The sequence below is a fragment of the Carassius carassius genome, chromosome 6 (assembly GCF_963082965.1).
Source record: "Carassius carassius chromosome 6, fCarCar2.1, whole genome shotgun sequence".
NCBI lineage: Eukaryota > Metazoa > Chordata > Actinopteri > Cypriniformes > Cyprinidae > Carassius > Carassius carassius.
The window spans coordinates 39194251-39255198 of NC_081760.1; the positions used below are offsets into that span (position 1 = coordinate 39194251).

At 37.8% G+C, this 60948-nt stretch overlaps 1 protein-coding gene across 1 annotated transcript; it reads left to right on the plus strand.

Moving 5' to 3' along the window:
* The first annotated feature begins 7867 nt into the window (after positions 1-7867).
* On the plus strand, positions 7868-54679 carry LOC132141755 (polymeric immunoglobulin receptor-like). The gene is made up of 9 exons (XM_059551417.1): positions 7868-7910; positions 7998-8297; positions 8399-8716; positions 8800-9114; positions 9195-9506; positions 50110-50424; positions 50683-50778; positions 50957-51121; positions 54516-54679. The coding sequence occupies exons 1-9, from the start codon at positions 7868-7870 to the stop codon at positions 54677-54679; spliced, it is 2028 nt and encodes a 675-aa protein (XP_059407400.1).
* The last annotated feature ends 6269 nt before the right edge of the window (positions 54680-60948 follow it).

Below are 60948 nucleotides of genomic sequence, written 5' to 3' on the forward strand. Positions count from 1 at the left end.
GAAAGAACGGCTCCCCTCCAGCCGCGACTCGGCTCCCATCGTTCATGTTTATGAGCCGTTCAAAAGAATCGGTTCGTTCGCGAACGTCACAACTCTAGTCCAGTTATGCATCATGTTTTGGAATAAATCATCAGACTTTTTGCCGAGATCTCACAAGAGGGCACGTAAAGCTGTCCAATGTGCAGTATGTGAAACATTGATAATTAGATTAAAAATCTCTGTAAACACATAAGTGTCCCATAAGGCAGTGTCTCCCAATCCTGGTCCTGGAGAACCCCAACACTGCACATTTGAGATGTCTCCCTGATCAAACACACCTGATTCAACTCATCAGGTCATCAGTGAAGACTCCAAGACCTCAAAAGTGTGTTTGTCAGATAAGAGAGACACCAAAACCGTGCAGTGCTGGGGTTCTCCAGGACCAGGATTGGGAAACACAGTCATCAGGTCATGAAAAGTTCGACACACACTTGTGGTCATCATGCTCACTCGAACACTAGGCCAAATACAGGAAAGACGTCAAATAAGTAATCAAGTGGTCAAGTGCAAAGATGGCAAGTGTGGGTATAGGCCTTTTTCACGGAAGTTAGAACGCACATCCGGTTCAGCGTTTGTTGTGTTAAGTGACTTCCGGTCGAAATGGAGACAGGCGCGCTCTTCACAACTTCCCTGAAGAATATTCCGTCAATGACATCCGCGGATGTTTTTCGGCTAGTCGAACTTAATTCAATCGTTCCGCACTCAAAACTCAACTAAGGGTACAAGTTCTTCCACGAAAACTACATCTTCAATTACGAAGGTAAGGAACGAAACATACATTAGCATGCTTTTGCTAACGTGATATTTCTACACATAACTTACCTTTATACCATTGTCAGGTCATCTATATTTATATAACGTTAGCGCTTTTAACAATGCAGATTGTTTCAAAGCGGCTTTACAGAGATACAAGGATAGTTTAAAATAACAGATTGTTTTGGCTTTATAGCAGTTCTTGAATAAAGTTATTTTCCAGCTTAATTTGTAGTAGCCTACTTTAGGCTACTACAAATTAAGCTGGAAAATAACTTTATTCAAGAACTGATATAAAGCCAATTTTTAAACAGATAAAAAATAGTCAGAAAATGTGTCTTAATAACATTTAATGTGATTGTTCATTTTTTGTCATGCAATATTCAGTGTCGAGTGTGAGAAACAGGGAGATTATCGTGAGGTGTAGGTGTTATAGGTCGATGAGGAAGCGTGAGGAGCCACATTCTCTGCAGGTTTGATAAGAAATGAAGGCTTGGTTTCACAGACAGTGTTTAGCCAGGATTAGGCTTTAGTTCAATTAGAACGTTTAAGTAGCTTTTCTTCTTTAATAAATATGCCTTAGAAAGAAAAACTGGTGCGCATGTTGAGACAAAACAATGATACTGGCCTATTTTAAGATATGCTTTCAGTTAAAACAGCTCAAACATGCATTTTAGTCTGAGGCTGTGCATTTTATAATGTCTTGTCTGTGAAACCTGTTATGATAAAAACTAAACCCTTACACTAGAAGTTCAGAATTTCTACACCTTACATGACATCACCCGTACTTGCACTTTTCAAAAGTGATGCAGTACTGTATTGAAGCTATAAAGCTTACAGTGAAAGGGGAAGTTTTTATGTTCTTACTGCGGTTGCAGTTTTCTATTTTGAGGGGGTTTCTCCTCAAATAATTTTTTCATTATGTTTTCATGAATGTTCTATAGTCTAGTATTAAACTTGCTATATTAAAATATACTGATATTGGATTTTGTCTTTTACTTTAGAGCACATTGAATGTTGACACAGTGCCTGTTGAGTTCACTAGCTTGTCATGCACATGTACTGCAGGCAAAGCTTTATGCAATCATCAGGTTGCTATGCTTTTTCAAACTGCGCACTTCAGCATGATGCAGATGCAGACAGTACCACCAACTACGGCATGCACAGATACTCTGCAAACATGGCATAGACCAAGAACACAGGTAACAATACAACTAGCTATACATTAGTTTAGCAAATTACTGACAGTTAATTAAAAATATACTTATAAATGTTTCAGGGGGTTTCTGCAGAGACTACAGCTCAGTTGGTGGTTAGAAAGCCAAGGACGTCTTCCAGAAGTGTATGCAAATCTACACTCTACAGAGCATACACAGGTAACAAAGAAACTTTTCATTCAATAAATATGCATGTTACATTACATAATAAATAATCAAGCTTTGCATAAAACTATTTTAATGTACAACATGGAGGTTTACACTTTTTTACATTAATTATAGCATTTATTTTAATTATTGAAATAGACTTTTAGTAATTAAATTTGATGTGATAGAGATAAAATCTATCTCTGTTTTAATGAAAGTAGCACATTAATATAGAACGATGATTAAACTGGCTGGAACTATCTGTGGATTAAACTGTTTTACTGCACACTTCCAGCCAATAAGAATCGAGTATTCAGACAGATCATCATGGTATAACAGCACATAACAAATTTAATACCCATGTGATGAAGTTTCCTAAACGTATAATTTGTTTTAGGTCACTTCCCTGACCCAGCAGTACTGGCTATTGGAGAAGCTGTCAAAGGACTCACTCCCCAACCTCTGATTTCCTGCGTCCTTACTGATTTATCAGAACTGGTTTTGGTGGACTCCAGATTTGGTCCTGTGCCTCGAGGTTCAGTGCTCTCCTACCAGTGCCCACCTGTTGTGACCAAAAACCACATTAAACATCCAGATGCTCCTGTGTACCCTAAACTCCCTATTAACGGTTCTAAATTTCCGAGGAGCTTGCACTTCGTGGCAAACTGCCACCAGTTCTTCCATTTGGAGAGCCTAAGTGTCACACAAGAGTTGGCAGTTATAATCGAGGAGCGGACTCAGGAGCAATCTGAGTGTCCACAGTGGAAAAATATGCGCAAACCTAGAGTGACTGCGAGCAGATTTTATGAGGTTTCTCATGTGCGAGGGGAGACATCTGCCCAGGCACTAGCAAGGCGAATACTCAAGGGTGTAAAGCAAACGAAGGCAATGAAGAGAGGCCTGGACAGGGAACCTGAGGTGCTGGAATATTACTCTGAACTGTTCAATGTAAATGTCTCACCTTGTGGTTTCGTGGTGCACCCAGACGCGTCCTACCTTGGTGCCAGTCCTGATGCCAAAGTTTTTGACCCTAATGCAGATCCCTGTTTCGGGCTTGCTGAAGTGAAGTGCCCAGATGTCACTACAGTTTCTGAGGTTGGGCATATTAAAATTGAGAATGGACAGGCAACCCTGAAAAAATCTCATAAATATTACTGGCAGGTTCAAGGTCAGTTGGCTGTAACTGGACTCAGTTGGTGTGACTTCATCACTGACACTGAAGAGGACATGACAGTTCAAAGAGTGTGGAGGGATAATGTCATGATAGCTCAGATGAGAGAAAATCTGGATCTCTACTACTTTGGTGCTTACATAGATGAATATCTTAAGGGGGGTATCTGATATGCCTATTTGCACTGTATACTACTAATCCTGTAAAAAAGAAAAGTGGATTTTTTTGTAAATCATTTTTATTTATGATGTAATTGTTCTGATGATTTCAAGATTTTATATTTGTATAAATGTATGTTTTAACACTGAGATATGATTGTCAATAAATGTTTTATGAAACTACAATTGTTACCTTTTCAACAATGCACAGCTGATACTAATCATCTATTAAACTATACAATGTGAAAAATATAATACAAGAGGTGTAACATTAAGATATAATACAAGAGGTGTAACATTAAGATATAATACATATTACATAAGTCACTCTTTATGGGATAGTTCACTTTAAAATGCAAATTTCTTTCATACTCACCCTCAAGTTGTTTAAACCTGTATGAATTTCTTTCTTCTGCTGAACACAAGGGGAGATATTTTTGAAGAATGTCAGTAACCAAACAGTTAACTGTAACTGTTTGGTTACTGACATTCTTCAAAAATATCTCCCCTTGTGTTCAGCAGAAGAAAGAAATTCATACAGGTTTAAACAACTTGAGGGTGAGTATACAGTATGATGAAAGAATTTGCATTTTAAAGTGAACTATCCCTTTAAAATAAAAAAGGCTATGATGGACATACCCCTTTGTGACCTTTGACATCAAGCGGCCACTGAAAATTGCTCATTAAGCAGCAGTTAGTCCACAGCTGGTTAACTGTTCCAGATAAGGTTAAAGGTACAGTGGTGTCCCAGATGTGAAACTCCTTCACTTTTCTGATGGCTCTCTCAACAAGAATTCGAAGACGAGCTATGGCTTGTGTTCTCTCTGCATTTTCTTTGCTGAACTGAGCTGCTGTTTTAAAAGGTGGTATGATGAGTTTGCCCCCCGTTCTGCCAGCATCTTTTCAATGGTGAATCCTTTGTCAGCCATACAAGCATCACCAGGCTCCAGCAAGTCAAGAATCCCTGACTGTTTTGTCAACTCTTGATCAGAGATGGAACCTGTGTACAGGCTGGAAACAAATGTAACTGCTCCGCAAGGAGCAATACCGATCAACCCCTTGAAGGTAGTGGTGTTTTTATACGAGGAGAACACCTCAGACTGGAGCGTGAGTGAAGATGGATTCTGGCATCTTATCTCTGTGCAGTCAATGATGACCCTCACCTCTGGACAAAACTGCCTAAATTTGTCTGGCAATGTGGCATTCACTTGCTCCCTGCTCATCCATATGGGCAGTGATCCCAGGACAAGATAAAGATAATTGGCCCAAGTTATGATGATGCGGCTAACAGTGGAGACACTTACTTTGAAAATGTCAGCCAACACTTTCTCCTTCAGTCCTGCAGCAACACGACATGAGTACAAAAAAAACTCATCAATCAGTGGCAAGCTGCGGTGATGACTGTGAGAAGCTTCCACAGCAGTTGCCTGTCCTTTCTTCTGGGCCCTAGACCAGTAGACCAGCATGGATGCTGAGGGCTCAATAGACTTCCAGAATGCTTGGAAGACCTCTTCAGATGGAAACCTGGTGTAAAAACGTATGTCTTCATCTGAAGCACAGAATCTCTGAAACTGGGACAGAGAGTGGCCTATTCTCAGCTGCATGACCTCACTTTCCAGTTTTCTGACTTCAGCTTCCAAATCCTGTATTCGTGCAGCTGCTCCATCCTGTGCACCTAGATTCACACACACAAAAAAAGTTTATTACAGTGGCAAACCATTATTAATTACTTATGTTAACAAAAATTATTATAGCTACATATTATACCTAAAATTAGATATTTGCCCACTCTGACCCTGTGTCCATATCTCAAAGTTGTTGTTCAGTAATACAACCTGCCTGATTTACAAATTCATATATATATAATTATCTGGCTATTTATTATGATTCAAAACAAATGTTTATTATAATGGTAATTTTAGATCATTTTAAGACTTTGTTTATCTTAATTTTATTACTGCTCAGTTGTGGCAGCATTAATTTGAGAAATAAAGTATGCTGATATCTTCCTGGAACAGTAATTTGTGTCAAAATGTATTAAAATGATAATATGACTTGAAAGTGAAAGGACATAAATGTAATAAAGGCTTTAATAATATATTTAATATAATATAACATAACGGGAAAGTTGCATAATAATTTGTTTTTAGAAATGCATAAACATAACGTTAACTTTACCTGGAAGAGGAGTGACTGCATAGTCATGATCTGCTTCAGCGGTCACCTCAGAAACCACTTCATCGTCTTGGGTGTCGTCAGATGGTATGGTTTGAACTCTAACTCGTTTGTAAACAGACTCACGTGAAGTTTCTCCCCAGTTGTTCCAAATAAAGCAGGACGGGACAACCCCTTTTCTGAGGCGCTTACGGCCAGTAGCGGCAGTGTAATCATCACTGATAAAGTGCCGGCTACACACAAATGTGCTGCCTCTAAGGATCGTAAACTTCGGTCCTTCTACTCGTCTAATAGCATGTATCCACTTCTTTCTCAGACATTTATCGCTAGGAAAACCATGAAAACTTAAATATGGTTGCCGCTGCTTATTATTTTTACAATAAGGGACACTACAGTAACACGTCGATGTAGCTTCAGCCATTGTTATTTTGACCGGAAGTCACTTTACACAACAAACGCTGAACCGGATGTGCGTTCTAACTTCCGTGAAAAAGGCCTATTTGGACAGTGCAACAGTTTAAGAAACAACAAATGCTGTACAAATGATAACAGCAGGAATGTTTGATAAAAGAGACAAACTATCACAGACTTACTGCTGCAAATGTCTGCCTCCGCAGCTTTCTGTCTTCTCCATTTCTGAAGGAATACCTCTCCAGAAACACCACTGGGCTGACTGCTTCCTTTACGTCTTTTCAGCTAAAAATAAAAATAATAAGAAAGGGGAGAGAAAATAAAATTGAATTATATACAGAATGTTAATAATGATTTGTGAGCAAAATATTTAGATATAAACTGATATGAATGAACTGCAAGATGAAAAAATACATTTTTTATTATTTATTTATTTTTAATTTGTTTTATTTTTTTTGGATTTACCATAACAGGTATTAAAAGCATGGTACAGAACATATGATTACTGTGATATCTGTCATATAAAAGCACATAAAAACACTAACATTACAGTGATACAAACATAGATGGTTTGGTGATTATTGTATTGTTGTATTGATTACTAATATACCATAGTAAAACTACAGGTACTGTGGTAAAAACATGGTAAATGTCCCGTTTACTGTGTTTTAACTTCACATTTCATTTATTACTATTGTAAGTGTCGTGATTACCATGATTTTACTACAAATACAACTTACATCATTGAACCTGAAATTAATATAAAACGGATCAAAGATATATGGCACGTCACGTGACAGAGTTTAATCACACTAATTAGCAGCTGTGTTGATTTATTTAAACACAATGAAACTCAAAGACAGCCGCGAATGACCGATATAATAAAGCGATTAAACATATGGCGCTAATCTGATTATTAAAGAAGCAGAATACATTTTTATAAAAGGCATTGAAAGAGCGTATTTACGATTACTCACCCAAACTCACCCAAACTCACCCAAAGTCGTGGCCTAATGGTTAGAGAGTCGGACTCCCAATCGAAAGGTTGTGAGTTCGAGTCCCGGGCCGGCAGGAATTGTGGGTGGGGGGAGTGCATGTACAGTTCTCTCTACACCTTCAATACCACGACTTAGGTGCCCTTGAGCAAGGCATCGAACCCCCAACTGCTCCCCGGGCGCCACAGCATAAATGGCTGCCCACTGCTCCGGGTGTGTGTTCACAGTGTGTGTGTGTGTGTGTTCACTGCTCTGTGTGTGTGCATTTCGGATGGGTTAAATGCAGAGCACAAATTCTGAGTATGGGTCACCATACTTGGCTGAATGTCACTTCACTGTGGAACTGATAGCAAGTATCGCGATGTGTGCTGAATGAGACTTCTTGAACGTGATTTCATAGCGATAAACATCTCATGTCCTAGCGTCGAAATTCTGACGCCAAAAGTTTCCCACTGAAAGCAATGAAGCAAGTAGTGCGTCGATATTCGACACCGAGAGGCACATTCTTCCATATAAAAGTGACGCTAGGGGCGCTTGATCATGCTTTGGTATTTGACTCCTTTGGAGTGAGAATGGGTTGTGAATGATCTCAGTATCAGACAGTGTATCTCCACTAGGTGGCGCTCTTTCAGTGTGATTAATGTGATATTCAGTCAGTGCTGATGGTGGGAGGAGCCAGTAAAGCTGCTCATTACTGATAAAGAGCTGAATAAAGAGGAAGTAACTAAAGCAGACAGATGTAGAGACAGAGAGATTCACACAGAGATCATTCAGCAGAAAGAAGACTGAACTCAACTCACAATGAAGATCCTCCTCATCTTCCTCACTTTCTACCTGATCTCAGGTCAGAGCTTTTCTCTTTCATCACTGCAGTAATGATGCTGTTTTCTGTTCATCATCTTTCTGATCACAGTATCAATCTGATTGACAGCTGCAGAAAAAGACATCGATGTAACTGGATATTCTGGAGGAAGTGTTCTGGTGGATTCTGGGAAACTTTGGTTCAGTGACTCTGATAAATATATGGCCAAATTACCTGAGTGGAGTGTAATAATAAATGATAAGAAACACGATAAATGGATTAATGAAGGAAGATTCACACTTTATCGAAACAGTGATGGAAACCTCATGATCTACATCAGAGAAATAAAGACACAAGACGCTGGACGATACGCAATTGATGTTCTTCAGAACCAGCGCATATATGTGACTGTGAATGTGAAAGAAGAAGGTCAGTCATTTTTTTGATCAAAGTCTTTGTTTAATAAATATAGTAATATCATGTATTTTTAATCATTTTATTTATTTTTTTATCTTTGAAAAATATCACAGATTCATGTTGTAAAGTGTCAAGGAGAGTGATGGTGAATGTTGGAGAAACTGCCAATTTCAGCTGTGAATATTCACAGAATCATATTAATGATCCTAAGATCATATTCAAAGAAGAAAAAGACTCCATTGAGATGATTTACAGCAGATGGAAGAAGAAAGAAAGATTGAGTATTTCTGATGACAAACATAAAAACATCTTCAGTGTGAGAATGACTGCTGTGACACCAGATGATGGAGGAGTTTATTTATGTGGAGTTTGGATCGACAAACAATCATACACTTACTCCATTATTAATACTGTTCATCTTCATGTTATGAGTGAGCAGAGAAAGCATTCAAAATTTGCAAACAATAATAAAAAAAATGTTTAACCCAGATTTAGTGATAATTGTGATTGACAGCTAAAGTGGGCGTGTCTAGAGTGAGCAGCTCCTCAGGAGGTCGTTTGATGATCAAGTGTGAACATCCTCAATACAAAACCAACCCAAAATACATCTGTAAAGAATCAGACGGATGTTCAGAGAGGAAGAATCCAGGAGTTCAGGGTGAATGGATGGAGAATGGAGATGTTTCTTTATATGACGACACCAGAGCAGGAGTCTTGATGGTGTTTTTTAGAGAGCTGAAAGCTGCAGATGAAGGAACATACAGGTGTGGAGTGAAAGTATCTGACTATACTGAGAGCTTCACTGAGATACAGCTGAGCGTCAGACATGGTGAGGAACTTCAGATACTTTTGCTTTTGTATATTTGGAGAATCTGTTCTGATTTGTATGCAATTTCTCTTGGTTAACAGATGTAAACTATCCAAAGCGTGTGACTGAATCTGTGTCTCTTGGTGGAGAAGTCAACATCATCTGTCTGATCCCAAAGGAGCATAAAGTTCATTTCTGCAAAGAGGATGATAATCACATCTGCCAAAGCATCAGCTCATCTAAAGTGACAGAAATGAGTGGTTCATCAGAGAGAAATGAAGAGAGAGTTGTTACAGTGAGCATCAGTAATGTGAGTGTGAGAGATGCTGGAGTTTACTGGTGTGGAGCAGAAACCAGAGACACACATCTGACTTTCATCTCCCTGAACACTCAAATTCAGCTCAACCTCATCAGTGAGTCCATTCACATGATCTTATTTGAATAGATATAGATTCAATAACAAAAGTTGTTCTTGTTAAATGTTCATGTTTGTTTGTTCAAAGTAACTCCAGAAGTGAGAAATGGAAGCTAATCCAATACTAGTCACTTAATGACAGAGATCACAGGTCATCAGACATTACAAACTGAGTCCTATACATATTTATTGAATAGAAAATGTTAAAACAGACAATTATGTTGGAATAGGAAAGAGTATGAACATCATACATTTTAATAATTGTGTAGCTATATTGTGAAGTATATAATTTATCTCTGGACTGTGTTTGTGTGTTTTATTCTCAGATTACCCCATGATCATCATTATTAGTGTGTGTGTGATTCTGCTGCTGATCGCTGGATTCACTCTGACTTTGTGCAAATTAAGACACAAGAGACGAGGTGACACTTGGTTTCAATATTTATCTCTTGAATCGTTTAACTGAATAGTTTGAGTGTCTCTGAGCTGATTCAGATAATCTCAATCACTCAATGAGTTTCTGTCTCAGATGCTGCTGACATTTAATGTTGATCGAGTTTGTCTTTCACTTTCTGATTGATTTTTTGGGGTTAATCAGGAAGAACCTCGACATCAGACAAGAGAAAAAGAGAGAAAGATACAATGGTGAGTCACAGTGTAATTAACACATTACTCCAATTGTAAAGTCCTTGCTCTGACCTCTTGTCACTTCTATACTTACACTCCTCACAAGCTTCTCTTGCCTTCAGAAGCTGCTTTACAGGCGCTATAAAAACAAGTTATAATCTTTTATAAAGTATTGTCAGTTATTATGTCTTTATCCATGTTTAGTAGTGCATTATACAGTTTTGCGATAATCACAAGTGTGATATTGTGGTGTCACAGCTAATTATCAATTTTAATTTACACCTCAGCCTCCTCAAAAACTTCCCCACCACTGAAAACCCTAATAAGTTGACTGAACTAAATTGATTGAGTAAACTTGTTGCCTCAATTTAATTGAGTAATGGAGTCTCCCAAAATGTACATATTTAAGTTTATTTAACTTGATGCTTTTGTAGACTCTACCTAAATCACTCAGAGGTTTAAATGTTGATACTTGATTCATTTGAAGTCACCATTGTGGTGGAAAGTGTTTGGTTTATTTGGGATCTTGGTCCAGTTGCTGCTGAGTTGGTGTATTTTAAAACGCTGTTTTTGTGGTGAAAAAAGACAAAATTAAATGAGCTCAGGTGTAATCAGATGTTTTTTGTTGATGAGAAAGTCATCACATAATACGTATTTGAGATCATAAAATAAGTTTTGTTTGATATTTATAACAGGCACCAAGAGCAAAATACTTATCTTGAAGATGGACAGAATGAATGCATTTGAAATATTTTGAGTAAAAGAATCAAGTACTCACACACACAGACTTCTAGATTTAGCATATGCATCACAACAACGGTGACAAACAAAAGAGCTCCATAGCACAAACTCATCCTTATTTTACAGCCTTTTTTGTTCTGATTGTCACCATTGATGTGATGCATATCCAAAATCTTGATGTCTGTTTGTGACGATGTGATCTGTTTTCAAAAAGTAAGTACATTATTTTATGTACTAGGTTTCTATCCATAAAAGTGAATCCACAGTTGCAGCAATACATTTTATTTTAACTTATTACCATTACAAGCAAGATGTGCATGTTTGATCTCAACTGTAATTGCCACAATAGCAGTGTTTTACAACACACAAGTTACAGCAGCAAGAGACAAGCCAACATCGGCAAGAGCTGATAACACCTGAGCTCTTTTAAATTTGTCTTTCTTCACAACAAAAACAGTGTTTTAAAATACACTGTTACAGCAGCAAAAGACAAGCTTACACAAGAAGTAACTGGACCAAGATCCCAACTAAACCAAACACTTTCCACCACAATGGTGACTTCAAATGTATAAAGAATCAACATTTAAACCTCTGTTAATTCTCAATAAGAGCTTCTCTAGATGTCTGACAGAAATAAAGTCACAGAACCTTGTAAGGAGGATCTGTGAACGTCTATATCGGACGTACAGAAGACATTTAAAAAACATTTAAAAAAAGACATCATAAAAATATTCTGGCTCCTCAGTGGACATCTTTTCAAGGTCTGCAAAGACATAAAAAGATGTCCACTGGACGTAACTTTGCCCAATGGATTAGGTTGATGTTAAAATACGCAAACATAGTAATTTTTTGTTAAGTTTACTCAAAAAAGCGCTAGCGATAAGTTGCCTTATTTTTATTTTAAGTTGACACAACTGTTTTTTTTTTACAGTGCAGTATAGGGTTTACTGTATTTTCATAAATATTGTGACATTTTGTCAAAAGGTCAAAGTTTAAATATGCTGTTATTTGTTTTACTTCAGTGTGCAAAAAGTGTGCGATCAAAAATAAGAACATAATTTTTAGTTAAATTTACATGTTGAGTTAACTTAAATATATAAGTACACTTGAAATTAATACCAAGTTAAGTGAACATAATCGTTTAAGTACATTAAATAAGCACCAAGTTTGGTGAACTGAGTGATTTAAGTACAATCTACAAAACCGTCAAGTTAAATAAACTTAAATATGTAAGTTTTGGGAAACTCCATTACTCAATTAAATTGAGGCAACGAGTTTACTCAATCAATTTAGTTCAGTCAACTTATTAGGGTTTTCTACAAAAGTGTCAAGTTAAATAAACTTAAATATGTAAGTTTTGGGAAACTCCATTACTCAATTAAATTGAGGCAACGAGTTTACTCAATCAATTTAGTTCAGTCAACTTATTAGGGTTTCCAGTGTATTGGTCTAACGAGTTAAGCAGTAACATTAGCTGCCATGTTCTTTCTCTCAAAGGAAAACGATTGGGCCACTTCATCAAATACTATAAGTTGTCGTTTCAATAATCATACCATATCAAAATCACGTACCACAAGGATAACATATTTCACTAGTAGAAATCATGCAAGACAACTTTATATCTACAGAACTTTACTCACCTAACATAATACACTAAAAAAAAACGTCCTCTTGAAATGTAGTTCAGCAAACCAAACAGACCAAAAGGACGAATTTTGTAATCCACCAATCAGTGCTTTTGTTCTCTTGTTGCTAGGCAGAATTCCTTCCATGGCCAATCACATTAAAGGAAGAACAGAGTGACGTTGAGTTTTTCCAAAGGATTACTCATGATTTTGAGCTCACAACACTTGAAATCTTAAGTTTATGCATTTTGAAGGTAAATTAGTTAAATTAACTCATATTTTTAAATGACAGGGCCAAAACGCAAAATTTTAAGTAATGTTTAGTCAACATTACTTGATTTTTTAAGTCAAGACAACATTAGGGTTTACAGTGCAGCTGCCATTCTTTTAATGTACTTTCTCTCTAGTTTATCGGCATTCAGTCATCATGTGCAGACAGCAGACGTGATTCTCTCTCAGATCCTGGATCAGCTAAAATAAACAGTCATGATGAATTACCCACAATCCCCTCTGATGAGCTCCTGTACACTGCTGTCAGTTTCCAGAAGCATGAGGAGTCTCTCAGTGAAGCTACAGTCAGATTCAGTGAAGAGGAGTATTACACCACAATCATTTACCACAAAAGATTCAACTAACTCAGTTTACACCAGTATTTTACAAAACAGAAAATGTTTTTCTTTATTTCCTTTTTTTTTTTTTTTTTTTTACATTTGTTTAAATTCAAAGTTCATTGATAAAATCTGCTTTTAATCCATAATTTAGTAATGAGCAGTTGTTGGGTTTGATGAGGGTCGTTCAGTTGAGACACTTTATCATGAGACATTTCAAAGTTTCCGCTGCTGCTCATGTTGCTTCTTTCACATGTTTAAAATAGTTTGTCATATCAGTTTATGTGACGGTGTGGTGAAAACAGGAAATAAACCCTTGACTGACACTTCTAGAAGATACTGTAGAGTTTCCACATACAGCAGCTTTTAACAGTTAATAAAGACTCTTTAATAGCAGCTCTTAAACAGACCTTTATGATGAAACACATGAAGTTTGAGAATCATCATTCGCACTCTGGTCAGTACTGTTAAAATGGCTTGTTTTAATTTCTTTAAATATGCTATATGCTATGCTATTTGTCCTGCTTTAGATTTGTACATACAGAATAGTTACACAGAGAGAATAAAGGAAGACATTAATAGTATTAACAGCAGTGTGAGTGAATCTAGTTTAAAATACCAGATCCCAGAAATACATCCAGAAATACAGTATAATAACATAATTAACTGATTGCTATCATGAAAGTTTGTGAGAAAGTGTGTGTGTGCGTGATGGACAGGCAGTTTTTCTGTCCATCTCAAAGCCACAGAACACTGGTGAAGGTTCAGGGTCTAAGTTTAGTTTGATTGTGAAGATTAAACAGCTTTATTCAGGAAACCCACAGCGAGACACATGAGACTGAACTCAGACAGAAGATTGACATTTATTGTGAGCAGAAGACAATAAAGAGCTTTAACAAAAGCCTGAAAAACATTTTATGATTAACAAAGTATCCATGTGTGATTTGAAAGTTTTACTTATAAATAATAATAAAAAATGCATGTCCACAAATCACAGAATGTCTGTAAAATGGTTTACATGTTATATATTTGTATTGTTAAAGGGGTTATATGATGTTATTTTAAAGATAAATATTTTGTGTATTTTGTATAACAGAATATGTTGACATGCTTTAATGTTCAAAAAACACATTATTTTTCAAATACTGTACAATATTGTAGGTCATCTAACCCTGCCTCTCAAACAAGTCATTTACATCAAAGTCCCTCCTTCTGACAAGCATACCCACTGAGAAAAGACGTCCACTGAGGAGCCAGAAGGTGCCATGAGGTCTTTTTTTGACGTCTTCTGCACGTCCGATTTAGACGTTCACAAAACCTCCTTTCAAGGTTAAAAACTAGTTCAAGAGTTGTCAGTAGAAATTTTTTCAACATCATTTAAGGTTCATTTAGGCATAACTTTTACTGTTTCTGGACCAAATCAACACTCTCAGGATGCATTAGATTTAGTCATGTTATTTCAATGTAATTTCCAGACACTGTGTTTGTCCTAAAATCAAGAAAATAAAATAATATTTATGAAATAATGCAATAACTGACAATTGAGCATGTGGTAAAATCAACTGCAAATCAAAGACATTAAATCTCTGAAGATCTCAGCAGAGTAGGATCAAGCATCTCCACAAACATGGAATCATTAGATTGATTTATTTCTGTCAGACATCTAGAGAAGCTCTTATTGAGAATTAAGAGGTTCAAATGTTGATATTTGATTCATTTGAAGTCACCATTGTGGTGGACAGTGTTTGGTTTAGTTGGGATCTTGGTCCAGCTACTTCTTCGATTAGCCTGTCTCTGACTACTGTAACTGTGTTTTTGTGAAACACTGCAATAAAGAGAAACAAAAGAGAGAGAGCTCAGGTGGTAAGAGTTTTTTGTTGATGATGAAAAAGTCATCATATATTAAGTATCTGAGGTTATGAAGTTAGCTTTATTTTTTTCATTTATAACCCCCAAGCCTTTTAAATCTACAGTACAGAAACAGTGAGTCAGTTCACTGTTAAACTATTATTTTGTGAAATTGTGTCTGGAATACTATAATAAAGCACAGACAGTAGAGATATTGAACGTTTCTATGAAAATATTCAGTGAGAACAACTTGATCTAGAATATAAAAACTAAGTTTTATATTTTCATGATTTTAAGTTTATTCTTAAACCGTGGTCAGTGATTATATTTTAGTTATAACCGCTACCCTTTTTTGAGTTTATGGCTATATATCAGAGTAAAGATGGAAAGCTTAAATCTTGGTATTATTAAATGAATGTCGATCTCCTTTGGATTTACCCAACAAAGTACATGAAGCAACACAACCAAAACTTGTGTGAATTACACAAATATTATATTCAGCAACCCCACATAGCAAAATCCCCAGTTTTAATTTAACACTCCGAGTGTGGACTCATATAAACACTGAAGCAGTGTTAAAAGTAACACTGAAGCAGAGTTGAAGTTAATGAGATAATTAAGAAGTTAATTGAGTTATGATTGACCATTATTGAAGACACCTGATGTTAACAAGCAGACTCACCAAACAAGAAAATCACAATTTGTGTGTCACCATTATAGTGGTCAGTGTTTGCTTTAGTTGGCATCTTGAACCTTCAGTTATTAACTTTAGACTTTGTGTTGCTGTGGTAACTGAGTTATAACATACAAACCAGAGCAAAGGCAATCATGTGTGCTATTGATTGTGAGTTGAGCTAATTGTCATGGAGCGACCTGAATGCGTAAGTTCAGGTTTCTTTAACGTATACATAAATTAAGTGAAAAAAGGGAGCAATCCAGCATAATATGGAATGTTTTTAAAAGTTAGTTCTAGTTAAAAAAAAAATAAAAAATCATTGGTTTAGACACACAGACATCAAGAATCAGCGTGAGCATCACAACAACGGTGACCATCAAAAAAGCATGTTGTAGCCAATAAAAACTCATCCATGGCTCCCATCATGCATTGCGGCATGAAAAAATTATGATCTGAACTGTCTTTTTAACTTTTTTTTCTAACTATATTTTATTTTTGCTGTTTTTATGTGAATTTTTAGCATCTAGTTTTGTGATTTTCAGAGTAGATCGGTTTATCTGAAAATGCTGTTTGTCACCGTTGTTGAGATTCATACGCTGATTCTTCTTATCATTGAGTGCCTAAAATCAAAAATTTTAATAAAAAAAAAGATCAGAATCACTCGCAAAAGATGCCTACAAAACAGCCAGTATAGAGAATGCAGACTCTTTCATTGTGGAATCAAAGCTCTTATAATCAATAATGGAAGTTTTATTTAGAGAAAACACTGTAAATTAGTTCAGTAATTCAGGTCAAACAACGATTACATTAAAACATAATCATCACCACCTGATGACTTTTGCTCTTGGCTTGCCAAAAACATTTTAAAAGTAAAAAGTCACAAGCCAAGATCACAACTAAAGCAAACACTGACCACTATAATGGTGACGCACAAATTGTGATTTTCTCGTTTGGTGATTCTGCTTGTTAACATCAGGTGTCTTCAATAATGGTCAATCATAACTCAATTAACTTCTTAATTATCTCATTAACTTCAACTCTGCTTCAGTGTAACTTTTAACACTGCTTCAGTGTTTATATGTGTCCACACTCAGAGTGTGAAATTAACACTGGGGATTTTGCTGTGCATCAATCATCACAAACATTTACATTGCACAGAAAACACCAAAAAGAAAATATCAAATGAAGTGATCACAAATAAAATATCCAAGAAATGTTCAATATTGGGCTGATATGAACCAGAAATAAGAATGGTAAAACTTAGCTGATGATGATGAAGCCTATTTGGTAAAGGTTGATGATCTTATGATGTCCATGCCAAAATACCCACTCCAGGAAAGCAATGTTAGTGTTAATCCAATGTTGACATAAGCAAGTCAAACTTAATACAACAAAGAGTCCTCCTGTCCTACACATGTAGAGTCCACCTGCTCTTTGTGTTTGTGTATAACATCCCAAGTGTTCATGAGTTCAGCAACAAACAAATAAAAGTAGGCAGTTTGTGGAAGCAAACCTTTTGAACTCTTTCCTCAAAGAAAACAAGGAATAAAAGTACATCTAAATAAAGACACATTCACAATTAGCATGCATGTTTGTCTCAATGATAAATACATATGCAATATAAGAATTACACATTAAGTAAACACCAAAACATACAATGAATGAAAACACAACAACACTACTTACTGACTTGACCAAAAGGAAACAAATTCCTCAATCACCTCAGAAAGAAGGCTGGAATAGCACAAGAAAGTCATCACCTCCTCTATCCAAATGCTTATATTCCACAGACAGTAAAAGTAGTGATGTGTCATTCTGAACGAATCTTTAATGTGACTCTGGAAGAACGAGTCGTCTCGGGGGATGATTCGTTCAGTCGCGCATGTGCAGTATTCTGTAGGTTCTGTTCTGCTAGTAGTAATTCACCTGTGTCAGTCAATGCAGTCTGAGCCGGAAAGAGAATTGATTAGTTCATAGTTCGGGTCTATCGGGTTTTTGACTCGTTCCTTAATCATGTGACAGCCCAATACGCTAACCCAATGCAATCTGAGCCGGAAAGAGAATTGATTAGTTCATCTCATGAGTCTTCGGGTCGAGTCATTCCTTAATCACGTGACAGACCCATACGCTAAAACCAGAGCTGTTGAAAAACAGAGTTGCGACACTCCCATAGACTGCCAAAGGAACTTTGGAATGCGGAAGTAGCGCGTGTCATGGAGCAGCCAATAGTTCCAAACACTGATAGTTCCAGCACTGAACTCCACACATTGTCAATGTTTTCTGAAGTACGCTCGTTGGTAAATTGATGAAATTACTGTATTTTCGACATTTGAACGCATTAGCCGACCTCTCATGAATCTATATAATAGTTGTATTTTATGTAGCCAGCTTTATTAATGTTTATTGGAGCCTGAGGTAGGTAGATTCTTAATCGCTGCTTAAGTAACAAACACTTAACTAATATTAGCTACCATAATCTGATGATGGGCTACATTCAATACCACGACTTAGGTGCTCTTGAGCAAGGCATCGAACCCCCAACTGCTCCCCGGGCGCCGCAGCATAAATGGCTGCCCACTGCTCCGGGTGTGTGCTCACAGTGTGTGTGTGTGTGTTCACTGCTCTGTGTGTGTGCATTTCGGATGGGTTAAATGCAGAGCACAAATTCTGAGTATGGGTCACCATACTTGGCTGAATGTCAATTCACTTTCACTCTCACTTTCACTTTCATTTACCTCAAATTTTCTTCAATTTCGTTGGCATACAACGTTTATCGTTGGTTATTAGACTTGTTGTTAAAGTGATTAACACTTGTTTGCGACCGTATTAGTACACCTGATTACAATTAACTTTAGCTAGTTTAACTAGAATTTTTGTTTTTTATTTATTTTTTCTAGCTCAACTAGATTACATAGCTAACTTGTATCTTGCAAGGTTGTTCTTTGGTTAATTTAGTCATTAAAGTTACACAGACCCTTTGTTAGACAGTGCATTGTGATGATAGGATATGTAGCATAAATGTGGATGATCCCAGCAAATAAAAAGTGTAATTGCAAAAAGAAAGATTATTCATCTATTTTTAAATTGAAGAGGCTGACATGTGAAACCATTTGAGACTGAATTTTGACCAAAACACTGAAGTCATGATTTTAATAGTTGTTATTTAGAATACAGTGAAGAATTTCAGCTGCATAACTCATGTTCATGGCTCTTAAAATTTTTGATGAAAGAAGCACATGTACACTACTGCTCTGGTAACACATTGAACTTTAATCTAACAGTCCCGTTTGTGTAATGGAATGTATACACATGAAAGCAGAATACATCTTTGTAAATATTAAGTATTTTTTGATGACATTTAATTTGACAATATTTCACTTTTTTCTCTCTTTTAGGAGGTGAAAACAAGTCTAAACCAAGACTTATACCTAGATAAAGTGACTCACAGTAATTTAAGTTCCAGCTGTCGAACAAATGGGATTTAATTTTTACAAAGCCATAAACTGTAAGCCGTCACTGTATGTGTGTGTTGTTTTGTTTTTCAACAGGATGGATTATCGGTGGGGAGTGGGGCAGTGGCCAGGCTGGGGAGCTTGTGGTTCCTGTAAGCAATGGAGTGATGATGAAGCTGGTTTGAATTTGAACAGTGGAGTGCTGAAGCTGGTGGGGTGATGGTGAGGCTGTAAGTGTAAGATAGAAGATAATATTGTCCATAATTAGTCAAAATTATTGTCAAGTGCCAGAGTTACAACAAACAAGTCACATCTTTCTCAAGATTTCCTTAAGCAGATAGGTTGGACTAATATATGAATAACACATATACAATCAATGAAACTTGTATAGACATAAGAGAAGATACCAGAAAACAGGCAAAACAGACCCTCCATACCCATAAATTCAAGTAACTATTGCATTACTAACAGCTTCCTTGTTGGATGTCAAGCGAGTCTCTTTGAAGACCGAACATTCAAGGAAAATGTATCTACCCTCTCACAGGATGTAATGTTTAATTAAATGTTTTGTTGAATGCAATTGGTTGCCTTGTATATTTTTCACTGTTGACATTTTTTCTGGACTTAAACTGAGCAGCTTCTGGCATTCATTGATATTCACTAGCTGTGAATGTGTGTATATTTATGTGAATGTGTCTTAACATAACCTTACCTTATCGGAGCAGTCCCCTTTTCCCTCCAAAATTAAACGCACACAAAAAATAATTCAATTCAAGGGGTTTTATTGGCATAAACGTTATAAGAACATTTCCAAAGCATCAAAATAAAATTTTAAATACACACAATATATACAGTAATATTAACATTAACAGAACTGGGTGAGGAACAGCCAAACTCAGCTAAAAAAAAACATATACCACGGCAAGACGCAGCAACAAGACACAAGACGGATGCGCTGCTTCAGATGTGCTGCCAAAGCTCTGTTGAAGAAGCACAAAGAAATTGAGGACTGGTCAGCAATGTCACCCAAAGAAACTTACTGCAGCAGATGAAAGGCACATCATGCTTACCTGCCCTGCAATTAGAAGATGTCCAGCAGTACCATCAGCTCCGAGCTGCAGAAACTGGGACCCTAGTACATCCATCTATCGTCTGGAGAAGTCTGGTCCGAAGTGGCGGGCCAATTCCTAAGAAGCAGGTTGAAAGACAACTTTGATTCACTTTTTTGATCCATTTCTAATTTTGACTACTCTATATTATATATACATTTATTTAATTATATATATATATATATATATATATATATATATATATATATATATATATATATATATATATATATATATGTGTGTATGTGTTTGTGTGTATAATAAACACATTACATATAGTGTTTATCTGTGTACGTGTATGTGTGTGTGTGTAAATATATATACTGTATGTATATATATATATATATATATATATATATATATATATATATGCGTGTATATGTATACACACAAACTCACTATATGTAAAGTATGTGTGTTTATGTACATATGTGTATATGCATGTGTGGGTGTGTATCTATATCTATCTATCTATCTATCTATCTATCTATCTATCTATATATATATATATATCTATATATATATATATATATATATATATATATATATATATATATATATATATCATTTGAAATGAATCTAAAGTTGTCCTAAAACCTTCTTATTAGGACAAATTAGTTCTTTGGAGAATTTTTTTTTTTTGTATGTGTGTATATATATATATTATTAGTATACAGACATACTGTAAGTTAATATTAACAGTACACTTATGTTTAGGGAAGGTTTAGCCTAGTTTTCTCAAAAGAAACTAAGAATTGCTGGTGAAATGGCTCTAAGTCACTGAGGTTAAACCTCAACATGAAGCCTCTGTTAAAAACTTATGTAGATGTCTTTCCCAAAAGCATCGTTAGCGAATTATGGTGGTAATTTCCACTGAACTCTATTGAAATTGACAGAACTTGCAACCATAGTTGTTTTTTAGGAAACACACTCCTGGTTAGTAATGAGTGAAGCTGCTGCTGTTTGTGGAGTTGTTTAGTCGTCCTCTGCTGATATCTTGAGAGATTTAATGTCTTTTATTTGCAGTTGTTTTGCAGGCTTTGGCTGAAGTCAACAGTAATTGTTGAGTTTCTGCTCGTCTCGTTTTTCTGAAGCAGATGTTCCTCACTAATGCTCAATCAGTACTTCTTTGGCACCAGCTCCTTATCGGTCATGCTGCTAGCTCATGTTGAATTTTTTTCCCTAATACATCACCACACATGAAAGACACAATACACATGCTATAATCTGGGCAATCAGCATAACCATCTAGTCGGCAGTTATTCTTGTAGTTTTGATAATATCATGAAGACATAAAAGATTGCAATCTCTACGATTCACTTGACTTGAAAAATAGACCGTGGACATCTTCAAGATCAATCACAATATAAATTTGTCAGATCGCCCACCCTAATGTACACCATTTAGTCTTGAAGTCGTTGTATTGCTGGATCAAGATTTGATGATTTAACCTTATATTTAAAATAGAGATGCACCAACATACAAATGCTGGTCCGAAAGCGAAAATTCTGGATACACTTGGCCGAAACCAAAACTTAAAATGCATTTAATAAGTATTTATTATTTAATTAAATAATATAAAATCATTTTGTAAGACTTTTTTTTTTATTTACTTTCTTCCTTCTCTCTCTCTCTCTCTCTCTCTCTCTCTCTCTCTCTCACTCTGGCAGTTAATGTTAATATGATAATATGTACTGTATATGTAACACCTTTTGTTCCCTGTATCTCATGTACACCTCATGTACATCATATTGTCACCCTCCAGTGGAAGATTTAAATAATGCAGATCAGTTCACTTGAGGGTCATCTGTGTTATACCTGGAACATGAAACATGCATGAGGTCTCAGTATCTGCCGCAGCCCTTGGCTTCCTTAATGTACTGCGTTTGAGCTCCGTCACTATATTCTTTTCATTGACTATTTTTAACTTAAAAATCAATTTTATACATCATCGTTTCCGTTTATATAACGTGTGAATATATCCTCTATTGTATTCTACAACAAAAACAATCAGAGCGCCTCGCTATCACTAGTTTTATTTTGATCTCCCGGGTCCGCTATTAGCTTTTAGCCCGTTAGCATCAGCAAGCGTGGTTGCAGCTAACTGCGCTTACATTGCTAATACTCTATTCACACACATTACCACTGCTGTACTCACTGTTACTTGCTTTAATGGCGGATGAATGTCTCCACTCTGTGCAGCTCGACCTCGAGGCCGTGGGGAAGCAGATTCGCGACCTGGAGGTGAGGCAGGCCCAGCTGAGAGAGCGGAGAGCCGCGCTGGAATCATCCCGGGCTGACGCTCACAAGTCCGGGGTAAGTATACCGCGTGCTGCTAACAGTCCCACCACGTCTACTCCGTGTGTTTCTCTGCACAGGCCCGGTGCATCCAGGACGCGATCTTCCCAGATGTCCTTCACTGCGACGCCGGGACACCACGGACCCTGGGTGCATCCACAGCGGAGGACGCGAGCCGGGTCCCGGGCGACGACTTCTCCCCCTCCTGCCTTCGACATCTCCATCCGGAACCGCTTCGCTCCCCTCCGCGAGACAGGACGCGACGCGGTGATCATCGGAGACTCCATCGTCCGACACGTACGTGCTACGTTAGCCGAAGGTAAAGTGCACACTCATTGTTTGCCTGGTGCTCGTGTTCTCGATGTTTCTGCGCAGATACCCGCGGTCCTGAAGGCCGGCGAGAGCCCCAGAGCGGTCGTGCTTCACGCCGGGGTTAACGACACCACGCTGCGGCAGACGGAGACGCTGAAGAGGGACTTCAGCAGCCTGATCAAGACAGTTCGCAGCATGACGCCCGCGGCGACGATCGTTGTGTCAGGACCACTGCCCACGTATCGACGAGGACACGAAAGGTTCAGTAGACTTTTTGCTTTAAATGAATGGTTGTTGTCATGGTGTAAAGAACAGAAACTGCTATTTGTTAATAACTGGAATCTTTTCTGGGAGCGTCCTAGGCTGTTTCGCGCTGATGGATTACACCCCAGCAGAGTCGGAGCTGAGCTGCTCTCTGACAACATCTCCAGGACACTTCGCTCCTTGTGACTAGTAAGACAATTCTCAAATAACTATTATGATTACTTTTGTTCCACCTGCTTAAATGATAAAAGTACTTGCGCTGTAAAAACTATTAAGACTGTGTCTGTTCCCCCGAATAGTTAGGTCAAAATATAAGGTAGGATCTAGAAAAAATCTTATCGTAATTAAACCAGAAAAATGTAAAGTAAATGAACAAAAACAATTTTTAAAGTTTGGGCTCATAAATATCAGATCACTCACAGCCAAAGCAGTTATTGTAAATGAAATGATCACAGATAATAGTTTTGATGTACGCTGCTTGACTGAAACCTGGCTAAAACCAAATGATTATTTTGGTCTAAATGAGTCTACTCCACCAAACTACTGTTATAAGCATGAGCCCCGTCAAACTGGTCGTGGCGGAGGTGTTGCAACAATAAATAGTGATATTCTCAATGTTACCCAGAAAACAGGATACAGGTTTAACTCTTTTGAAATACTTCTGCTAAATGTTACACTGTCAGACACGCAAAAGAAATCTAATGTATCTCTTGCTCTGGCTACTGTGTATAGACCACCAGGACCGTATACAGAATTCCTAAAAGAATTTGCAGATTTCCTCTCAGACCTTCTAGTTACAGTTGATAAGGTGCTAATCATGGGAGATTTTAATATTCACGTTGATTATACAAATGATACATTAGGACTTGCGTTTACTGACCTAATAAACTCCTTTGGAGTCAAGCAAAATGTCACCGGGCCCACTCATCGTTTTAATCATACACTAGATTTAATTATATCGCATGGAATCGATCTTACTGCTATAGATATTGCACCCCAAAGTGATGATATTACAGACCATTTCCTTGTATCGTGCATGCTGCGTATAACTGATATTAACTATATGTCTCAGCGATACCGTCTGGGCAGAACTATTGTTCCAGCCACCAAAGAAAGATTCGCAAATAACCTGCCTGATCTATCTCAACTGCTATTTGTACCCAAAAATACACATGAATTAGACGAAATTACTGACAACATGGGCACTATTTTCTCTAATACATTAGAAGCTGTTGCCCCCATCAAATTGAAAAAGGTTAGAGAAAAACATACCGTGCCATGGTATAACAGTAATACTCACTCTCTCAAGAAAGTAACTCGTAGTCTTGAACGCAAATGGAGAAAAACTAACTTGGAAGTTTTTAGAATTGCATGGAAAAACAGTATGTCCAGCTATAGACAGGCTCTAAAAACTGCTAGGGCAGAGCATATAAACAAACTCATTGAAAATAACCAAAACAATCCAAGGTTTTTATTTAGCACAGTGGCTAAGTTAACAAATTACCAGACTGATTCAAATATTCCACCAACGTTAAATAGTAATGACTTTATGAATTCCTTCACTGATAAAATAGATTGTTTTGGTTATCACTTGGCACCGGTACAGGATGGCTTCCTCCGTGACGTGCTCTGCATATGTTTTTGTCTTTTTGTTAGTTTGTCCTGTCTTTAGTTATATTCCTGCAATCAGTTTCACCAGGGATGAACTGCTGAACATTCGGCAGAACGCACCACAAAATGTTTTTCCGGATTTCAATTATTCAGACGTTTTATTGAATATTGTTATCGGAGGAGCAGCGGCGCTGATCAAACGCTTCAGGACGCGCAGACGGGGAAAGCGAGCTGGCGCGCTCGTCAGACTCAGGAAGCGCGGATTTCGAACGCCGTTGCCTAGCATCCATCTGGCAAATCTACGCTCTCTAACCAACAAAACGGACAAACTCCTTCTGCTTTCTCGGACAAATAAGGATTTCTCTCACTCTGCTGCTCTGTGTTTCACGGAAACCTGGCTGAATGACGCCATACCGGACAGCGCGCTCCATCTGCCGGGCTTTCAGCTGTTTAGAGCGGATCGCGACGCAGAATCAACGGGGAAATCGCGCGGCGGCGGGACATTCTTTTACATCAATGAACGGTGGTGTACAGATGTAACTGTATTAAAGAAGATGTGCTGTCCAGATCTAGAAATGCAGGTTGTCAACTGCAAGCCGTTCTATTCGCCGCGGGAGTTTCACTCGCTCATTCTGGTTAGTGTTTACATTCCTCCGCAAGCGCAAGTAAGTCTGGCTTTACAGAAACTCGCTGAGCAGATCACAGAGACAGAACAACAACACCCGGACTCTGTTTTAATCATTCTCGGGTACTTTAATAAAGCCAATCTCTCCCGTGAACTGCCAAAATACAGACAGCATGTTACCTGTCCCACCAGAGACAGTAATATATTGGATCACTGTTACACCACAATAAAGGATGCATATCACTCTGTTCCACGAGCAGCTTTGGGACGTTCTGATCACCTTCTGGTTCATCTTATACCGACCTACAGGCAGAAACTAAAATCAGCTAAACCTGTATTAAGGACTGTAAAAAGATGGACTAATGAAGCAGTGCAGGATTTACAATCTTGTTTTGACCTCACTGATTGGAGTGTTTTTGAAGCTGCTTCCACCGATCTGGATGAACTCACAGAGACCGTAACATCATATATCAGTTTCTGTGAGGATATGTGTATTCCTACAAAGACTCAACTAAATTACAACAATGACAAACCGGGGTTCACTGCAAAACTCAGACAGCTCCGTCAGGCCAAAGAAGATGCTTACAGGAAGGGGGACAATGTCTTGTATAAACAGGCTAAATACACACTGGAAAAGGAGATCAGAGTGGCAAAGAGGAATTATTCTGAAAAAAATAAGGACTCAGTTCACTTTGAATGACTCAGCATCAGTGTGGAAAAGTCTAAAGAAGATCACCAATTACAAGACACCACCCCCAGCACTGTGGAAAATCAACGACTGGCAGACGATCTGAACGAGTTTTACTGCAGGTTTGAAAGAACACCCATCACCTGCCCTGAACACCTCTCCACACAACCGTTCACACCATTAACAGCTCCTGCAACCCATCCTGAACACCTCTCCAATCAAGCACTCTCACCATTCACACCTCCTGCATCCCCCCTCTCCCCCACACCTGCAATACATATCAGCGAGGATGCGGTGCGCCAGGTCTTCCGGAAGCAGAATAGGAAAAAAGCACCAGGCCCAGATTGTGTTACACCAGCCTGTCTGAAATCCTGTGCTGACCAGCTGGCCCCCATCTTCACGAAGATCTTCAACAGATCGCTGGAGCTGTGCGAAGTCCCTTCATGCTTCAAACGCTCCACCATCATCCCCATCCCAAAGAAACCCAAAATTACAGGACTAAATGACTACAGGCCTGTGGCTTTAACATCCGTAGTCATGAAGTCATTTGAAAAACTGGTGCTGGCTCACCTGAAGGACATCACTGGACCCTTGCTGGATCCTCTTCAGTTTGCCTACAGAGCAAACAGGTCTGTGGACGATGCAGTAAACATTGGACTGCATTATGTTCTGCAACACCTAGACAGACCGGGAACCTATGTGAGGATCCTGTTTGTGGACTTCAGCTCGGCTTTTAACACAATCATGCCAAACCTCCTCCTGCCCAAGCTAACTCAGCTCTCCGTGCCCACCTCCGTCTGTCAGTGGATCAACAGCTTCCTGACAGACAGGCAGCAGCTAGTGAGGCTGGGAAAATACACATCCAGCACCCGTACAATCAGCACCGGAGCTCCCCAGGGCTGCGTTCTCTCCCCACTGCTCTTCTCCCTGTACCCCTCTGTCAAGCTCCTGAAGTTTGCAGATGACACCACACTCATCGGCCTCATTCAGGACGGTGACGAGTCTGCTTACAGGCAGGAGGTTAAAGAGCTGGCTGTCTGGTGCACTCTCAACAACCTGGAGCTTAACACGCTCAAAACAGTGGAGATGACTGTGGACTTCAGGAGAAACCCCCCTGCACTCCCCCCACTCACCATCATGAACAGCACTGTGACTGCAGTGGAGTCATTCAGGTTCCTGGGCACCACTATCTCTCAGGACCTGAAGTGGGACATTCACATTGACTCCATTGTGAAAAAGGCCCAGCAGAGGTTGTACTTCCTTCGCCAGCTGAGGAAGTTTAACCTGCCACATTCAAGCTGGCGGTTATCAAGCCTCTTGTTAAGAAACCAAAACTAGATCCTAGTGTACTGGCAAATTATAGGCCTATTTCAAATCTTCCATTTATGTCTAAAATTTTAGAAAAAGTTGTGTCTGCTCAATTGAGCACCTTCCTGCATAAAAATGATCTGTATGAAGAATTTCAGTCAGGTTTTAGGCCCCACCATTGCACAGAAACTGCACTTGTTAAAATTACAAATGACCTGCTCCTTGCGTCAGATCAAGGCTGCATCTCATTTCTAGTCTTACTTGATCTTAGTGCTGCGTTTGACACCATAGATCATGGCATACTCATAGATCGATTACAAAACTATACAGGTATTCAAGGGCAGGCTCTAAGATGGTTTAGATCCTACCTGTCCGATCGCTACCATTTTGTTTACTTAAATGAGAAGTCATCTCATTTATCATCAGTAAAATATGGAGTGCCACAAGGATCCATCCTAGGTCCCCTTCTATTTTCAATATACATGTTGCCCCTTGGTAATATTATTAGAAAATACGGAATTAGCTTCCACTGTTATGCTGATGATACTCAGCTATATATCTCAACGAGACCAGATGAAACTTCCCAATTATCTAAGCTAACAGAGTGTGTTAAAAGTGTAAAAGATTGGATGACAAATAATTTTCTCCAATTAAATTCGGATAAGACAGAGATATTAATTATTGGACCAAAAAACACTACACAGAATCTTGTAGATTACAATCTGCAACTAGACGGATGTACTGTTACTTCCTCTACAGAAATCTGGGTGTTATATTAGACAGCAATTTGTCTTTTGAAAATCATATTTCCAATGTTACAAAAACTGCATTCTTCCATCTTAGAAACATTGCCAAGCTACGAAACATGTTATCTGTTTCTGATGCAGAAAAGCTAGTTCATGCATTCATGACCTCTAGACTGGACTATTGTAATGCACTTCTAGGTGGTTGTCCTGCTTCGTCAATAAACAAGCTACAGGTAGTCCAAAATGCAGCAGCTAGAGTCCTTACCAGGTCAAGAAAATATGATCCAAATGTGTTAAATTTACTTGAAAAATGCTTGTGCAAAAACTTGCCAAATAAAAATTAAGTAAATTTACTTATTGTTTTTTGTTTTTTTTCAGTGTATACCAACCCTACCCCTAACCCTAACCCTCACAGGAAACTTTGTGCATTTTTACTTTCTCAAAAAAAAAACCTCATTCTCTATGATTTATAAGCGTTTTGAAAAATGGGGACATGGGTTATGTCCTCATAAGTCACCCTCTCCTTGTAATACCTGTGTCATTCCCATGGCATTATACAGAGTTGTGTCCTGATATGACACAAAAACAAGAGCACACACACACACACACACACAATCCGTCCCCTTGGAATTATAAGGTTCTATCTACATTCCGAGTAGATTTGAGATATTGTTCTTCAAAGTTTTTGCATTCCATTGGACTGTGTAGATAGAACCTTATTGTTTTTTAAATAAAAATCCCATAATGTATGCAACATAAAAAAAAAATCTGTCACATAATGTAAATAAGTTGTCACAGAATAACAATATGGGAATAACTAAATTTGACAAAAATGTCAGATAGAACCTTATAATTCCAAGGCGACGAATCTGCTCTGCTGCTATTTAGCTAGCTGGTACATCCATTGTAGAAGCTATTTCTGACCAACTCTTCTCATTGTCCAGTCTATTATCGTAGGTTTTACATGACACGTTGTATAAACATTTGTTCTGTTGCCACCAATCAACAAGCTGATCCTCCATCTCTGCTGTCCACATCAATTTCACTTTGTGCTGCGCCATGACCATTTCTGTCTTCCATCATCTCTCTTTCTGATTGGATATTGTTTCGTTTCACATGATAATCTCCAGAGCATGCGCACGTTTGTCCTCGCGGTTCCCCCCACATATCAGGATTTCTGATCGTAAAAATTAAACATGTTGAATATTTACGATTCGCGATCGTGGCGGCTCCGACGTTCTTCCAATCAGGTTCAGAAACTCTTAACACACTCCAGACCGTTCTCATCAAGAGATGTTGACGAAATGTCAAGAGGGTCAGTATATGACGCCTTGGGATGAGAATGCGTTACACACTCACACCAAGGGAAAATCTGATAAGATCATCTGTAGAACCATCAAGATAATCGGGAAGTAGCAAGGATTGTCGAAAGCGGGGAAATCGGCCAAAAATCAGCCCGATTATCTTTTGGTGTGTAACCAACATTAGCATAACAAAAATTTACAAATAAATCCTCACACCTTTTAAAGTGCATCATCATGCATTTGTATATATGCAATATATATTAAATGACCTTTAAAGCTATTCCATATAGGAACACTTTGGCAAGTTTACTTGATTTTATTGAACACAATTTATCTTTGGCGGTATGGTTCCTTATGGCTCCAAAAATAACTGAACATACAAGAGCTTTAAACATTAACCCACTGGAACCATCAAGTCTGAACCTCTGCTTCATGATGTAAACGGGAATCACTCAGGAGCGTCCCAGCGGAGGGGAAAGATTTTACTCTATCGTTTTATTCCAAGCAACGGGGCCGTCCAGGAACACGAAATTCACAGGCTAGGAGGGGGTAGTGATGCTCGGTGTAACTAAATTGTGCCATTGTGAGTCTCATATCGCATAATCTTATTAACTGTTTATCTCCTGAACTGCAACTTTCTTTACCACACTATTCAGTGCCAATCCTGCCATTCAGTCAATTTTACTGGCTAAGGTAAGGTGTGGGGCAGGTTTAGGGGTTTGCATTTTTGGTTGCATAGTGTAGGAAACATTTTAACTGACACAACCAATCACATTTTAGTCTTTTGTGGTTTATGAAACAATGGGTCTCGATTCCGAGTGTTACATGGATATTTCAAGAAAAAATATTTTTAAAGATCCTTGTGACGCATTCTATATTCACACACACATTACCCAAAACTGTGTAAAATACTTAATTTAATCGAGCAAATTTAAAGAATACTGACGTATATAAACACAGTAAAGCAGAGACCACAAAGAACTCGCTAACATTACAGCATTACTGTTTGCACAAAAAAACACTCACACAAAAAAACTTTTTACAATCACACAGGACAATACAATATGAATTGTGATGTTAAAAATGAAACCGTGGTTCAGAACAATACGAACAAATCATGGAAAGATAAAAAGAAAACATTTAATTCTGCTACAACTAAGACTCAAGCTAATTTTTGTTTGGTCTGGTTTCAGAGTTGGACTACTATGGTGAAAGAATGCTTTAGACAGTACATGTCTTCACAATAGAGAAATGCGGTGTTAAACATGTGGAAAAGAAACAAACACTATTCAACATAAACTAGAACCCAAAACTGTAATGTAACTGTGAGCTAGTTTCACATCATGTAGATTATCTCAGTAATGAAATCTCGGCTCACTTGCATTTTCTGGCTAACAGCTAAAATGTGGACTGATGCTAACCCTATTTTTTCAGGCCTCAAGGTTTGGTGAAATATATGTTATAAAATGTAAAAATGATAAACTATATCAAATGTTCTTAAAAATGTAAACGTCGGACATGACAACTTTGTAAACACATAATAACTAATATTTTAAAATAGATAAATGTTTAGATATTTTTTTGAAAACAATAAAGATATACTACAACATTTCAGGGGCCCATGCTGTCGAAGGCCGTAATTTCACACCGTATTGTTTTAAAAGTAAAAGTAGATCAATTATAAAGACAGTCATGACAACACGCAGTTCCAGTCGTACGTGTTTCCCGAATTAAACCTTTTAGTCTGATGAATACCTAAAACATCTAAAACATGTGTTGGTGCAGACCATCTGAAATGGACTAAAACATGCCCCTTTCAATGAATTCTTTCTACATGTCATCTCTGGTTTATTTACCAGTGTGATGTTTAGAGAAAAAGACAAATGAAATAGTTCCTGTGGCATCCTTGACTTTTAATGTCCAACTTTAGTGTAATAGACGGGTTTGTATTAAGTGTAACAGTCAGAACAGAAGATGGCAGAACTCATTTTCAAGTAGAGGTAGTGGCTATTATGTGTCTTTGTGACGCAGGTAGACCAGAAAAAGCTCTAAAGTGCATCACAATCTCAGTTTAAACACTCTCTTGACAATCATTTAATCATCTTGTACTCTATTTTGTTCATGTTTTTGCCTGTTTGACCAAACTCTGAGAATAGTCTTTATCTAAAAAACAATGAAAAAGATACACGACTGGTGGGCCAGATCAACATTAAAAGTTTTCACTATAGTTTAGAAGAGAGGATTTCTCTATTAGGTATTTGCTATTCTGATACATTTTTCTGTTGTGGAAACATATTTCCTGTATAAAAGGGTATGTCTATAACCTATCCAAGGGCGTTTAGTGCAATCTTATGGATCTTAAACGTAATCACATTACAACAAGGTGACATACACTGTTAAAAAAAACTGTCAAATTTACAGTAAAATACCGGCAGCTGTGGTTGCCAGGAATATACTGTCATGGCCGGCTTTGCCGTGCTGCTGGCAGCATGTTGTTGGTCTGTGTTTGATGGTTGCCGTCTGTTGGTCTATTTGAGTCCTACAGGCGGAGCTGTAGGCGGGCCGTAAAGGTTAATGGATGACCGGTTAAAAGAGGCCTTCCGGGGTCTCATTCTCGCTCTCCTCTTCGGGCGGCGGTGCGGGCGGCTGGTGGCTCCTCGCTTGTCGCACTTACCTCCTCGCAGCACTTGTTTCATTCTACTGACGAACACTACACTTTTGGTTAAGCCTTACACTTACTGATACTTTTTTATTCTTTTTGTTAAATAAACACTTTTGGTCAAATATAGCGATCGGTGTGATCTCCCCTTTCATGTTGTGACCACTGTCTGAGCCAAGTGGTCGTAACATATGGGGGCTCGTCCGTTTAGTTTCCAAATTTGATAAGTAACGGTAGACTGCTTTAATTCCTAGTAATCGGTTACTAGTGTGTGTAGTGCTGCGTTAGGTGATCTAGCCGCTTTATGAATGAGTGAAGTAAGTGGAATTTACTATCAGCTCGCGGATTGTTTTGGGAGAGCCACACTGATTTTGTGTGTGTGTGTGTAGGAGGGAGAGTTAAGATAAGGAGCGTTTTTGTTTCAGCCGTTCGGTGGGTAAGGTTCGGTAGCAGTTTGGGTGGCTGGACGGGAAGTTTTGTGAAGCCATTTGTTTTGTCCCCAATTAGTGTGCCTTGGCGTTGTGGGTCTAGCTTACTGTCACTGAGGTCTGAACGAGGGCACCGCCGTGGAGCACCGGCTGGAGTGACTTTGTCAGGACAGTACGACTCCAGCGGTATGGGTGAGTAAATTATCCTTGTTCTTGGACTTTGGTGTGAAGATAGGTTAGAATAGTAGGGGGGTAAATATTAGGGGGATGCTCCGGCATTAGTCTGTCTGGTTACCTGAACTGTATCGACTTTATAACCGGTGTGGCTGGATGTTTTGGGAAAAGAGAGTAAGTTTTGGTTAATTTTGTTGTTGTGGATTGGAAAGTGTACTGATGGTCAATGTTGGAGGAGTTTTTAGCAGCTCCGTCGGAGCGTTTGTTGGTGGGGTTAACTAAGGAACAATTGCTGAAGGTGGCCGAGCATTATGCGATCAAGTTGCCGGCCGTACTTAAAGCTGCTAAGAAGAAGGAATTTGTGGGGTTTATTCGCGAGTTCTTAAAAGAAAAGCAGGTTTTGCCTGATGTAACCCCAATCAGTCCTAGTCCAGAAATACAAATTAACGAGATTACTGATATTCCTGAGTCTAGCCTAAAGCCTAAAATGCAGCTTAAATCCAGCGATTTAACCTTTGAACAACAAAAACAACTGTTGAGGATAGAGATGGATATAGAATTGGAGAAAAATAAATTAGAGTTGGAGCAAAAGAGATTGGAATTTGAGCAATTTAAATTGGTAAAGGAACAGGAGATGCTGGAGAAGCGTTTAGAGCAGGAAAATGAGCAAAAACCTTTGGAAGCGCACGAAAAAGAGAGAGACCGCTTGTTAGAATTAGAAAAACTTAGAAGTGGAGAACAGGAACGAGATGTAGAAATAACTAGACTGAGACTACTTTCTGAGCGGAGAATTGATCGAAATTCTACCGGTAAGTTAGATCTAGCTGGTATGATAAAGTTCCTGCCAAAATTTAACGAACGGGAACCGGATATATTTTTTTCTTTATTCGAAAACATAGCCACTGATCGTGGTTGGGGTGATGAGGACAAAACGGTGCTTTTACAAACTGTATTAGTGGGTCGTGCACAGGAGGCGTTTGTGGCTTTGGCACCTGCTGAGAGAAAGACATATAACAGCGTAAAACAGGCAGTCTTAAAATGTTATGAACTCGTTCCAGAAGCTTATCGGCAACGTTTCAGAAATTGGCGAAAAGGTGAGAAACAAACCCATACCGAAGTGGCAAGAGATTTGAGTAGTTTTTTTAATCGTTGGCTTGCCGCTGAGGGTGTGGAAACATTTGATGCGCTGCGAGATTTGCTGATATTGGAACAGTTTTAAAATATCTTGCCTGAGAGAATCACTATTTATGTGAATGAGCATGAAGTTAAGACTGTTGCGGAGGCTGTTGTTCTCGCCGACGGTTTTGTTTTGACTGTGAGTATTGTGAGTATTTACCACATTATGAATATGACCATAGGGAATATCGATCAGGTCGGGTTAAATTTGATCATTTAATGAAGAATAAAACACGGGAGACTGAGGTTGTTGGTGAGAAATGCAATTATTGTTTGGAAAAAGGACATTGGAAGCGAGAGTGTCCAGTGTTGTGTGCGCGAAATAAGGGTAGAACTGCAAATGGAAAAGCTGTTGGTTGCGTGTCTTCTGTTGTGCATTCAGATGGGCCTGTGGTGTTTCATGAGAATCAGTTCTCTACTTTGGAGGTTTTAAATGCCGTTCAGCCTGACGAGGGTGGGGGAAAAAATCTTGGAGCTGTGTCTAGGAGTGAGCATGAAACTTCTGGGGTGTCGGATGTGTCGAACTATGCGCCATTCATTAGTGACGGTTTTGTCTCGTGGGTAGGGGATGCGCACAGAGTCCCAGTGAAAATCTTGAGGGACACAGGAGCCTCAGAGAGCTTTATTTGTGCTTCGGTTTTGCCATTTTCTCCAGTATCAGATACTGGAAAGTTTGTTTTAATTCGGGGTATAGGCCTTCAATCTTTCCCGGTGCCTTTGCACAGAGTTCAGTTATTTTCAGGATTTGTAAATGTCGAGATTACAATTGCCGTGAGACCTTCTTTACCTGTAGATGGCATTGATATCATTTTGGGAAATAATTTGGGTGGGTGTTTAGTGTCCCCTCCGCCTGTGGTTACTGATGTGCCTTTGCCATTAGAGGAGCCAGATAAGTGTTTGCAAGATTTTCCAGAGGTTTTTACTGCCTGCGCTGTGACGCGTGCAATGGCTCGTGCAATGGCTCGTGCACAGAAACGTTCACCATCTGATGGGTCTAACATGTCTGTGTCTGGTTTGTTTATTCCGAATTACCTGCGCCGTTGTCTTATGATGAGCTGGTTGAAGCTCAAGGGAAAGATCAGAGTCTGGAAAAAAAATTTTCCTTAGCTGCAGCTGACCCAGGTAAAGGTTATCTGGTGCAAAATGGTCTTTTGCTCCGAAAGTGGTCATCTTGTGTGGATCCTGATGTGGCAGATCAGGTGATACAAGTCGTGGTACCTGACAAGTATCGCGATTTAGTTTTAAAAACAGCACATGGTATAGAGTCTGGACATTTTGGTGTTAAGAAGACCTATAATCAAATATTACGACATTTTTATTGGCCACGGATTAAGCGGGATGTAATGGAGTTTGTGAAAACTTGTCATTTTTGTCAAGTGGCAGGGAAGCCAAATATTACAATCAAGCCTGCTCCCTTACAGCCCATTCAGTCCGTAGGCACGCCATTTGAACACATCATTATTGATTGTGTATGTCCTTTAACTCCATCAAAAACTGGATGTACATATCTGTTTACAGTAATGTGCCAGGCGACACGGTATCCGGCTGCGTATGCGTTAAGGGCAATAACCACAAAATCCATTATGAAATGTTTGTCACAGTTTATTTCTGTTTTTGGGATCCCAAAGATAATTCAAAGCGACCGAGGTTCGAACTTCACCTCCAAGACGTTTGCGGCTGCTCTGAAATTGTTACGTGTAAAGCACAATTTGAGAAGTGCCTATCATGCTCAAAGCCAAGGGGCGCTGGAACGTTTTCATGCAACCTTGAAATCTCTGTTACGCGCATATTGCGTTGAAATGAAGAAGGATTGGGAAGAGGCTTTACCATGGCTTTTGTTGGCGGCCCCTGGGGTTGTTCAAGAAAGCACAGGTTTTTGTCCTAACGACTTAGTTTTTGGTCACAAAGTACGAACATCTTTGTCTGTTTTGAGCACTGAATTAGACCAGTCGAAAACCCCTGCCAGTTTGGTGGAGTATGTTAATGGTTTCCGCCATAAATTATTTTTGTCTTGGAAGTTGGCTAGTGAACACCTGAGTGCAGCTCAGGACAGAATGAAACAGCGGTATGATCGTAAGGCGGAGGCCAGGGTATTTAATCCTGGTGATCAGGTGGTAGCGTTGCTGCCCGTCCCAGGTTCGCCTTTCACAGCAAAGTATTCAGGCCCTCTTACAATCACGCGTAAAGTCTCTGAGACAAATTATTTGTTGTCTACTCCTGAACACAGGAGATCAACGCAACTTTGCCATATTAATTTGCTGAAGCCGTACTACTCCACATCTAAGGGAGTGGTGGGTGATCACGCTGTCAGTCCTGTGGGATTGGCTGTTGTAGAGGCGCTGCCGAACGTCACTCAGGTGGCAGCTGAGGATGGGGTGCAGTTTCCAGACGATGCGTTTTTTCATGGGTGCTTGAATAACACGCAGAAGCTGGCTGAACTGGATAGTATGTTGGGGCATTGAGGTGGGGAACAGTGCGATGAGTTAAAGTTTTTAATTTCTGAATTTTCGTCTTTATTTTCTGACACTCCGACCTGTACAAGTTTGATCGAGCATGATATTGACACACAGGGTGCCCGCCCGGTTAAGCAGAGGTTTTATCGATTGCCTCTAGAGAAGCGTAAAAGTATGGAGGCCAGTGTTCAATATCTTCTTGATAACGGTCTGGCCAAACCATCCTATACCAGCTGGGCATCACCATGTTTGTTGGTGAAAAAATCGGATCAAACATATAGGTTTTGTACAGATTATAGGAAGGTTAATGCATTGACAAAGCCCGACTCCTTTCCATTACCTCGTATTGAGGATTGTGTGGATCAGGTGGGTAGTGGGCGGTACGTTAGTAAATTTGATTTGTTGAAATGGAATTATCAGGTACCACTAACACTGAGAGCGCAGGAGGTGTCTGCATTTGTGACATCTTCTGGGTTGTATTCTTACTCTAGGATGAGTTTTGGCCTTCAGAACGCCCCCTCAACCTTTCAGCGTCTCATGAATAGGGTAGTTGCAGGGTTGGAGGGATGTGCCGTTTACTTAGACGACGTGGTCTGTTACGCCGATACTTGGGGTGACCATCTGGCACGTATTCGTGCACTGTTCCAGAGGTTGGTTGCAGCAACTCTTACTGTTAATCTTGCTAAATGTGACTTTGCTCAGGCCACTGTCATTTATTTAGGTAAGGTGGTGGGCCAAGGTAAGGTGCAACCAGTAAATGCGAAGGTCGTGGCCATAGAGAACTTTCCCCCGCCGGCCACGAAGAAAGAATTGATGCGCTTTCTGGGTATGATCGGTTATTACCGTGGTTTTTGTTGTAACTTTTCCACGGTAGTTTCCCCTCTGACCAATTTATTGAAGGGCACAGCTAGGTTTGTTTGGTCTGCCGAGTGTCATCAGGCATTTCAAAATGCCAAGCTGTTATTGAGTTCGGCGCCGGTCTTGGCTGCACCCAAATTGGATCAGCCATTCCGGCTGCAGGTTGACGCGAGTCAGGTTGGGGCGGGTGCCGTTCTTTTGCAGAGCGATGAAAATGAAGTGGATAAACCTGTTTGTTATTTTTGCGCAAATTCAACAAACACCAGTTTAATTACTCCGTTATTGAGAAGGAGGCTTTGGCGTTGATTTGGGCACTTCAACACTTCGAGGTTTATGTGGGTGGGGGTTTACATCCAATTGTGGTCTATTCGGACCATAATCCCCTCACTTTTCTCCAGTCACTAAAGAATTCCACCAACCAACGCCTCTTACGTTGGGCACTATTTTTACAACCTTTTCGTTTAATTATTCGACACATCCGCGGCGTGGAGAATGTGTTAGCTGATGCACTCTCTCGCGCCCCGGATGGGTCAGAGTAATGGTGTCTATTTTTCCCGCTCAATCTGTGTCTGTTCTGCTTGCCTTAAAGAGCTGTCCATGGTACCGGGATTTGCTGGTTGCAGGATGTGGTAAGGGTGGTGTGGGTGAGAATGGTCACTGTTGGTCCAGTTGTCCTGTTAGGAATGAGGTACACTTGGGGAAGGTGGTATGAATGGTATGAATTAGTCTTTCTCATGTGTGAGTGTTAGTTAAATTGGTTTATTTTTTAATTTTTTTTTTGATTCTGTATGATTTTGTTTAGGTTATTGTGGGAGTTTGATGATTTTTTTTTTTCAGAGTCCCACTAAAAGGGGTCTCTGTCATTAAGGGGGGGTGATGTCATGACCGGCTTTGTCGTGCTGCTGGCAGCGTGTTGTTGGTCTGTGTTTGATGGTTGCCGTCTGTTTGTCTATTTGAGTCCTACAGGCGGAGCTGTAGGCGGGCCGTAAAGGTTAATGGATGACCGGTTAAAAGAGGCCTTCCGGGGTCTCATTCTCGCTTTCCTCTTCGGGCGGCGGTGCGGGCGGCTGGTGGCTCCTCGCTTGTCGCACTTACCTCCTCGTGGGACCTGTTTCATTCTACTGACGAACACTACACTTTTGGTTAAGCCTTACACTTACTGATACTTTTTTTTTCTTTTTGTTAAATAAACACTTTTGGTCAAATATAGCGATCGGTGTGATCTCCCCTTTCATGTTGTGACCACTGTCTGAGCCAAGTGGTCGTAACGATACCGTAAAAAAAAATGTAGAATCTGTAAAAGACAATACGGTATACTGGTTTTGTAACCCTAAATTTTACAGTAGAAAACGTATATTTTTACCAAAATCATGGTAGAAAAAAACAAATATATTTGTCAATTATACAGTAATTTTATGTAAAAAATGCTACTTTCCATAGCTTTTTACGAATATTAGCAATAAAAAAAAAGTTATAATATATACACTGCATCAAAAAAAAAGTTGCATCAACTTAAAAAAATAAGGCAACTTAGTGACAGTGACATTCAGCCAAGTATGAAGACTTATACTGAGAATTCATGCTCTACATTTAACCCATCGTGCACACACACACCCAGAGCAGTGTTCATCATTTACGCTGCAGCACCGGGGAGCAGTTGGGGGTTCAGTGGCTTGCTCAAGGGCACCTCAGTCGTGGTATTGCCAGCCCGAGTTTCGAACTCACAACCCTAGGGTTAGGAGTCAAACTCTCTAACCACTAGGCCACAACTTTACTTTATTCAAGTCGTCTAAATAAATAAAAGACCATAACACGGGTCAAATAACTATTTTTATTATTGAAAGTTTGTGTCCAAAGCACAAGGACATACCAAGTCTTGTATATTAATTTCTTTACTCAATGCATTTTACACTGAACTCAACACATGGTACATAATGCATGTTAAATAAATCCAGTGTTAATTATAGCTTCATACGTTAGCAGTCTTGTGGCATGAAGTCACATGTATTTAACATTTTTGTTTGTTTTTAAAGGAACTATTGCATGAAAATTACTATATTGCATATTTTAACATCAACCTAATCCACTGGGCAAAGTTACATCCAGTGGACGTCTTTTTATGTCTTTGCAGACGTTGAAAAGATGTCCACTGAGGAGACAGAATGTTTTTATGACGTCTTTTTTTTAATGTTTTTTATGTCTTCTGTACGTCCGATATAGACGTTCACAGATCCTCCTTACAAGGTTTTGTGACTTTATTTCTGTCTGACATCTAGAGAAGCTCTTATTGAAAATTAACAGAGGTTTAAATGTTGATACTTGATTCACTTGAAGTCACCATTGTGGTGGAAAGTGTTTGGTTTAGTTGGGATCTTGGTCCAGTTACTTAATGTGTTAGCTTGTCTCTTGCTACTGTAACAGTGTATTTTAAAACACTGTTTTTGTGGTAAAAAAAAAACAAAATTTAAATGAGTTCAGGTGTTTGAGTTAAGTTTACTTGTCGGGTTTTACAGTCAAGGCAATCGGTTTACTCAAACGATTTGAGTTAAGTTAACTTGCACTGTAAAACCCGACAAGTTAACTTTACTCAAACGGTTTGAGTAAACAGATATCCTTAAGTTAAGTAATGTGTTTTAGAAACACACGGTTACAACAGCCAGAGAAAAGACTAAGACAGAAGTCAAGGGTCAAGAGCCCAACTAAAGCAAACACTGATCTCTAACATGGTTACTTCAAATGAAACAATAAATCAACATCTAAACCTTAGTTCATTCTCAAAAAGATCTTCTGTAGACGTCTGACAGAAATAAAGTCAGTCTGGTTATTAATAAGTGGAGCTGGTGATGCTGTTTGTGGGTTTGTTTAATCAGATCTTGAGAGATTTCATGTATTTTATTTCAGTTGATTTCATCTAAGGCTGTGTCTGAAGTCAGTTGTAGTAGTTCTTGTGTTTGTCTTTTCTTCAGTGATTCTGTTTGTTAACAGCAGCTGTTCATCACTAATTCTCAATCAGCACTTAGTTAATCACTTAATTACTTGAATGTAAAATTTCAAAACTTACATGGTTTAAATCAAGGCAATCTGTTTACTCAAACGGTTTGAGTTAAGTTAACTTGTCGGGTTTTACAGTGTGTCGGGTTTTACAGTGAGTGCAAACATCATGATGAAGATCAGAAAAGCTTTTTCAAAGCACATGAAGCCTCCATGTGTGTGAAGAATTGAGTTTCGTTGGAAACGATCAGAGATGATCGATTTTCTTTCAATGATGAAGCATCTACTGGAGTCTTTACTGTGAACATCACTGATCTGAGAGAAGAGAATTCTGGGATATACTGGTGTGGAGCTTACCTCACCACTAAAGTCATTCTCACTGTTAAAAAGGGTAAGTTAATTTACTATTTCAACATTGTCATTGGGTCAGATTTAAATCTTCAGATATCAACTCATGATCAATCACTCACACAATGTGGTATTCTGATGTATAAAATATGAATGCAGTTTTATCAGTGGCACATTAATATAATGAGATAAATAGACAGTGCATATGTTTGTATTAGTTTGTCTTTGCAGAACACGCACATGCGATGCACTCAGTGCTATTTCTATTTCTATTTTAAGAACAAATGACCAGCAGCTCATCATTTTTTTTTTATGAATAATAATAATAATAGATAGTATGTCTGTGATCCAGAGGTGGGTAATCCAGGGGCCAAAGACTAAAAGTCCTGCCATATTTTTGTTCCACCCATAAAGTCAGCAGCTGATTTCACCAGAGGAGGAAGAAAAGTAATTCATTCCAAGTCACAAACGAGTCTTGAGTCAAATCCCAAGTCCTCAAAAAGTTAAAGTTAATGAGATAATTAAGTAACTAATTAAATGATGATTGTGCATTAATGATTAACACCCGCTGTTATTGAGAACTGCAGAGGATCAGATGTTAATGTATTATTGGTTAAAATGATGCCACCATCATGGAGATCAGTGTTTGATTTAGTTGTGTTCTTGACCCTTGAATTGTTGTGCTGGATCACACTTTGTGAAAGATCAGTGAAATACTATGAATCTGTAGTCACGTTGAGCTAGTCTGAATACATCTAAAATAATGTTTTATTTTCTCTCATATGTTTAGAATATCAATAATCTTCCCAGTGAAACTGCAAACCGCAAAATACATACTGCTCTGTTAATTGACTTGGTAAATAAATATTAAATGACAATAAATGACTTGGTTTCTCTTCTGGTGAAATCAGCTGCTGAGTTCATGGGTGGAATAAACATATGGCAGGTTCCACTGTCACTTCCGGGGCTTGATCGTGCCTCATCGAGGCTTCCTCGGGGACAACGGCCAGGATTTAGGGTTAGGGTTAGGAAAGGGTTAGGCGAAAACCTTGGGCCAAAGCGGGCCAGCTGGGGTTAGAGGAGGGGTAATGAACAAGGGCGGAGTTTCTCCGCGTCTGGAGAGCATCAGCGCCGCAGATCATTTCAGAAAGATAACATCTATAACACCAGCATTAAAAACTTTTTTAAATAAATTGAGCTCAAAACTCACTTTCAGTCAGCACGAGAGTTTGAAATAACTTGATCCGATGTGGATTATGATCACCATACAAGGCAGAAATATTTATAAATGATGTAAAAGACTGTGCACGCTAGGCATTCACATTACCATAGTAAAATATGACCACTTGAACAAATCAGACTTCAGCTTCTTATTCTCTATCACAATCGTGTATTTATTTAGTAACTTATATTATCTGTCATAAGTCTCGTCTCGAGAGTTTAGCTCCACGTAGCCTAATGTCATCAAATTATATAATAATGTTTTTTGTTCGGGAGCTTTTATAAAAAAATAGAGATATTATCATTAATTCTAAATGTGACGTATATAGACTACTTGTGGCTACAAATAAACAGAAACAGACTCGACTGAATAAGCAGGTTATTTTCATAAGCGTTAAAAAAAACTGAAAAATGAAATAGAAATAAATGTAATTCTGTGTGATTAATTTTGAGTACTGATAAATTAATTCATCATGAACAATGTGTCACATATTTTATAGTAAAAAATCGATGGTTTTGAATTTTAATATTTAACAAAGCATGTGAACACACGGCCACTTTTATCATGTTCGTTTTGTGATCGCGCATGTTCCAGTGACATATTTATTAGTTTTCTGATAACTTCTCTTTGTTGGTGAAATGATGAGGTATGACGTTGTTCCAGAGAGGTGTGTAAAGGGAGTGTTTTAGTGACGCGCAGCTGAGCTTCAGGCTCGACTGTGAAAATGCTGCGCTATTCTGGTCTCAGTGCTACTGGCCCGAGGCTATTAGCCCGGCCCGTTTTAAGCCCTGGTTCGCACTGGCCCGACAGTGGAAACACGGCTAATGGAAACGCGCATGGCCCTGGCACGCACTAACTTGAACTAACTCAACAAACTTAGATCAAAGATCATCACACCTTAAGAAAATTTTACATTTAATTTTAAAATTTTTCATTCATTAAAAAACTCTTTATAATCCACAATTTTCTGTTAAACAGATGTTTGGTTTGATCAAGGTACTTTGGTGAAAGCAGATAACCACTTCTAGAATATACTGTAAAGTTTCCTGATATTTGACTATATTTTTTAAAACCTTTATTAAAAGCAGCTCTTAAACAGATATGAATTCAGTCGTTATGATGAGACACATGAAAGTGTTCAGAGCTTTTGAAATGTTGTTTTTCTTTCTACATTTAAAATTTTTACTATTTGTTTATGATTTTAATAATGTCATTATTAACTTGCTGACTGATACTTTTGCTGATGTTGTTTTCAGTTCATTTTTGTCTCTAGGTAATTCTTGTTTTTAGTTATTTTTCGTTGATTTAATAATTCCTTATACTTCACAGTATAATCATTTTATTAATTGAAAAAAAATATTTTGTGCTATTATTTCTGGTTTGTTCTCCAAAGTTATTAATCTTTCATTAAGAATACAAAACTTACAATATGAAATTTATATCATTTCTGTAAAAGAGAAAGTCTGAGTCTGAAATCTGATATCACTTTTTTATTTTCACCAATACAACGATGAGGTCATTTACAATTTGAACATATATATATATATATATATATATATATATATGATTTGTCATATCTTTAAAGTTTCTCAAATGCTGGAGATATTTTTGTAATTGTGTGATCAATACGCTATTTTTTCATCCAGCTCTAAACAAAACCGGTGAAGGTTCAGGGTCTCAGTTTAGTTTAAATCTGTGAAGATTAAACGGCTTTATTCAGGAAACCCACAGTGAGACACAAGAGACTGAACTCAGACAGACAGAAGATGAATATCTATTGTGAGCAGAAGACAATAAAGACTAATAGCTGATCATTCAGTAAATCACCTGCAACATTTACTGATATAAGGAATTGCTAGACAAAATTAAACAAAATTTAAAACAATGAGCCAACAAATCAATGTAAGAAAACATCTATTAAAAGATATTTTAAATGTCACCATTATATTGTTTAGTGCATTTACACTGTAAAACCCGACAAGTAAACTTAACTCAAACCGTTTGAGTAAACAGATTGCCTTGATTTAAACCATGTAAGTTTTAAAACTTTGCATTCAAGTAATTAAGTGATTAACTAAGTGCTGATTGAGAATTAGTGATGAACAGCTGCTGTTAACAAACAGAATCACTGAAGAAAAGAGAAACACAAGAACTACTACAACTGACTTCAGACACAGCCTTAGATGAAATCAACTGAAATAAAATACATGAAATCTCTCAAGATCTGATTAAACAACCCCACAAACAGCATCACCAGCTCCACTTATTAATAACCAGACTGACTTTATTTCTGTCAGACGTCTACAGAAGATCTTATTGAGAATGAACTAAGGTTTAGATGTTGATTTATTGTTTCATTTGAAGTAACCATGTTAGAGATCAGTGTTTGCTTTAGTTGGGCTCTTGACCCTTGATTTCCAGTCTTTTCTCTGGCTGTTATAACTGTGTGTTTCTAAAACACATTTGTTGTAATTCAAAAGCCCAGAAGAAATGCCATCAGGTGTTAACCTGTACCAAGGCGCAGGTTGTTATACTTTATATTGGCGATGGTAATCATCAATTATTGAACTGTATGGAGTCTAATCTCTGATGAAATAGGTGACCATAAAAAAATTGCTGCAGAGCATGCTGGGAGCCATGGATGAGTTTTGTACTACAATAGTACCCAGCATGTTTTTTTTTATGGTCACCATTGTTGAGGTTCATATGCTGATTATTGATGTCTGTGTGTGACTGTTTGACACCGTAGAAGACCACACTATTTGAAAAGTCATTCAGATTAACTGAAACACTGGCTCTTAGAATCACTTTTACTATGATCAATTTACATAATACCTATTTTATCAGAGATTAGACTCCATACAGTTCAATAATTGATGATTACCATCGCCAATATAAAGTATAACAACCTACACTTAGGTACAGGTTAACACCTGATGGCATTTCTTCTGGGCTTTTGGTTTATAACAAATGTGTTTTAGAAACACACGGTTATAACAGCCAGAGAAAACACAAAGACAGAAGTAAAGGGTTAAGAGCACAACTAAAGCAAACACTGATCTCTAACATGGTTACTTCAAGTGAAACAATAAATCAACATCTAAACCTTAGTTCATTCTCAATAAGATCTTCTGTAGACGTCTGACAGAAATAAAGTCAGTCTGGTTATTAATAAGTGGAGCTGGTGATGCTGTTTGTGGGGTTGTTTAATCAGATCTTGAGAGATTTCATGTATTTTATTTCAGTTGATTTCATCTAAGGCTGTGTCTGAAGTCAGTTGTAGTAGTTCTTGTGTTTCTCTTTTCTTCAGTGATTCTGTTTGTTAACAGCAGCTGTTCATCACTAATTCTCAATCAGCACTTAGTTAATCACTTAATTACTTAATTGCAATGTATATCTTCTTTCAGTGAACTCAACTGAATTAAGTTCAGAGTACTCATAACTGTTAGTTTTTTCAACTTAAATGGTTTAAGGCAATCGGTTTCCTCAAATGGTTTGAGTTAACATAACTTAAGGATATCTGTTTACTCAAACCGTTTGAGTTAAGTTTACTTGTCGGGTTTTACAGTCAAGGCAATCGGTTTACTCAAACGGTTTGAGTTAAGTTAACTTGTTGGGTTTTACAGTGTAGTACATTTACATACACACACTAACATACAATTTATGTCAATTATTCTTTAACAGAACATAACGTAACAGAATTACTGAATGTGTAATATCAGTTTCTGATGTTGGGATGTTATGGTTTTGATCATCATCAAACTGCAAATTTGAATGTTTACAAGAATATTTCAGAAAAACAAAAAAATGTTTACAAGAAAATTTTGGAAAAAAAGCTCTTTAACCCAGTATTTTATTTATTTTATGTTTACTATGTAAAGTGACTTGCTTGTAAAAGTCTCAGTGCTATGTATTCTGTCTTCAGCTTGTGGTTTTCTTTTCTTTCTATTTTTATTTTTTTTTTGTCTATGTGTGTTTAAGCTCTGTGGGTCACACCAGAGCCCTTCAGCCCCTGCATGTGTGGTAAAAACAGGAAATTGTTCTAGCCTACACACTGTTAACAAATTTTCCACTCAGTAATAAAGATGTTGTAGATGTGTGGAATATTTGAAAAATAAAAAAATCATTGTATATAGTTTTTATTGTAGATTTTTTTTAATGACAACCAATTAAAATAAGTAAGACTGCATTATTGAATATCGAATCTCTCAGTGCCTTTTTCTCTCAGTTGCACTGGAATCTCTCCTGAAATAATAAGATCTGAAATAATGCATCCGTATTTGAAACAGGAAATCAAACAGTCGTTTTTTAACTGTTTTTGTGTCCGACTGTGATCCACTATGGCTATGACACACAGAACCTTCGTTTCTTATTTAAATCCTAAGTATTCAAATATGGCACGACACTCACGCCCGAGAGAGCCAATGAGGTTCAAGATCAGTTTCAACTCTTCCCTTTTCTCCTTATATGGACCTATTTTATGGCTTCAGAAGACCTGCAATGTTACACCACAAAACTCGATTTATATGGTATTTTTTGGAGTAGTGGTTTAATTAACGGCCGCGCTGAGGCTCGTGAATCTCTCATTATCTCTTAACAAACTCAAACAACATGACTAAAATAAATTATGGAAGTTTCTAATTATACAGTAAATACAATTGTATATTAAACAAAATACTCTGACGTGCTGAGATATCAAAATGATTAATTTCGAACATTTATCAGACTAGATTTGTACATATTCAGAATATATGACATTGGATGAACACTTTAATTTGATCAAATTTATTTAGAGAAGTGCATTTTAAGGATATACAATAAAGACACTGCATGTGTTATCATCTGAAATAATAATGTTTGAGAACTTGTCAGATTGTAAACACAAAATTTCAGTATCATTTATCTGTATTTTTATTTGTGTTCTTGTAAGCTGTGCAGACGAGCTTTATTGAATCTCTCTACTGATGGTGTTTGTTCCTGTTCCTCATTACATGTGTTACTAATTTTGAAGCACCTACAGTAAACACAGAACCATCTGTCTTACTGAAACCTCTGGCTTCATCTAGTGGAGAATCTGAGGTCATTTCTACTAAACATTACATTTCCTAATTATTAAAAATAGTTTTATGGACTGTTGTGTGGTGGTTGATAGAGAACATTCATTTATTTTCTTGTGTTCTCTTCTGATTAATTATAAATGACACTGATTTACTCGCCTCTAGTATTTTCAAAAACAGTTCTAAATCTCGAGGAATGAAATGTTGGCCAAATATTTGATAATCACATAGAGTCATTATTTTAATGCAGATGTTATTATGCTCAAAGTCAAAGTGAAGGAAGCAGATAAACTCATGTTGAACTGTCATCAGTGATGCTGAAGATTGTCTGAAGCTGCTGTCCATGGTGCTGAATCCACAAACATGTCCTTTTATTATTATTTCATGCATAAACTATCCAAACACATTAAAAGCCAGTCAGATATGGTCTGTTTTCTTTATAAAAAGCTGTTGATGTTTCTTACAACTAACCCAAATTAGAAGTTTTTTTTTCTCTCTCTCTCTTTCTTTTCATTTCCAAGAGTGCCTTGCTGCACAGACTCTATGGGACCTCATTGAATTTATGTGTTCAGTTGCCCTCTAGTGGAAGATTAAAATAATGTTGATGCTGATCTGAACTGCTTCAGTGTCAATTGTCCTTATATACGTACTGTACATGAGAACATGAAACCTGAGTGAGCTCTCAGAGTATCAGACAGTGTATCTCCACTAGGTGTCGCTCTTTCAGTGTGATTAATGTGATATTCAGTCAGTGGTGATGGTGGGAGGAGCCAGTAAAGCTGCTCATTACTGATAAAGAGCTGAATAAAGAGGAAGTAACTAAAGCAGACAGATGTAGAGACAGAGATATTCACACAGAGATCATTCAGCAGAAAGAAGACTGAACTCAACTCACAATGAAGATCCTCCTCATCTTCCTCACTTTCTACCTGATCTCAGGTCAGAGCTTTTCTCTTTCATCACTGCAGTAATGATGCTGTTTTCTGTTCATCATCTTTCTGATCACAGTATCAATCTGATTGACAGCTGCAGAAAAAGACATCGATGTAACTGGATATTCTGGAGGAAGTGTTCTGGTGGATTCTGGGAAACCTTGGTCCAGTAACTATTCTAAATATTTGGCCAAATTACCTGAGTGGAGAAGAATAATAAATGATAAGAAACACGATAAATGGATTAATGAAGGAAGATTCACACTGCTTGAAAATAATGAAGGAAACCTCATGATCTTCATCAGAGAACTGAACACACAAGATGCTGGAAGATACCAAGTTGGGCTTGATGGCCAATCGATCATTGATATAACTTTGAATGTTGAAGAAGGTAAATCATTTTAATATTGAAGACTTTGTGTAGTAGAGACACTTCGAGACACTTTTTTACTATTAATCATTTCAGCCGCACCCCATAAAATGCAGGACCTTTATCTGTGTCTAAGATTTTTCCAGCACCGATCAGATATTTCACTATGGAATTATTCACATTTTTTATTTTCTATTAACAGAATAAAAAAATGAGACCAATTGCAACTTTTTTTCTCAGAAATTATCGTTTTATATTTCACAATGTAGTCTAGTAGTCTTACTATTGTGAGTTCTTCATCTTTTTAATCACACAACAATTCTGACAAAACGGCAGAAATGCGAGAAAAAAAAATCTGAATTGTGAGATTAAAAAGCCCTGGGAAAAAAGTTGAATACTACGACAGAGAAAGACACGCTGGATCGTAATCAATCAAATTATTTATTTATTTTGTGTCGTAGATATCTAAGTAGTCACAGAAGTGAACATAATTAAAGTTAACATTTCAAATATGCGCTTTTAAAATTTATTTATCAACGAAACATATTTCACTTCTGTTCAGCGGATGTAAAACCTCTTCATGCAAGCGGAGATTCGAGTGGCTTTTTTTAAGCACCTGGTTTATTCGTTTTATATAACAAATACCCAGATAGAACAGGATAACTATAAACTTTAACTGTGCAAATATGAACACTAATGTCACTTTATGAATGAAAAGCGTTCATCTCTTGTGCTGCCCGTCCATTGTCTCTGATTCGACACTAACAATGTTACTCCAGACAAGCCACTTTACAAACATTTCCCACTCATGAAAGTCTTAAAGCAAAATGTTCACATGTATAATTGTAAATGGTAATCTTTCCTTGAGATTGTTGTTAAAAAATGTTTTTTTAATGCGGGCAAGTTTGAGTTGTGTCTGTTTCTCCCAAGAAATAAATAGATTAATTTAAATTGGATCACTACAGTAGACCCACCATGTCTTTAAAAATGCTTTTATTACGTTTTTTTTCTTCTGATGTAATAACTCAGTATAATACAGTATAATAACAGTATAATAATTTTATTAATTTAAAAATACATATTTGTGTGATATTATTTCTGGTTTGTTCTCCAAAGCTATTAATCTTACATTAAGAAAGCAATATGAAAGTTATATCATTTCTGTAAAGGAGAAAGTCTGAGTCTGAAATCTGATATCATTTTATTAAATTTCATTCAAATGTTTTTTTTTTAATTATTATTATATATATATATATATACTGTATATATATGATTTGTCATTATAGTGAAATTTTACGTTTCTCAAATGCTAAAAGTGTTGTGTGATAAATTCACACTTTTTCTGTCGAGCTCTAAACAAAACCGGTGAAGGATCAGGGTCTCAGTTTAGTTTGAGTGTGAAGATTAAACAGCCTTATTCAGGAAACCTACAGCTAGACACAAGCGACTGAACTCAGACAGACAGAAGATGAACATTTATTGTTGAGTTGTGTCTGTTTCTCCCAAGAATATGCATTTCAGATAAATGAATTAATTTAAACTGGATCACTAGAGTAGAGCCACCATGTCTTTTAAAAATGCTTTTCAAATAATGACATCCTAGAACTGTCTCTTTGTGTAGTCTGATTACTGATTAAATATCTATATGTAAAATATATTTCTTTATTATATCATTGACAGATTCATGTTGTAAAGTGTCAAAGAGAGTGATGGTGAATATTGGAGAAACTGCCAGTTTCAGCTGTGAATATTCACAGAATCATATAAATGACTCCAAAATCATATTCAAAGAAGAAAAATGCTCTGTTGAAGAGATGATACGCACGTACACATCAAGTATGATAGGAAGATTCAGTGGATATGACTCCAGAAACAAAAAACGTATAATTGTGAGAATCACTGCTGTGACACCAGATGATGGAGGAGTTTATTTATGTGGAGTTTGGATCTACAGACAATCATACAGTTACTCCATTATTAATACTGTACATCTGCATGTTATTAGTAGGTACAACAAAATTAATCAAACCTTTGCAAAAACAAATGACTATTTGTGTTTGCTTAAGATTTAATAATATTTGTGATTGACAGCTAAAGTGGGCGTGTCTAGAGTGAACGGTTCCTCAGGAGGTCGTTTGATGATCAAGTGTGAACATCCTCAATACAAAACCAACCCAAAATACATCTGTAAAGAATCAGACGGATGTTCAGAGAGGAAGAATCCAGGAGTTCAGGGTGAATGGATGGAGAATGGAGATGTTTCTTTATATGACGACACCAGAGCAGGAGTCTTGATGGTGTTTTTTAGAGAGCTGAAAGCTGCAGATGAAGGAACATACAGGTGTGGAGTGAAAGTATCTGACTATACTGAGAGCTTCACTGAGATACAGCTGAGTGTCAGACATGGTGAGGAACCTGAGCACTTCAATTGTTGGTTAATAATTATTTAATGGTCAATCTTACATATCAAATACAGGAATATTTAATAAGCACAATAATCAATGTATAATTGAGCTGTTCTTTGTTTAAAGTGGCTCGAGAAGTGAGACATGAAGAAGAATCTGCTGAGATCATCTGTCCTTATGATCCTTATGATTCCAAAGTCTCTTTATATTTCATTTACATGTATCTCTTTAATTAACATTATGTGTGTTTTATTCTCAGATTACTCCATGATCATCATTATTAGTGTGTGTGTGATTCTGCTGCTGATCGCTGGATTCACTCTGACTGTGTGCAAATTTAGACACAGGAGACGAGGTGACACTTGGTTTTATTTGTTGAAACATAATTTTGCATGTGTTTAAATGGAGGTATTTTAGTTTTTGTGCTGTCTCTGAGCTGCTTCAATCTGCTCACTGTCAGCAGGAGTAAAATTTTTCAGATGCTGATCTGTTTGATGCTTGATGTTGATCTGATTCATGTGATTCTCTCTCAGATCCTGGATCAGCTCAAATTAACAGTCATGATGAATTACCCACAATCCCCTCTGATGAGCTCCTGTACGCTGCTGTCAGTTTCCAGAAGCATGAAGAGTCTCTCAGTGAAGCTACAGTCAGATTCAGTGAAGAGGAGGAGATTCAATCTGATTACGCTGCAGTCAGTCAACACACAAGACTCAATTAACTTGCTTATAACAGATCACAGGTCATAACATAAAAATAGGATTTTAAGTTTTTTTTTTCTGCTTACACTCTTTTATTAAAATCTCTTCATAATCCATAATTGAGTGTTCAGCAGGTTTGATGAGGGTCTGTCAGTTCAGTTTGGGAATCAGGAGACATTTCAAAGTTTCCGCTGCTGCTCATGTTGCTTCTTTCACATGTTTAAAATAGTTTGTCATGTCAGTTTATGTGACGGTGTGGTGAAAACAGGAAATAAACCCTTGACTGACACTTCTAGAAGATACTGTAGAGTTTCCACTCCAAAAACAGCTTTTGAAACATACTGTTTATTTAATAAAGTCACTTTTTTATTAGTATCTCTCAAACAGACACAAGTTGAACAAACTTTTATGATGAGACACATGAAGCTGGAGAATCATCATTTGTACTCTGTTCAGAACTGTTAAAATTATTAAAATGTTTCCTATTTCTAAACTCTCTAAATATCAGTTATCATTGAACTGCTTTAGATTTGTACATGTAAGAGATACTAGTTACATATGGAGTATAATAAATAACTTTTTAAATAACTTTATTATTTTAGAACATTGAAAACTTCTAAAGAAAAATTGATTTTGCTGTTTTTCAGTTCATTATTTTGCTGTTGGTATTAGTTCTATGACTTTACTAGAGTTTTAAATATAGTGTATTTATGTAGAATATATATATATATATATATATATATATATATATTTTTTTTTTTTTTTTCTTTTTTCTTCTTCTTGTAAACGCTGTTGGTGTGTGTGTGTGTGTGTGTGTGCGTGTGTGTGTTTGCATGGTAAACTTTTTTTTTTCTTCGTCCAGCTCAAAACCACAGAACACTGTTGAAGGTTCAGAGTCTCAGTTTGGTTTGACTGTGAAGATTAAACAGCTTTATTCAGGAAACCCACAGTGAGACACAAGAGAATGAACATCTATTTTGAGCAGAAGACAATAAAGACTAAGAGCTACTCAGTTACATTCAGTAATTTATCTGCAACATTTCCTGAAAGCCATTCATTTAGAATAAAGGTTTCAGAAAATGATCTACAAATTATTCAGGTCTGATTCTATATTTTTTTAGTTCAATTATATTTTTTTACATTTATATCAGTACCCCTTTAAAGAAGCAACATTAACATGTTTTACTATATTTTTTTTATTTTTAGAGTTTTCATCATCATTATTATTATCTCCATGGCAAAATGTAAAACATAAGTGTAAGTTCAGTCTATAAAAGTCGTAAGCTACGTTGCTTTTCTGAATTCAGCCAGAGAGAGAGAGAAAAAAAAAACTAAAATTAAATTGTCAATGTAACATAAATGTAACAGCATTGCTGAATGTGTAATGCCAGTTTCTGATTATGGGTGAGATCATTATCAGAGAATAGAAACAAATGAGACACAGAGACTGCAGTTGTGTTTTAACCTGTGTGTGTTAGTATTTATACTGTGTAATTTCAGAAATAGCTCATTAACTCATTATTCTTTATTAGATGAAAGAGACTTGCTTGTAAAAGTTTCGGTGCTTTGTGTTAGCAGGGTAGATTAAAACTGTGTTCAGTGTGCTAAAGATCAGATAACGTGCTACTTTCAGCTTGTGGTTTTATATTCTTTCGGTCAAACCAAGATGTCCTTCAACCACCTGCAGGTGTGATAAAAACAGGAAATAGGTTTTCAGTGCCAGGAGAGACAGAAATTCCACCATAAAATAATACCATGAATTGGTGTAATATATGAAAAAGGAAAATCTTAGCCAAGCTCACTCTGGTTGTATTCATCTGAAAGAACATACATATAAATAAATAAATTTATGCATTTAGCTTTTATCCAAAGCAACTTACAGTACATTCAGGCTATCAATTTTTACAAAATCATGTGTTCCCGGGGAATCGAACCCCCAACCTTGCGCTTGATAATGCAATGCTCTACCAATTGAGCTACATACAGAGAAACACTACATACTACACTACACATATATACATATACACCTAGGATGGGTAACTCCCCACTAAGCAATGTTATGTCCAAAAGATGTCTTTTCTACGTCTTTGCCACTAGAGGCGTACATTGAAAGACATCCACTAAGGAGCCAGAATGAAAGTTTTTATGACGTCTGTTTTGGACGTGTTCTGCACATCTGATATAGACTCTCATGGAACCTCAAGGTTAAACACTAGTTTAAATGTGCTTGTAGCAAGATCGTTTGGAGGAAAGGAAGAGGACAAAGGGGTCGGCTGGACTGCTGACGTATTTATTTAACAAATATAAAATTAAAGTTCACAAACACCAACTGGTGACTTTTATTCTGATACGTCGGCACAACACTCTCGGTTTGCTCTTTCCGGTTTCGGTTTCCGGTTTGCGTCAGCAGTCCGTCTCTCTCTCGCTTGCTTCCGGCTCTCCTGGCGTTTTATACTCTCTCCACGCCAATTACTAGACTTCGCTAAACCACGCCCCCCCTGCCACATACCCCCCCAACCCCCCCCCCCCCCCCCCCATTTCTGGAGAGGAAGTCGGCCACCGCCATCTGAACACCCGGCCTGTGGATCACCTTGAACTTAAAAGGTTGAAGAGCTAGATACCAACGAGTGATCCGCGCGTTGGTATCCTTCAAGCGGTGAAGCCACTGCAGCGGAGCGTGGTCCGAACAGAGGGTGAACTCCCGTCCCAGGAGATAATAGCGGAGGGTTAGGACGGCCCATCTGATGGCAAGGCACTCTTTTTCGATGGTGCTGTACTTAGCCTCTCTCTTCGAGAGCTTCCGGCTAATGTACAGCACCGGCCGTTCCTCTCCCTCTACCTCCTGGGACAGGACTGCCCCCAGCCCCCTGTCCAACGCGTCTGTCTGCAACAGAAAAGGGAGAGAAAAATCAGGAGAGTGTAACAACGGCCCGCCACACAGAGCAGCCTTGACCTGAGTAAAGGCCTGCTGACACGGCTCCGTTAACTGGACCATATCTGGCACCTCCTTTTTAGTGAGGTCAGTCAAAGGGCTGGTGAGGTCCGAATAATTGGGAATAAACCGTCTATAATATCCCGCCAGCCCCAAGAACTGCCTCACCTCCTTTTTGGTCTTGGGATGTGGGCAGGTCGCAATAGCGGCTGTCTTCCGACTCTCCTGGCGTTTTATACTCTCTCCACGCCAATTACTAGAACAAGAAACAGGTGATGATAATTTTCGCCCAAACCACTCACTTACCGCTCGTCTCCTGATTCTCTCTCCCACTGCAGACTTCGCTAAACCACGCCCCCCCTGCCACAGTGCTCATTGTGGACATCCAGCTCTGGAAAAAATTAAGAGACCACTTAACACAGAGAAATCCAAGTTAAATGGTCTCTTAATTTTTTCCAGAGCTGTATTTTCCTTTTGTAATTGCAAATCAACTCAACTCTGATGAGCTCCTGTACGCTGATGTAAGTTTCAAGAAGCATGAAGAGTCTCTCAGTGACGCTACAGTCAGATTCAGTGAGGAGGAGATTCACACTGATTACGCCACAATCAAATTCACCACATGAGACTCAGCTAACTCACTTGTAACAGATCATCACACATTACACCAATATTTTTAAAAACTGACTATGATAGATAGTACCCTATAGGTTTAGCCCGTACCACCACTTCTGCCCCTTGGCTGTCTGATGTTCTGCGTGAGCATCATTCTATGCTCAGGGCTGCTGAAAGGGTGTGGCGCAAATCAAAAATACTAATGACCTTAATGTGTGTCAATCACTACTCTCTTCCTTCTCTGCTAATTTTCCACTGCTAAAAGGACATACTATCATAATAAAATTAACAATTTGTCTAACTTCCGCATGCTCTTTAAAACATTGTCCACCCTCCTTTGTCCTCCTCCTCCCCCTTCTTCACTATAACAGCTGACAACTTTGCCATGTTTTTCATTAATAAAATTAAAACCATCAGTGCACTTTTTTCCACACCTCAATCTGTCAAGCACAACTTACCAGCAAGCATACAGTCGTGCACATCCTTATCTTCACTCTCTGAGGCAGAAGTCTCCAAACTCATCCTTTCTGATCATCCTACTACTTGTCAACTTGATAATATTGCATTAACACATCCCGTCACTTTGGTGTTTTTCACTCAGCATTTAGACAGGCTCGTATAACCCTACTACTTAAAAAACCCACCCTCAGCCCATCTCCTTTAGAGAGCTACAGACCGGTTTCCCTTCTTCCTTTCATTGCAAAAACACTTGAACAAGATGCATTCAACCAAGTCTCTGCCTTTCTCACACAGAAAAACTTACTTGGACAGCAACCAGTCTGGTTTCAGAAGTGGACAATCAACCGAGACTGCCTTGCTCTCAGTTGTTGAAGCCCTAAGTCTGGAAAGAGCGGAATCCAAATCTTCAATAATTATCTTGCTTGATATGTCCACTGCTTTTGACACGGTTAACCACCAGATTCTCCTGTCAACCCTATTAGCAAAGGGCATATCAGGAACCAAACTTCAGTGGTTTGAGGCTTATCTTACATATAGGTCCTTCAAGATATCTTGAAGAGTTGAGGTGTCCAAGTCGCAACATCTAACTACTGGGGTGCCTCAGGGCTCTGTTCTTGGACCACATCTCTTCTCTCTCTATGTGGCATCACTAGGTTCTGTCATTCAGAAACATTGCTTTTCATATCACTGCTATGCTGATGACACTCAACTCTACCTCTCATTCCATCCTGATGATCCAACGATAGCTGCTTGCATCTCAGCTTGTCTAAAAGGCGATTTTTGCTGGATGAAGGACCATCACCTTCAACTCAACCTTGCCAAGACAGAACTACTTGTGGTTCCATCAAACCCAAGTTTTCATAACAATTTCACCATCAAGTTAGGCACATCAACCATAACTCCTTCCAAAACAGCCAGAAACCCTGGAGTTATGATTGATGATCAGCTGACTTTCTCAGACCACATTGCTAAAACTACCCTGTCCTGCAGATTTGCTTATTTCAACATTAAGAAGATCGGGCCTTTTCTTTGGGAACATATCAAACCTTTACAATTAATCCAGAACACTACAGCAAGAAAAAAAAATAATGAGCTGAAAAGAATACACGTCACACCTCTGTTTATCAATTTGCACAGGCTACCAATAGCTGCTCGCAGAAAATCCAAGGCATTGATGTTTGCCTACAAAACCACCACTGGCTCTGCACCCATTTACCTTAATTCATTACTTCAGACTTATGTGCTTCTAGAAGCTTGCGTTCTGCAAGTGAATAACAGATTATTGTTCATCCCAAAGAGGCACAAAATCACTTTCACAGACTTTTAAATGAAATGTTCCCTCCTGGAGTCCTTAGTCATCTTCAAGAATCGGCTAAAAACACATTTCTTCCATCTTTACCTTCAATACCTTCAAAATTTCACACATTATTACAGTATATTCACTATAGTTTAGAAAATGGTAATAAAATATGGCAAGAACTCAAGTTAAACAAGTTAAAGTTAAACTGTCAGAACAAATTCACCTTGATAATGTCAGATAAACAAACATGGTCAGGTCAAAGCATCTGAATAATTATACATATATATATATATATATATATATATATATATATATATATATATATATATATATATATATATATATATATATATATATATATATATATATATATAATTATATATTTTACATTTGTTTACACTCACGAGTTTGTTGATAGAAATGTTATTTAAGTTATTATAATCCATAATTTAGTGTTGAGCAGTTGTTAGGTTTGAAGACGGTTGTTCAGTTCGAGACACTTTAAAGTTTCCGCTGCTGCTCATGTTGCTTCTTTCACATGTTTAAAATAGTTGTCATATCAGTTTATGTGACGGTGTGGTGAAAACAGGAAATAACCCCTTGACTGACACTTCTACAAGATACTGCAAAGTTTCCACTATAGACACATAGCAGCTTTTAACAGTTAATAAAGACTCTTTAATAGCAGCCCCACTGGGCAAAGTTATGTCCAGTTGACGTCTTGTGGACGTCTTTTTATGTCTTTGCAGACGTTGAAAAGACGTCCACTGAGGAGCCAGAATGAAAGTTTTTATGACGTCTTTTTTTGACGTCTTCTGTACGTCCGATTTAGACGTTCAGAGAACCTCCTTACAAGGTTAAAAACTAGTTCAAAAGTGGTCAGCGGAAATATTTTAACATCATTTAAGGTTCATTTAGACATCATTTATACCGTTTCTGGACCAAATCAACACTCTCAGGATGCATTAGATTTAGTCATGTTATTTCAATGTAATTTCCAGACACTGTGTTTGTCCTAAAATCAAGAAAATAAAATAATCTTCATGAAATAATGAAATAACACAGTGGGTTAGCTCTTCACATTGTGCATGTCTCTCTTATTTAACACGCCTGATTCAGATCATCAGCTCATCTACCGTATGCTGTGTGTTACTGCAGCCACAAACATGCCACAAAAGTAGAGCACTGAGAAAGAAGATCACCATGTTGTTTTTTGTATTTAGTTTTTCACTGTACAAATGCAACACATTCCCAGGTCTAAGAAAGTCATGTGTGCAGAGCAGTGGGTCCCCAGCACTGGAACTGAGATCCACTGGATCTACTTCACTAAGACATTACATAAACTGGCTCCATCTAGTGGCAAATATGGGTTAAATTCTGTCATATTCCTGTTTTTAGTGAAATGACCTTTGTGTATGTTATGTTATGGTAGTTGATATAATAAGGAGCATGTTTCTTATTTTTTCTTCTGTTTTGATTATTTATAAATGACACTGACTTCTGTAAGTTTAATTCTGAAAGGAATTATTCATATTTGATAATTACATGAAGCCATCATTGATGAAAAGGTTTTTTTTAAAGCCAAAGTTAAAGATGAAGCAGGTAAACTCTGTCTAAAGTCTCAGCATTTCATTCTTTGTGTGTGTGTGTGTGTGTGTTTAAATTCTCTGTATATGAGAATAGATCAGTCTTTGTAGCTCAGCATGCACATTTCATGATGTATGAATGTATGCTAAAGCTTGCTGAGGCTCTCTAGATGTCTTACAGCCATGACCAAAAGTATTGGCAGTGACATATTTTGTGTTTTGCAAAGTTAAATAAATAAAAAAAATAAATAAATAAAATAAAATTGTTTTGCAAACACTCGTATCAAACCATCCAACAGACTCCATCATAGAGAAGCTCTGGTCAGTCCTCAAAAGGCAAGTGGATGAGCAGAATAAAGTGGATGTAAGGCAAGAATAAACTGCCATCAGTCATCAACTCCAAGAACTAATAAGGCAAGAATAGATCACCATCAGTCAGGATTTGCCTAGAAGCTGAAACCCAGCATGCCACTGTGGAGACACTGTGTTTCATTTGAAAGCGAAAATATTTCTCTTGGCCTTTCAAAAAAGTACACAACTAGAAATCAGTGGATAAGCTGTATTTGCAACACTGTTCCGGAACAGTTCAACACAAATAATCAGATGTTTGCAGCGCATTTAACAGAGGACTGTTACCTGATCCTTGGAAGACTGTGTTCAAAGGCTGTTTCTACAAAGTGAGGCAGCGCCAACTTTACAAGGCCAGTCTGGTGCTTCTGACTCACAACCTGTAAGTATGTTTACATATTTAAAGGATTTTCAACTTATGATTCAAACGTGAGTTTTAAGCAGTTTAGAGAAGCACTTGTTGTTTGTCGTTTTTCTGATCACAAACAATTCAAGTTTATTTGTATAGTTCATTTAATGATGCTAAGTGTTGCAAAGCAGCTTTACAGAAATTTTAAATTTCTACAGTATATTTAGTAAAATGTTATCAATGGTGACTATCTTAAGTGGATGTCCATATGTAAATGTACGGTAAAAAATCAAGCAGTTAATGTCATGTAATCAAACATACAGTGAACACTATAAACAGCAATGAGTATATGTTGGGATCAAACTGATAGTCATCTCAGGTCTTTGTAAGGACTGGATCCAGACTGAAGCTTGTGTAAAGTTACCTCGGGATGCCAGTCCCACGGTGGCAGAAATATAGAAGGAAATAGAGACATAGTGTAACTGCTGTTCCAACCAAGTAAACATTATGTGTTCATCCCAAGCAAAATTATGTTAATGTGCATTTGATCAGATGTAACTGAAGTACAGGGTTATTATATGCATTATCTGAATGCTTGGCTAAAGAGATGTGTTTTTAATCTAGATTTAAACAGAGAGAGCATGTCTGAACTCCGAACATTATCAAGAAGGCTATTCCCCACAGCAAAATCCCCAGTGTTAACTTAACACTCTGAGTGTGGACTCATATAAACACTGAAGCAGTGTTAAAAGCAGAGGTGGGTAGAGTACCCAAAAACTGTACTCAAGTAAAAGTAAATGTACTTCTTGAAATATTTACTCAAGTAAAAGTAAAAGTACTAGTCTTGAATAGTTACTTGAGTAAGAGTAAAAGAGTATCGGATAAAAATTCTACTCAAGTAGTTAGTTACTAGTTACTTTGGGTCATATATACTGAGCCTATTTTTATTTAGATATATAGATAAAATGTATGTAATGTATGTGTGCGTGTATAAATGTATATATTTCATCAGCCTTTACTCCAATTTATGTAATTTATTATAAAACTGTTTACTTAAGTAACAGATATAGGTGTCATGCCATAACATATTTTTAATACGACTGACTTTATATTAAATGTGAATTTAACATTGAAATTTAATGTGATATAAATATTGCTACTAATCTTTCATTGTTCAGAAAGAGAGCAAATAACATTTACATTATTAAAGATCATTTTCACTCACAGTCTAGAGTTCAATCACTCTCAGAAACTCCCATTAAAATCACTGAAACTGTTAACACTGTGAAATCAATATCTTAATTAAAGATTCGTACACACATCTGCACTTTGTTGTTTCTGACGAGAGAATTTGCCAGAAAGAGGTATTCAGTCAGGAGCGAGTGAAGGAAGCACCGGCATTTTAGCGATGACTCATCGGAACGCCTCTGATTGGCCAATGCTTTAATAAGCTCAAAAGAATCATGTGTGATTGGTTATAATGCGCAGCGCTGTATAAACGCATCTATCTCTGGCTCAGCGCCAGCAGGCGATCACAGATATGACTTGCTGAACGTACTCGCACCAGTGTCATTGTATTAAAATTAATAAAATCTTAATCGGCTATTTTTTTTGTCTTTTGGAAGCTGCATTCAACTTGACTCCCCTCTGTTATAAGCCACACATGTACAACAAACTAATGTCACAGTGGTATCGTGTACTGTAATCGAATGTAGCCCAAGTTATTACCTGTTAAACAGTAGACAGCACACGCGGTGTTCATCTAATAAGAATCTCCATCGCTAGCAAATAATAGCCTTTGCAGATTTGCTTTCAATTCAGTGCAGTTCCATAGCCACGTTTTCAACGCTGCTGATGTTCTTAAATGTTACAACTCTGAGTGAACCGCTTCAGTCGCTCAGCGCGTGCGGCAGGGAACTGAACGACTCATTCAAACTGATTCATGAACCAATTCACTCGTTTGCCGATTGGTTTGATCAAGCCTTTGAACAGAATTGACTCAAAAGAATGAATCATTCGCAAATGGGCATCGCTCATTGCCCAGAGAAAAGTAGACGGCGCGTTTGGAATAAACTGAAGCATTTATAACATTTATTGCATTAAGATAAAGTAACGAGAGGAGCGTCGCCCACAGTAACGAAGTAAAAGTACAGATTTTCCCCCAAAAAATTACTCAAGTAAGAGTTTAAAGTACCCATCTTTAAATATACTCCGAAAAGTATTAGTTACCCCAATAAT

What these genes read in the sequence shown, in the direction of transcription:
- LOC132141755 (XM_059551417.1), top strand. Translation starts at nt 7,868, where the DNA reads ATGAAGATCCTCCTCATCTTCCTCACTTTCTACCTGATCTCAG. An exon ending in CACTTTCTACCTGATCTCAG is followed by an intron (nt 7,911 to 7,997) that starts GTCAGAGCTTTT and finishes TCTGATTGACAG; the next exon opens with CTGCAGAAAAAGACATCGAT. An exon ending in ATCTGATTACGCTGCAGTCA is followed by an intron (nt 51,122 to 54,515) that starts GTCAACACACAA and finishes AATTTTTTCCAG; the next exon opens with AGCTGTATTTTCCTTTTGTA.